Source organism: Triturus cristatus, chromosome 3_2 (assembly GCF_964204655.1).
Source record: "Triturus cristatus chromosome 3_2, aTriCri1.1, whole genome shotgun sequence".
NCBI classification, from domain to species: domain Eukaryota; kingdom Metazoa; phylum Chordata; class Amphibia; order Caudata; family Salamandridae; genus Triturus; species Triturus cristatus.
This window is the reverse complement of record NC_140584.1, coordinates 296,581,089-296,653,177: the sequence shown is the minus strand read 5'-3', so window position 1 is coordinate 296,653,177 and position 72,089 is coordinate 296,581,089. Positions and strand designations below refer to the sequence as shown.

Below are 72,089 nucleotides of genomic sequence, written 5' to 3'. Positions count from 1 at the left end.
TCGGTAAGTATGGTGGGGTTTGCGGGGCTTCGTTAATGTATATTGTATGTGAGGAAGTAACTGTGTTTTTTTTATGTTTCCTTACAGGTCTTCAGCAGTGTGGGGCGTACCGGTGCAGCGGCTGCAGGGAGCGCTTTAGTCGGTAAGTATGGTGGGGTTTGCGGGGCTTCGTTAATGTATATTGTATGTGAGGAAGTAACTGTGTTTTTTTTATGTTTCCTTACAGGTCTTCAGCAGTGTGGGGCGTACCGGTGCAGCGGCTGCAGGGAGCGCTTTCCTCGGTAAGTATGGTGGGGTTTGCGGGGCTTCGTTAATGTATATTGTATGTGAGGAAGTAACTGTGTTTTTTTTATGTTTCCTTACAGGTCTTCAGTAGTGTGGGTCGTTCCGGTGCAGCGGCTGCAGGGAGCGCTTTAGTCGGTAAGTATGGTGGGGTTTGCGGGGCTTCGGTAATGTATATTGTATATGATGAAGTAACTGTGTTTTTTTTATGTTTCCTTACAGGTTTTCAGCAGTGTGGGGCGTACCGGTGCAGCGGCTGCAGGGAGCGCTTTCCTCGGTAAGTATGGTGGGGTTTGCGGGGCTTCGATAATGTATATTGTAGCTTTTGGTAGTAACTGTGTTTTTTTCATGTTTCCTTACAGGTCTTCAGCAGTGTGGGGCATACCGGTGCAGCGGCTGCAGGGAGCGCTTTAGTCGGTAAGTATGGTGGGGTTTGCGGGGCTTCGGTAATGTATATTGTATGTGATGAAGTAACTGTGTTTTTGTCATGTTTCTTTACAGGTCTTCAGCAGTGTGGGCCGTACCGGTGCAGCGGCTGCAGGGAGCGCTTTCCTCGGTAAGTATGGTGGGGTTTGCGGGGCTTCGTTAATGTATATTGTATGTGAGGAAGTAACTGTGTTTTTTTTATGTTTCCTTACAGGTCTTCAGTAGTGTGGGTCGTTCCGGTGCAGCGGCTGCAGGGAGCGCTTTAGTCGGTAAGTATGGTGGGGTTTGCGGGGCTTCGGTAATGTATATTGTATATGATGAAGTAACTGTGTTTTTTTTATGTTTCCTTACAGGTTTTCAGCAGTGTGGGGCGTACCGGTGCAGCGGCTGCAGGGAGCGCTTTCCTCGGTAAGTATGGTGGGGTTTGCGGGGCTTCGATAATGTATATTGTGGCTTTTGGTAGTAACTGTGTTTTTTTCATGTTTCCTTACAGGTCTTCAGCAGTGTGGGGCGTACCGGTGCAGCGGCTGCAGGGAGCGCTTTAGTCGGTAAGTATGGTGGGGTTTGCGGGGCTTCGGTAATGTATATTGTATGTGTTAGAAATGGCGATTTCTGGTTGGCTAGTGCTTGCGCCAAAGCCAGGCAGAAACCACCACTCTAGTCAGGGCTGGGGAGTTACACGCCAAAGATAACCCCTGCTCACCCCCTTGGTAGCTTGGCACGAGCAGTCAGGCTTATCTCTGAGGCGATGTGTAAAGCGTTTGCGCGCGCACCCAGCAACAACACCCAAGGCCCACCACAAAGGAAACTCCACACAAGGTATTCTATAAAAATAGCCTTTGTATTATACACAACACATTAGATAAAAACACACACTCTACAATGTGCCAACAGGCACGGGCAGAATTTACAAGGGATTATATATACAGGGGACAGGGCCACATGGACCATTGTCAGGAATTAGCACTCTTAGGACATAACACAAATTACCAAGTGTACATGTAGAACATAACCAGTATCTACTGGCGCAATAATGACCTCAGCGTCATCACACTAGCATCAGGTATAAAACCTATCCTGCATCCATCACAGGGGCATAAACCACATTATGCAATTTCTCGCAAGTCTAACGTATTAGACCTAGCCACCTAAGTATACCTACACTAGGGGTCTAAGCACATAAACACATGATGCATAACATTCAGAGGTGTAAAGCAAAGCACATGACGCATAACCATACATTCAGAGGTGCAGGGAAACACAATTGCGCAAGAACTCACATAAGCCACCCCCTGTGGCAGTCCCTAGGCCAACTGGCGTTGAAGGGGCAAGGACGCCCTGCGTCCAGAAAAGTCAGGGCACGGCTGCGCAAGCTGCGCAAGCTAAAACACAGAGGCCACAACCTAAACGTTGCAGCTGCCCACTAAGTGCTGGGCAGCTGTAGGACAATGATGGGGCCAACACTGGAGCCTCACCAGGCTCTGGGCATGTCTAATGCCCCCAAAGCGACGTAGGAACCACATGGGCTCTAGACCAATACTCTGAAGGAATGCCCTTGTTAGAGCCTCACAGGCTTAACAAACAAATGTGCCCCTAAAACGTTGGAGCGGTCCGCTGCCTTCCGGGGCCGCTCTGGGTGCAAAAGAACTGCCCCCGACGTTGGAGCGCTCTGAGCGCTCAAGAAATAAGGCCCCGCCTCGTTGGAGTCCCACTCGGGGGACTCAGCAGTAATAATGCCCCTTTTGTCAGGGGGAGGCGGGCCTCGTAGGAGCGGCCCGCTGCCAAGTGGGGCCGCTCCGGAAGGAATGTGGCCGGGACCACAAGGAGAAAACTTGGGCCTTGGTTTGGGGGCGACCCGCACCAGCGGGGTTGCTCCGGTGCGTCGCGGGCGTTGGAGCAGGCCCTGTCAGGCGGGGCTGCTCGGGAGGGAGGCCCCGGAGTGGTGCTTCGATTTGGTTGTCCCCCCCAGCCGGCTTCACTTACCGCGAACTGGCGAGGCCCCAGGCCGGGTCGCGGGGAGGGCTCTGCCACGCTTTTCAGCCTCTTCCCGGATCGCGCTGAGGCGGCCGCTGCTGGACTTCCACTTCCGCAGTGGCCTCGGGGAAGAGCACGAGGGGGCGTGAGCTCCCTCCAATCACCTTGCAGCTTCCTCGGTCGAGCCTCCCGATACGGGGAAGCGCTCTCTCCCGCTGGGCCAATCCCAGCGCGGCAGGGAGATGACGCCGAGGGGACTCCGGGCCTGCGGCGGTGATTTTTCTTCGTCTCCAAAGCGGCGATGAGGGGTGGGCTCCCTCGACTGATCAATCTGCCAACCAAAACGGCACAGATGCAGGGTGGGCACCTGCTAACGAGTGGCAATGTCCCTGGCAGGGTGGGCACCTGCCAGGAGGCTTTAAGATCCACGAAGCTGGGGCAAATGCCGGGTGGGCACCGGCTTTCCAGAATAAAGCGCTCCTAGCGCTATGAAGCCAGTGAAAGCGCTCCCAGGCGCTTAGGGACCCACATAGAGCGCCCCCAGCGCTATGAGGGAATGAAAAGCACTTCCTGGTGCTCTAGGGAGCAGGAGAGTACAAAAGTCCAGCAAAGTCCTTCCCTGCATGCAGCAGGGCAGGGGTGGGGGGCAAGGCTGGACCCAGAGCCAGCTCACTGGGCCTCCAGGCAGGGAGGTAGTCCAAGTGGCGGTCCTCTGGTCCAGCGGCAGCAGCAGCAGCCCCCCTCAGGTAAGATCCTGGCAGAGAACAAGGACCAGCAAAAAGGTCCAAAAGGTCCTGAAGCCATCCAGGGGGCAAGGTTGGGCCCAGGGGCCAGCACACAGGGCCCTCCAGCAGGGAGGTAGCCCCCATGGCGGTCCCTCCTGGGCCCCCACCAGCAGCAAGCCCCCCTCTGTCAGGATCCAACAAGAGAACAGTTTCTGTGGGGACACAGCCCCATTTTTATACAGCAAACCCCTTTGTTCTGGGTTCAGGGTGAGGGGGAAAACCAGTCGCAGCTGGTTGGGGAGCACCCTTGATGTGCTCAGCCCCTCACTCTATTCATTGGCAGGGCTAGGGTCGTCAGTCGCACCGCAGGGGGCGGGGCCAGCATTGTGTGTGGAAAACCCTGTCCTATTCAGGACCCAGGTGTACTCCTCCCACCCATCTAGCTGCTGATCTCCCCCTTCACCACTGGGTGACTCATCCTGACTCTGGGGAATCCCTAGCCCGTCACATGACAAGACCAGCCAATCACGCGACAGACACACTGCACACAGAAGTGCCCACTTCTAGAAGTGGCACTTCCACACTAGGTACATGCACGCCACACACATCATCGCGCAGCATTCACTCCCACGAGTCCGCACATACCAAACTCGGGCCTGCACACCCCACGCGTCAGGAACTACTAGGGACACATACATTCCCCATGCATTCCTATGGGAGGGCAGGCCCATCTCACCACATGCACTCAGAGCACGCACGCACTTTACCCTGGGACACAGGGAAAGTGCGCAGAACCCAAAAAAAATCACCACACCAAGTCACCAATAAAAAGCAAAAAGTTCAGGGGTGAACCTGCCAGAAGGGCCAAGTCCAACACAACCCCCTTCCAGCCAAAACGCAGGGCAGACCAATCACCACCGTGATGGACTTCCCTGCTTGGGGCGATAGAACACGGACGCAGGCCCGCACTGCAGGGACACTCTCCGGTTCTACGCCATTCTCAATCAACATGGTTCCATCTGAAAAAAAAACAACCGAAAAGAACTCAGGCCCAACTAGGCTACCCCACTGGTACTACCTAGTTGTCCACGGCCAGGACCAGGCCCTAGGCCACCCAGATACCACTGGTCCTTGCCAAACCCAGAGTGGGGGGTAGTAACCCCTGGCATACAAGCCATTCTCCACTCTCCCTCTCAGTGTAGTTCCCAACTACCACTGATCCTTCAACCTAGGGTCCGCACCCTCAGGCTGACCAGAGGTCACGGGCAAGAATGCCCCACCCTACCTCTACTTCTGGGGTTCCTCACCCTCCCAGGGAAGCACCCACCAGAACACAACTCTCCCACCAGTTCAGGACCTCTCTCCACCAACTGGTCTACCACCTGGGATCCAAGGGGTCAGAGGCGAGGACTCCCTCCCTCTGCACCCCCTTCCACTGTAGAGCAGGGTCTCTTCACCTAAGATGAGCCCCACCTGCCCTCAGGACTACAGCTGCCCTTACGTCCAGATCCGGAAACACCGACTACTGGCTCCCCAACCGAGGGACGTACCCTTTGGTCAGATGCCTGGCGAACCAGGACTTAACGAGGGTGACACATACCTAATGGGTCGTGTGACAGTCTGCCTGGCGCTGATCTCACGACCTCCTGTCCATCTGACAGTGCGTGCAGACCCCCCAGGACAGAAGTGGCGACACCACGGTCACTCAGTGGCGACTCAGCCCTCCCGGCCGGTCCCTGACCTACTGGTTCCCACTGGGGAATCCATCCCCCTCTCACCCCTCCCTCTGGACTTCCACACCCTCCCAACTGGAGCGGTACCGCCAGACACCAGGACTACTGGAGCTCTGATTACAGACACTCCACGTCCTCTAGACACTGGGAGATCCTCCTCAAATGACCTATTGGTACAGCCTAGGCCCCCGACCTGATGTTCCCTAAAGAAACCATCCAGGCCCTGAGACTGGGTTTCGGGCACCTGGAGACACGCAGTCCCACCCACTCCTTCTCCGCAGAGACAGGACGTGAGCCCCTACACCGAGACCTAGCTGGGCTACTCTGAACCTCTTCCACCACGCTGGGCTGGAAGACACCTCAGCCACTACTTTTGGAATCACTCCCCAATGCAAGTTCCCTATCCCAGAGAACTCACACCCAATCAACCAGCAAGCTCCTTATTTCAGAGAACTCACACCATTCATCCACATACACACACCCCCCAGACTAGTAAGACAGTTTCTACCGCCCCTGATTTCTCAACCTGACCACCACGTGACACAGGTACTATTACTCTGGGAACTGGGAATGGGACATTCATATTCATCCAGCGCATTACACATTCATCCCCAAACCCCTCCCAAGACTGGTAAGACAGTTTCTACCGCCCCTGATTTCTCAACCTGACCACCACGTGACACAGGTACCACTACCCCTGGAACTGGGAATGGGAATACATGCACTGGACACACATCTGCTGCCACCACTGGATCCCACCCTCTGGTGAATCCAGAAAACACAATGCACTAAGGGGGATGATCTACCCTCCCGAGCTAGGGACACCTAACTCACAGTGCACAAGAACACATTTCCAAAGAAATGACATTTAAAAGCAAACTTTAAAACAATAATCCCTATACCATGTGATTTATCTAAATGCAGAGTTTTGTAGTGCGGCCAGTTGCTGCTGCGGTACAGCGCAAACGCAAGTCCAAATCCCACCGCTGATCACCAATGTTAGAAATGGCGATTTCTGGTTGGCTAGTGCTTGCGCCAAAGCCAGGCAGAAACCACCACTCTAGTCAGGGCTGGGGAGTTACACGCCAAAGATAACCCCTGCTCACCCCCTTGGTAGCTTGGCACGAGCAGTCAGGCTTATCTCTGAGGCGATGTGTAAAGCGTTTGCGCGCGCACCCAGCAACAACACCCAAGGCCCACCACAAAGGAAACTCCACACAAGGTATTCTATAAAAATAGCCTTTGTATTATACACAACACATTAGATAAAAACACACACTCTACAATGTGCCAACAGGCACGGGCAGAATTTACAAGGGATTATATATACAGGGGACAGGGCCACATGGACCATTGTCAGGAATTAGCACTCTTAGGACATAACACAAATTACCAAGTGTACATGTAGAACATAACCAGTATCTACTGGCGCAATAATGACCTCAGCGTCATCACACTAGCATCAGGTATAAAACCTATCCTGCATCCATCACAGGGGCATAAACCACATTATGCAATTTCTCGCAAGTCTAACGTATTAGACCTAGCCACCTAAGTATACCTACACTAGGGGTCTAAGCACATAAACACATGATGCATAACATTCAGAGGTGTAAAGCAAAGCACATGACGCATAACCATACATTCAGAGGTGCAGGGAAACACAATTGCGCAAGAACTCACATAAGCCACCACCTGTGGCAGTCCCTAGGCCAACTGGCCTTGAAGGGGCAAGGACGCCCTGCGTCCAGAAAAGTCAGGGCACGGCTGCGCAAGCTGCGCAAGCTAAAACACAGAGGCCACAACCTAAACGTTGCAGCTGCCCACTAAGTGCTGGGCAGCTGTAGGACAATGATGGGGCCAACACTGGAGCCTCACCAGGCTCTGGGCATGTCTAATGCCCCCAAAGCGACGTAGGAACCACATGGGCTCTAGACCAATACTCTGAAGGAATGCCCTTGTTAGAGCCTCACAGGCTTAACAAACAAATGTGCCCCTAAAACGTTGCAGCGGTCCGCTGCCTTCCGGGGCCGCTCTGGGTGCAAAAGAACTGCCCCCGACGTTGGAGCGCTCTGAGCGCTCAAGAAATAAGGCCCCGCCTCGTTGGAGTCCCACTCGGGGGACTCAGCAGTAATAATGCCCCTTTTGTCAGGGGGAGGCGGGCCTCGTAGGAGCGGCCCGCTGCCAAGTGGGGCCGCTCCGGAAGGAATGTGGCCGGGACCACAAGGAGAAAACTTGGGCCTTGGTTTGGGGGCGACCCGCACCAGCGGGGTTGCTCCGGTGCGTCGCGGGCGTTGGAGCAGGCCCTGTCAGGCGGGGCTGCTCGGGAGGGAGGCCCCGGAGTGGTGCTTCGATTTGGTTGTCCCCCCCAGCCGGCTTCACTTACCGCGAACTGGCGAGGCCCCAGGCCGGGTCGCGGGGAGGGCTCTGCCACGCTTTTCAGCCTCTTCCCGGATCGCGCTGAGGCGGCCGCTGCTGGACTTCCACTTCCGCAGTGGCCTCGGGGAAGAGCACGAGGGGGCGTGAGCTCCCTCCAATCACCTTGCAGCTTCCTCGGTCGAGCCTCCCGATACGGGGAAGCGCTCTCTCCCGCTGGGCCAATCCCAGCGCGGCAGGGAGATGACGCCGAGGGGACTCCGGGCCTGCGGCGGTGATTTTTCTTCGTCTCCAAAGCGGCGATGAGGGGTGGGCTCCCTCGACTGATCAATCTGCCAACCAAAACGGCACAGATGCAGGGTGGGCACCTGCTAACGAGTGGCAATGTCCCTGGCAGGGTGGGCACCTGCCAGGAGGCTTTAAGATCCACGAAGCTGGGGCAAATGCCGGGTGGGCACCGGCTTTCCAGAATAAAGCGCTCCTAGCGCTATGAAGCCAGTGAAAGCGCTCCCAGGCGCTTAGGGACCCACATAGAGCGCCCCCAGCGCTATGAGGGAATGAAAAGCACTTCCTGGTGCTCTAGGGAGCAGGAGAGTACAAAAGTCCAGCAAAGTCCTTCCCTGCATGCAGCAGGGCAGGGGTGGGGGGCAAGGCTGGACCCAGAGCCAGCTCACTGGGCCTCCAGGCAGGGAGGTAGTCCAAGTGGCGGTCCTCTGGTCCAGCGGCAGCAGCAGCAGCCCCCCTCAGGTAAGATCCTGGCAGAGAACAAGGACCAGCAAAAAGGTCCAAAAGGTCCTGAAGCCATCCAGGGGGCAAGGTTGGGCCCAGGGGCCAGCACACAGGGCCCTCCAGCAGGGAGGTAGCCCCCATGGCGGTCCCTCCTGGGCCCCCACCAGCAGCAAGCCCCCCTCTGTCAGGATCCAACAAGAGAACAGTTTCTGTGGGGACACAGCCCCATTTTTATACAGCAAACCCCTTTGTTCTGGGTTCAGGGTGAGGGGGAAAACCAGTCGCAGCTGGTTGGGGAGCACCCTTGATGTGCTCAGCCCCTCACTCTATTCATTGGCAGGGCTAGGGTCGTCAGTCGCACCGCAGGGGGCGGGGCCAGCATTGTGTGTGGAAAACCCTGTCCTATTCAGGACCCAGGTGTACTCCTCCCACCCATCTAGCTGCTGATCTCCCCCTTCACCACTGGGTGACTCATCCTGACTCTGGGGAATCCCTAGCCCGTCACATGACAAGACCAGCCAATCACGCGACAGACACACTGCACACAGAAGTGCCCACTTCTAGAAGTGGCACTTCCACACTAGGTACATGCACGCCGCACACATCATCGCGCAGCATTCACTCCCACGAGTCCGCACATACCAAACTCGGGCCTGCACACCCCACGCGTCAGGAACTACTAGGGACACATACATTCCCCATGCATTCCTATGGGAGGGCAGGCATATCTCACCACATGCACTCAGAGCACGCACGCACTTTACCCTGGGACACAGGGAAAGTGCGCAGAACCCAAAAAAAATCGCCACACCAAGTCACCAATAAAAAGCAAAAAGTTCAGGGGTGAACCTGCCAGAAGGGCCAAGTCCAACAGTATGTGATGAAGTAACTGTGTTTTTGTCATGTTTCTTTACAGGTCTTCAGCAGTGTGGGCCGTACCGGTGCAGCGGCTGCAGGGAGCGCTTTCCTCGGTAAGTATGGTGGGGTTTGCGGGGCTTCGTTAATGTATATTGTATGTGAGGAAGTAACTGTGTTTTTTTTATGTTTCCTTACAGGTCTTCAGTAGTGTGGGTCGTTCCGGTGCAGCGGCTGCAGGGAGCGCTTTAGTCGGTAAGTATGGTGGGGTTTGCGGGGCTTCGGTAATGTATATTGTATATGATGAAGTAACTGTGTTTTTTTTATGTTTCCTTACAGGTCTTCAGCAGTGTGGGTCGTTCCGGTGCAGCGTCTGCAGGGAGCGCTTTCCTCGGTAAGTATGGTGGGGTTTGCGGGGCTTCGTTAATGTATATTGTATGTGAGGAAGTAACTGTGTTTTTTTTATGTTTCCTTACAGGTCTTCAGCAGTGTGGGGCGTACCGGTGCAGCGGCTGCAGGGAGCGCTTTCCTCGGTAAGTATGGTGGGGTTTGCGGGGCTTCGATAATGTATATTGTAGCTTTTGGTAGTAACTGTGTTTTTTTCATGTTTCCTTACAGGTCTTCAGCAGTGTGGGGCGTACCGGTGCAGCGGCTGCAGGGAGCGCTTTGGTCGGTAAGTATGGTGGGGTTTGCGGGGCTTCGGTAATGTATATTGTATGTGATGAAGTAACTGTGTTTTTGTCATGTTTCTTTACAGGTCTTCAGCAGTGTGGGCCGTACCGGTGCAGCGGCTGCAGGGAGCGCTTTCCTCGGTAAGTATGGTGGGGTTTGCGGGGCTTCGTTAATGTATATTGTATGTGAGGAAGTAACTGTGTTTTTTTTATGTTTCCTTACAGGTCTTCAGTAGTGTGGGTCGTTCCGGTGCAGCGGCTGCAGGGAGCGCTTTAGTCGGTAAGTATGGTGGGGTTTGCGGGGCTTGGGTAATGTATATTTTAGCTTTTGTTAGTAACTGTGTTTTTTTTATGTTTCCTTACAGGTCTTCAGCAGTGTGGGGCGTACCGGTGCAGCGGCTGCAGGGAGCGCTTTAGTCGGTAAGTATGGTGGGGTTTGCGGGGCTTCGGTAATGTATATTGTATATGATGAAGTAACTGTGTTTTTTTATGTTTCCTTACTGGTCTTCAGCAGTGTGGGTCGTTCCGGTGCAGCGGCTGCAGGGAGCGCTTTCCTCGGTAAGTATGGTGGGGTTTGCGGGGCTTCGTTAATGTATATTGTATGTGAGGAAGTAACTGTGTTTTTTTTATGTTTCCTTACAGGTCTTCAGCAGTGTGGGTCGTTCCGGTGCAGCGGCTGCAGGGAGCGCGTTCCTCGGTAAGTATGGTGGGGTTTGCGGGGCTTCGTTAATGTATATTGTATGTGAGGAAGTAACTGTGTTTTTTTTATGTTTCCTTACAGGTCTTCAGCAGTGTGGGGCGTACCGGTGCAGCGGCTGCAGGGAGCGCTTTCATCGGTAAGTATGGTGGGGTTTGCGGGGCTTCGTTAATGTATATTGTATGTGAGGAAGTAACTGTGTTTTTTTTATGTTTCCTTACAGGTCTTCAGCAGTGTGGGGCGTACCGGTGCAGCGGCTGCAGGGAGCGCTTTAGTCGGTAAGTATGGTGGGGTTTGCGGGGCTTCGGTAATGTATATTGTAGCTTTTGTTAGTAACTGTGTTTTTTTTATGTTTCCTTACAGGTCTTCAGCAGTGTGGGTCGTTCCGGTGCAGCGGCTGCAGGGAGCGCTTTAGTCGGTAAGTATGGTGGGGTTTGCGGGGCTTCGGTAATGTATATTGTATATGATGAAGTAACTGTGTTTTTTTTATGTTTCCTTACAGGTCTTCAGCAGTGTGGGTCGTTCCGGTGCAGCGGCTGCAGGGAGCGCTTTCCTCGGTAAGTATGGTGGAGTTTGCGGGGCTTCGTTAATGTATATTGTATGTGAGGAAGTAACTGTGTTTTTTTTATGTTTCCTTACAGGTCTTCAGCAGTGTGGGGCGTACCGGTGCAGCGGCTGCAGGGAGCGCTTTAGTCGGTAAGTATGGTGGGGTTTGCGGGGCTTCGGTAATGTATATTGTATATGATGAAGTAACTGTGTTTTTTTTATGTTTCCTTACAGGTCTTCAGCAGTGTGGGTCGTTCCGGTGCAGCGGCTGCAGGGAGCGCTTTCCTCGGTCAGTATGGTGGGGTTTGCGGGGCTTCGTTAATGTATATTGTATGTGAGGAAGTAACTGTGTTTTTTTTATGTTTCCTTACAGGTCTTCAGCAGTGTGGGATGTACCGGTGCAGCGGCTGCAGGGAGCGCTTTCCTCGGTAAGTATGGTGTGGTTTGCGGGGCTTCGATAATGTATATTGTAGCTTTTGGTAGTAACTGTGTTTTTTTCATGTTTCCTTACAGGTCTTCAGCAGTGTGGGGCGTACCGGTGCAGCGGCTGCAGGGAGCGCTTTAGTCGGTAAGTATGGTGGGGTTTGCGGGGCTTCGGTAATGTATATTGTATGTGATGAAGTAACTGTGTTTTTGTCAAGTTTCTTTACAGGTCTTCAGCAGTGTGGGCCGTACCGGTGCAGCGGCTGCAGGGAGCGCTTTCCTCGGTAAGTATGGTGGGGTTTGCGGGGCTTCGTTAATGTATATTGTATGTGAGGAAGTAACTGTGTTTTTTTTATGTTTCCTTACAGGTCTTCAGTAGTGTGGGTCGTTCCAGTGCAGCGGCTGCAGGGAGCGCTTTAGTCGGTAAGTATGGTGGGGTTTGCGGGGCTTCGGTAATGTATATTGTATATGATGAAGTAACTGTGTTTTTTTTATGTTTCCTTACAGGTCTTCAGCAGTGTGGGTCGTTCCGGTGCAGCGGCTGCAGGGAGCGCTTTCCTCGGTAAGTATGGTGGAGTTTGCGGGGCTTCGTTAATGTATATTGTATGTGAGGAAGTAACTGTGTTTTTTTTATGTTTCCTTACAGGTCTTCAGCAGTGTGGGGCGTACCGGTGCAGCGGCTGCAGGGAGCGCTTTAGTCGGTAAGTATGGTGGGGTTTGCGGGGCTTCGTTAATGTATATTGTATGTGAGGAAGTAACTGTGTTTTTTTTATGTTTCCTTACAGGTCTTCAGCAGTGTGGGGCGTACCGGTGCAGCGGCTGCAGGGAGCGCTTTCCTCGGTAAGTATGGTGGGGTTTGCGGGGCTTCGTTAATGTATATTGTATGTGAGGAAGTAACTGTGTTTTTTTTATGTTTCCTTACAGGTCTTCAGTAGTGTGGGTCGTTCCGGTGCAGCGGCTGCAGGGAGCGCTTTAGTCGGTAAGTATGGTGGGGTTTGCGGGGCTTCGGTAATGTATATTGTATGTGAGGAAGTAACTGTGTTTTTTTTATGTTTCCTTACAGGTTTTCAGCAGTGTGGGGCGTACCGGTGCAGCGGCTGCAGGGAGCGCTTTCCTCGGTAAGTATGGTGGGGTTTGCGGGGCTTCGATAATGTATATTGTAGCTTTTGGTAGTAACTGTGTTTTTTTCATGTTTCCTTACAGGTCTTCAGCAGTGTGGGGCATACCGGTGCAGCGGCTGCAGGGAGCGCTTTAGTCGGTAAGTATGGTGGGGTTTGCGGGGCTTCGGTAATGTATATTGTATGTGATGAAGTAACTGTGTTTTTGTCATGTTTCTTTACAGGTCTTCAGCAGTGTGGGCCGTACCGGTGCAGCGGCTGCAGGGAGCGCTTTCCTCGGTAAGTATGGTGGGGTTTGCGGGGCTTCGTTAATGTATATTGTATGTGAGGAAGTAACTGTGTTTTTTTATGTTTCCTTACAGGTCTTCAGTAGTGTGGGTCGTTCCGGTGCAGCGGCTGCAGGGAGCGCTTTAGTCGGTAAGTATGGTGGGGTTTGCGGGGCTTCGGTAATGTATATTGTATATGATGAAGTAACTGTGTTTTTTTTATGTTTCCTTACAGGTTTTCAGCAGTGTGGGGCGTACCGGTGCAGCGGCTGCAGGGAGCGCTTTCCTCGGTAAGTATGGTGGGGTTTGCGGGGCTTCGATAATGTATATTGTGGCTTTTGGTAGTAACTGTGTTTTTTTCATGTTTCCTTACAGGTCTTCAGCAGTGTGGGGCGTACCGGTGCAGCGGCTGCAGGGAGCGCTTTAGTCGGTAAGTATGGTGGGGTTTGCGGGGCTTCGGTAATGTATATTGTATGTGATGAAGTAACTGTGTTTTTGTCATGTTTCTTTACAGGTCTTCAGCAGTGTGGGCCGTACCGGTGCAGCGGCTGCAGGGAGCGCTTTCCTCGGTAAGTATGGTGGGGTTTGCGGGGCTTCGTTAATGTATATTGTATGTGAGGAAGTAACTGTGTTTTTTTTTATGTTTCCTTACAGGTCTTCAGTAGTGTGGGTCGTTCCGGTGCAGCGGCTGCAGGGAGCGCTTTAGTCGGTAAGTATGGTGGGGTTTGCGGGGCTTCGGTAATGTATATTGTATGTGAGGAAGTAACTGTGTTTTTTTTATGTTTCCTTACAGGTCTTCAGCAGTGTGGGGCGTACCGGTGCAGCGGCTGCAGGGAGCGCTTTCCTCGGTAAGTATGGTGGGGTTTGCGGGGCTTCGTTAATGTATATTGTATGTGAGGAAGTAACTGTGTTTTTTTTATGTTTCCTTACAGGTCTTCAGCAGTGTGGGTCGTTCCGGTGCAGCGGCTGCAGGGAGCGCTTTAGTCGGTAAGTATGGTGGGGTTTGCGGGGCTTCGGTAATGTATATTGTATATGATGAAGTAACTGTGTTTTTTTTATGTTTCCTTACAGGTCTTCAGCAGTGTGGGTCGTTCCGGTGCAGCGGCTGCAGGGAGCGCTTTCCTCGGTAAGTATGGTGGAGTTTGCGGGGCTTCGTTAATGTATATTGTATGTGAGGAAGTAACTGTGTTTTTTTTATGTTTCCTTACAGGTCTTCAGCAGTGTGGGGCGTACCGGTGCAGCGGCTGCAGGGAGCGCTTTAGTCGGTAAGTATGGTGGGGTTTGCGGGGCTTCGTTAATGTATATTGTATGTGAGGAAGTAACTGTGTTTTTTTTATGTTTCCTTACAGGTCTTCAGCAGTGTGGGGCGTACCGGTGCAGCGGCTGCAGGGAGCGCTTTCCTCGGTAAGTATGGTGGGGTTTGCGGGGCTTCGTTAATGTATATTGTATGTGAGGAAGTAACTGTGTTTTTTTTATGTTTCCTTACAGGTCTTCAGTAGTGTGGGTCGTTCCGGTGCAGCGGCTGCAGGGAGCGCTTTAGTCGGTAAGTATGGTGGGGTTTGCGGGGCTTCGGTAATGTATATTGTATGTGAGGAAGTAACTGTGTTTTTTTTATGTTTCCTTACAGGTTTTCAGCAGTGTGGGGTGTACCGGTGCAGCGGCTGCAGGGAGCGCTTTCCTCGGTAAGTATGGTGGGGTTTGCGGGGCTTCGATAATGTATATTGTAGCTTTTGGTAGTAACTGTGTTTTTTTCATGTTTCCTTACAGGTCTTCAGCAGTGTGGGGCATACCGGTGCAGCGGCTGCAGGGAGCGCTTTAGTCGGTAAGTATGGTGGGGTTTGCGGGGCTTCGGTAATGTATATTGTATGTGATGAAGTAACTGTGTTTTTGTCATGTTTCTTTACAGGTCTTCAGCAGTGTGGGCCGTACCGGTGCAGCGGCTGCAGGGAGCGCTTTCCTCGGTAAGTATGGTGGGGTTTGCGGGGCTTCGTTAATGTATATTGTATGTGAGGAAGTAACTGTGTTTTTTTATGTTTCCTTACAGGTCTTCAGTAGTGTGGGTCGTTCCGGTGCAGCGGCTGCAGGGAGCGCTTTAGTCGGTAAGTATGGTGGGGTTTGCGGGGCTTCGGTAATGTATATTGTATATGATGAAGTAACTGTGTTTTTTTTATGTTTCCTTACAGGTTTTCAGCAGTGTGGGGCGTACCGGTGCAGCGGCTGCAGGGAGCGCTTTCCTCGGTAAGTATGGTGGGGTTTGCGGGGCTTCGATAATGTATATTGTGGCTTTTGGTAGTAACTGTGTTTTTTTCATGTTTCCTTACAGGTCTTCAGCAGTGTGGGGCGTACCGGTGCAGCGGCTGCAGGGAGCGCTTTAGTCGGTAAGTATGGTGGGGTTTGCGGGGCTTCGGTAATGTATATTGTATGTGATGAAGTAACTGTGTTTTTGTCATGTTTCTTTACAGGTCTTCAGCAGTGTGGGCCGTACCGGTGCAGCGGCTGCAGGGAGCGCTTTCCTCGGTAAGTATGGTGGGGTTTGCGGGGCTTCGTTAATGTATATTGTATGTGAGGAAGTAACTGTGTTTTTTTTTATGTTTCCTTACAGGTCTTCAGTAGTGTGGGTCGTTCCGGTGCAGCGGCTGCAGGGAGCGCTTTAGTCGGTAAGTATGGTGGGGTTTGCGGGGCTTCAGTAATGTATATTGTATGTGAGGAAGTAACTGTGTTTTTTTTATGTTTCCTTACAGGTCTTCAGCAGTGTGGGGCGTACCGGTGCAGCGGCTGCAGGGAGCGCTTTCCTCGGTAAGTATGGTGGGGTTTGCGGGGCTTCGTTAATGTATATTGTATGTGAGGAAGTAACTGTGTTTTTTTTATGTTTCCTTACAGGTCTTCAGCAGTGTGGGTCGTTCCGGTGCAGCGGCTGCAGGGAGCGCTTTAGTCGGTAAGTATGGTGGGGTTTGCGGGGCTTCGGTAATGTATATTGTATATGATGAAGTAACTGTGTTTTTTTTATGTTTCCTTACAGGTCTTCAGCAGTGTGGGTCGTTCCGGTGCAGCGGCTGCAGGGAGCGCTTTAGTCGGTAAGTATGGTGGGGTTTGCGGGGCTTCGGTAATGTATATTGTATGTGAGGAAGTAACTGTGTTTTTTTTATGTTTCCTTACAGGTTTTCAGCAGTGTGGGGCATACCGGTGCAGCGGCTGCAGGGAGCGCTTTAGTCGGTAAGTATGGTGGGGTTTGCGGGGCTTCGGTAATGTATATTGTATGTGATGAAGTAACTGTGTTTTTGTCATGTTTCTTTACAGGTCTTCAGCAGTGTGGGCCATACCGGTGCAGCGGCTGCAGGGAGCGCTTTCCTCGGTAAGTATGGTGGGGTTTGCGGGGCTTCGTTAATGTATATTGTATGTGAGGAAGTAACTGTGTTTTTTTATGTTTCCTTACAGGTCTTCAGTAGTGTGGGTCGTTCCGGTGCAGCGGCTGCAGGGAGCGCTTTAGTCGGTAAGTATGGTGGGGTTTGCGGGGCTTCGGTAATGTATATTGTATATGATGAAGTAACTGTGTTTTTTTTATGTTTCCTTACAGGTTTTCAGCAGTGTGGGGCGTACCGGTGCAGCGGCTGCAGGGAGCGCTTTCCTCGGTAAGTATGGTGGGGTTTGCGGGGCTTCGATAATGTATATTGTGGCTTTTGGTAGTAACTGTGTTTTTTTCATGTTTCCTTACAGGTCTTCAGCAGTGTGGGGCGTACCGGTGCAGCGGCTGCAGGGAGCGCTTTAGTCGGTAAGTATGGTGGGGTTTGCGGGGCTTCGGTAATGTATATTGTATGTGATGAAGTAACTGTGTTTTTGTCATGTTTCTTTACAGGTCTTCAGCAGTGTGGGCCGTACCGGTGCAGCGGCTGCAGGGAGCGCTTTCCTCGGTAAGTATGGTGGGGTTTGCGGGGCTTCGTTAATGTATATTGTATGTGAGGAAGTAACTGTGTTTTTTTTTATGTTTCCTTACAGGTCTTCAGTAGTGTGGGTCGTTCCGGTGCAGCGGCTGCAGGGAGCGCTTTAGTCGGTAAGTATGGTGGGGTTTGCGGGGCTTCGGTAATGTATATTGTATGTGAGGAAGTAACTGTGTTTTTTTTATGTTTCCTTACAGGTCTTCAGCAGTGTGGGGCGTACCGGTGCAGCGGCTGCAGGGAGCGCTTTCCTCGGTAAGTATGGTGGGGTTTGCGGGGCTTCGTTAATGTATATTGTATGTGAGGAAGTAACTGTGTTTTTTTTATGTTTCCTTACAGGTCTTCAGCAGTGTGGGTCGTTCCGGTGCAGCGGCTGCAGGGAGCGCTTTAGTCGGTAAGTATGGTGGGGTTTGCGGGGCTTCGGTAATGTATATTGTATATGATGAAGTAACTGTGTTTTTTTTATGTTTCCTTACAGGTCTTCAGCAGTGTGGGTCGTTCCGGTGCAGCGGCTGCAGGGAGCGCTTTAGTCGGTAAGTATGGTGGGGTTTGCGGGGCTTCGGTAATGTATATTGTATGTGATGAAGTAACTGTGTTTTTGTCATGTTTCTTTACAGGTCTTCAGCAGTGTGGGGCGTACCGGTGCAGCGGCTGCAGGGAGCGCTTTCCTCGGTAAGTATGGTGGGGTTTGCGGGGCTTCGTTAATGTATATTGTATGTGAGGAAGTAACTGTGTTTTTTTTATGTTTCCTTACAGGACTTCAGCAGTGTGGGGCGTACCGGTGCAGCGGCTGCAGGGAGCACTTTAGTCGGTAAGTATGGTGGGGTTTGCGGGGCTTCGGTAATGTATATTGTATATGATGAAGTAACTGTGTTTTTTTTATGTTTCCTTACAGGTCTTCAGCAGTGTGGGTCGTTCCGGTGCAGCGGCTGCAGGGAGCGCTTTCCTCGGTAAGTATTTTGGGGTTTGCGGGGCTTCGTTAATGTATATTGTATGTGAGGAAGTAACTGTGTTTTTTTTATGCTTCCTTACAGGTCTTCAGCAGTGTGGGGCGTACCGGTGCAGCGGCTGCAGGGAGCGCTTTCCTCGGTAAGTATGGTGGGGTTTGCGGGGCTTCGATAATGTATATTGTAGCTTTTGGTAGTAACTGTGTTTTTTTCATGTTTCCTTACAGGTCTTCAGCAGTGTGGGGCGTACCGGTGCAGCGGCAGCAGGGAGCGCTTTAGTCGGTAAGTATGGTGGGGTTTGCGGGGCTTCGGTAATGTATATTGTATGTGATGAAGTAACTGTGTTTTTGTCATGTTTCTTTACAGGTCTTCAGCAGTGTGGGCCGTACCGGTGCAGCGGCTGCAGGGAGCACTTTCCTCGGTAAGTATGGTGGGGTTTGCGGGGCTTCGTTAATGTATATTGTATGTGAGGAAGTAACTGTGTTTTTTTTATGTTTCCTTACAGGTCTTCAGTAGTGTGGGTCGTTCCGGTGCAGCGGCTGCAGGGAGCGCTTTAGTCGGTAAGTATGGTGGGGTTTGCGGGGCTTCGGTAATGTATATTGTATATGATGAAGTAACTGTGTTTTTTTTATGTTTCCTTACAGGTCTTCAGCAGTGTGGGTCGTTCCGGTGCAGCGGCTGCAGGGAGCGCTTTCCTCGGTAAGTATGGTGGAGTTTGCGGGGCTTCGTTAATGTATATTGTATGTGAGGAAGTAACTGTGTTTTTTTTATGTTTCCTTACAGGTCTTCAGCAGTGTGGGGCGTACCGGTGCAGCGGCTGCAGGGAGTGCTTTAGTCGGTAAGTATGGTGGGGTTTGCGGGGCTTCGTTAATGTATATTGTATGTGAGGAAGTAACTGTGTTTTTTTTATGTTTCCTTACAGGTCTTCAGCAGTGTGGGGCGTACCGGTGCAGCGGCTGCAGGGAGCGCTTTCCTCGGTAAGTATGGTGGTGTTTGCGGGGCTTCGTTAATGTATATTGTATGTGAGGAAGTAACTGTGTTTTTTGTATGTTTCCTTACAGGTCTTCAGCAGTGTGGGTCGTTCCGGTGCAGCGGCTGCAGGGAGCGCTTTCCTCGGTAAGTATGGTGGGGTTTGCAGGGCTTCGTTAATGTATATTGTATGTGAGGAAGTAACTGTGTTTTTTTTCTGTTTCCTTACAGGTCTTCAGCAGTGTGGGTCGTTCCGGTGCAGCGGCTGCAGGGAGCGCTTTCCTCGGTAAGTATGGTGGGGTTTGCGGGGCTTCGGAAATGTATATTGTAGCTTTTGTTAGTAACTGTGTTTTTTTCATGTTTCCTTACAGGTCTTCCGCAGTGTGGGGCGTACCGGTGCAGCGGCTGCAGGGAGCGCTTTAGTTGGTAAGTATAGTGGGGGTTGCGGGAGTTAGCTAAGGCATATTGTATGTATTTTAAGTAATACGTTTTTTTATCTGTGTATTTACAGGGCTTCAGCGGTGTGGGTCGTGGCGTTGCAGTGGTGTATCTTGGGCGATTAGGTAAGAGTACGCCATTTTTTATTTATTTTATTTCTACATTTTTGGGGGGTACTGTTAGACGTTTTAAGTTTAGTTAGCTTTGTTTGTTATGGATTTGTTGTATAGCAATAGGCTTTTTTGTCGTCGGGAGTGTTGTGTATTTTTACTGGGGTTGGGCCAGGGTTTGTTGTGAATCTGCGGATGTTGAATTTTTCTTGTTTTCACGATGCAACGCTCGGCGGAAGACAGCTAGAAACAGGTAAGTGAATTTGTATTTTACGTTTAAAGTTGGACTTTGAGAATTAGTGGGAGGTAAATGTGTGGGTCGTTCCGGTGCAGCGGCTGCAGGGAGCGCTTTCCTCGGTAAGTATGGTGGTGTTTGCGGGGCTTTGGTAAGGTATATTGTATGTTTTGTAAGTAACTGTGTTTTTTTTATGTTTCCTTGCAGGTCTTCATCAGTGTGGGTCGTTCCGGTGCAGCGGCTGCAGGGAGCGCTTTATGCGGTAAGTATGGTGGGGGTTGCGGGACTTAGGGAAGGCATATTGTATGTATTTTAAGTAATTAGATTTTTTTTTTTGTTTATTTACAGGGCTTCAGCGGTCTGGGTCGTGGCGTTGCAGTGGTGTATCTTGGGCGATTAGGTAAGAGTACGACCTTTTTTTATTTCATTTCTATAATTTTTGGGGGGTACTGTTAGACGTTTTAACTTTAGTTTTGTTTGTTATGGATTTGGTTCTATAGCAATAGGGTTTTTTCTTGCCGGCAGTGTTGTGTATTTTTACTGGGGTTGGGCCAGGGTTTGTTGTGAATCTGCGGATGTTGACTGTTCATTGTTTTCCCGATGCTACGGTAGGCGGAAGACAGCTAGAAACAGGTAAGTGCATTTTTCTTATACGTTTAAAGTTAGACTTGGTGAGTTGTTGGTAGGTAAATTTTATATGTCTATGCGTAATATTTCATTCTTTGTTATGTGTCCAGTTTTGAAAGGTCGGTCCGGTGCAGCGGCGTCACTTCGGCTATTAGGTAAGAGTACACCATTTTACAGCATTTAATGCAATTATTTTTGATTGTACTGTTAGACTTTTTATTTTTAGGTTGCTTTGGTTGTTATGGGGTTTGTAGTAGAACAAAAGGCTTTTGGGTGCTCGAAAGTGTGTGTTTTTAGTGGGGTTGGGGCAGGCTTTGTTGCGAATCTGCAGATGTTGACTGTTCATTGTTTTCACAGCGCGACGGCCGGTGGAAGGAAGCGACAAACAGGTAAGTGTATATATTTTATACGTTAAAAGTTGCACTTGGAGAGTAATTCGGAGGGGAATAAAATATGTTTGTGATTTTTTTAAAGTGTTTGTTATGTCTCTGTTTTAGGAGGTTCGTACCGGTGCAGCGGCTGCAGGGAGCGCTTTAGTCGGTAAGTATGGTGGGGTTTGCGGGGCTTCGGTAATGTATATTGTATGTGATGAAGTAACTGTGTTTTTGTCATGTTTCTTTACAGGTCTTCAGCAGTGTGGGCCGTACCGGTGCAGCGGCTGCAGGGAGCGCTTTCCTCGGTAAGTATGGTGGGGTTTGCGGGGCTTCGTTAATGTATATTGTATGTGAGGAAGTAACTGTGTTTTTTTTATGTTTCCTTACAGGTCTTCAGTAGTGTGGGTCGTTCCGGTGCAGCGGCTGCAGGGAGCGCTTTAGTCGGTAAGTATGGTGGGGTTTGCGGGGCTTCGGTAATGTATATTGTATATGATGAAGTAACTGTGTTTTTTTTATGTTTCCTTACAGGTCTTCAGCAGTGTGGGTCGTTCGGGTGCAGCGGCTGCAGGGAGCGCTTTCCTCGGTAAGTATGGTGGAGTTTGCGGGGCTTCGTTAATGTATATTGTATGTGAGGAAGTAACTGTGTTTTTTTTATGTTTCCTTACAGGTCTTCAGCAGTGTGGGGCGTACCGGTGCAGCGGCTGCAGGGAGCGCTTTAGTCGGTAAGTATGGTGGGGTTTGCGGGGCTTCGTTAATGTATATTGTATGTGAGGAAGTAACTGTGTTTTTTTTATGTTTCCTTACAGGTCTTCAGCAGTGTGGGCCGTTCCGGTGCAGCGGCTGCAGGGAGCGCTTTCCTCGGTAAGTATGGTGGGGTTTGCGGGGCTTCGGTAATGTATATTGTAGCTGAGGAAGTAACTGTGTTTTTTTTATGTTTCCTTACAGGTCTTCAGCAGTGTGGGGCGTACTGGTGCAGCGGCTGCAGGGAGCGCTTTCCTCGGTGAGTATGGTGGGGTTTGCGGGGCTTCGATAATGTATATTGTAGCTTTTGGTAGTAACTGTGTTTTTTTCATGTTTCCTTACAGGTCTTCAGCAGTGTGGGGCGTACCGGTGCAGCGGCTGCAGGGAGCGCTTTAGTCGGTAAGTATGGTGGGGTTTGCGGGGCTTCGGTAATGTATATTGTATGTGATGAAGTAACTGTGTTTTTGTCATGTTTCTTTACAGGTCTTCAGCAGTGTGGGCCGTACCGGTGCAGCGGCTGCAGGGAGCGCTTTCCTCGGTAAGTATGGTGGGGTTTGCGGGGCTTCGTTAATGTATATTGTATGTGAGGAAGTAACTGTGTTTTTTTTATGTTTCCTTACAGGTCTTCAGTAGTGTGGGTCGTTCCGGTGCAGCGGCTGCAGGGAGCGCTTTAGTCGGTAAGTATGGTGGGGTTTGCGGGGCTTCGGTAATGTATATTGTATATGATGAAGTAACTGTGTTTTTTTTATGTTTCCTTACAGGTTTTCAGCAGTGTGGGGCGTACCGGTGCAGCGGCTGCAGGGAGCGCTTTCCTCGGTAAGTATGGTGGGGTTTGCGGGGCTTCGATAATGTATATTGTGGCTTTTGGTAGTAACTGTGTTTTTTTCATGTTTCCTTACAGGTCTTCAGCAGTGTGGGGCGTACCGGTGCAGCGGCTGCAGGGAGCGCTTTAGTCGGTAAGTATGGTGGGGTTTGCGGGGCTTCGGTAATGTATATTGTATGTGATGAAGTAACTGTGTTTTTGTCATGTTTCTTTACAGGTCTTCAGCAGTGTGGGCCGTACCGGTGCAGCGGCTGCAGGGAGCGCTTTCCTCGGTAAGTATGGTGGGGTTTGCGGGGCTTCGTTAATGTATATTGTATGTGAGGAAGTAACTGTGTTTTTTTTATGTTTCCTTACAGGTCTTCAGTAGTGTGGGTCGTTCCGGTGCAGCGGCTGCAGGGAGCGCTTTAGTCGGTAAGTATGGTGGGGTTTGCGGGGCTTCGGTAATGTATATTGTATATGATGAAGTAACTGTGTTTTTTTTATGTTTCCTTACAGGTCTTCAGCAGTGTGGGTCGTTCCGGTGCAGCGGCTGCAGGGAGCGCTTTCCTCGGTAAGTATGGTGGAGTTTGCGGGGCTTCGTTAATGTATATTGTATGTGAGGAAGTAACTGTGTTTTTTTTATGTTTCCTTACAGGTCTTCAGCAGTGTGGGGCGTACCGGTGCAGCGGCTGCAGGGAGCGCTTTAGTCGGTAAGTATGGTGGGGTTTGCGGGGCTTCGTTAATGTATATTGTATGTGAGGAAGTAACTGTGTTTATTTTATGTTTCCTTACAGGTCTTCAGCAGTGTGGGGCGTACCGGTGCAGCGGCTGCAGGGAGCGCTTTCCTCGGTAAGTATGGTGGGGTTTGCGGGGCTTCGTTAATGTATATTGTATGTGAGGAAGTAACTGTGTTTTTTTTATGTTTCCTTACAGGTCTTCAGCAGTGTGGGTCGTTCCGGTGCAGCGGCTGCAGGGAGCGCTTTCCTCGGTAAGTATGGTGGGGTTTGCGGGGCTTCGGTAATGTATATTGTAGCTTTTGTTAGTAACTGTGTTTTTTTCATGTTTCCTTACAGGTCTTCCGCAGTGTGGGGCGTACCGGTGCAGCGGCTGCAGGGAGCGCTTTAGTTGGTAAGTATAGTGGGGGTTGCGGGAGTTAGCTAAGGCATATTTGTTAGAGTCGGGGATCTCTGGTTGGCGCAAGGTTGCCCTTGTGTCAAGCAGGAACCCTCTCCTCCACGTCAGGGCGCAGGATAACCCCTCGCGAATGACCCTTGCTCACCCTCTAGGTGCGTGGCGTGAGCAGCCAAGGCGATTCCTCAGGCGTTGTTGGTTAAGCACTTACAATGGTACACACAGTAAATACATTAATCCCCCCAGAAACGGACACCAGACTTGGATATATATAAAAATACGATTCTTTATGTAAAAATAAGGTATATATATCTCAACAGACTTATCACAAGACCAATAACGTTTTCGCTAGGCCACCAGGTTATACAGCAGGCAAATGTTCTTGGTTCGTAGTTTCAAATGGATAGTTCGTAGTCTCTTTACTTGTAGTTCCAGTACTCACAGAGATCGGTTCCTGCGAACGGGGAAATAAGGCGTTGCGGGCCCCGAGCCCGATACTGGACTTCTTTCGTGATTAGGAGAGTCGGCACAGGTCGGTGCGACTCTCAGCTTGGGAAGTGTTCTTGGGTCCTCAATCAGCAGGTGTGGGCACGTAGGCAGGCGCGGCCAGCGACCCTTTAGCACGGCGGTGCAGGAGGGTCTCCACAGCGGGGGCGGCGCGGCCTGAGATGTCCGGGGATAGCGAAGCGGGGTCGCAGGGCACGGTCAGTGCAGCTGGATGACCCGGCGTAGATCACAGTCGTCGGACGGCTTCCGGCAGGAGGGGTGATAGCGCATTCAGCGCACTCCAATGGCAGGCGGTGACAGGGATGCAGGCGGCCTGGCCCGGGAACAGAGAGCGGCTCGGGACGGAGCGGGGCTCTCACGGGTTGGAGGCAGGCGAGCTTCTGGGTGTCACGGCCCTAGGAGGGGCGATGAGGGGCGCAGTCTCTTTTCCAGCGGGATGCACACACGGCTCGAATTGGAGGACGAGCAAGAAGCACAAAGAACCCACTGTTCCTGGGGTTCAGTTCAGGGGGCAAGCTCAGATCAAGCCCTTGGAGAATGTTCAAGCACAAAGTAGCAAAGTCTTTTCAGTAAGTCTCTTCCTCTCCTTCCTCAGCAAGGCAAGCAGCAGGCCAGCTCCTCCAGCGTCTTCTTCTCCTTCTAGTCGGGCAGAGGTTCTTTGTGGTAAACCGGATTCTGATTTCTTAGGAGCCAGGCTCCTACTTTTATACACCAATTCTTTTGTTCTTTAGCGCCAGGGGGCCTAGGCCTGGCTCAGTCCAGTTCTGGAGCACTTTGTTATGGTGACTCTGCTCTTTCCTTTCAGCAGCAGGGCAGAGACATCAGCCGCCCCACAGGGGGTGGCGCCGGCTTTGTGGTGGCAGAGCACAGGTCTATTCAAGAGTCAAGGTGTACTCCTCCCACCCATCCAGGTGTAATCTCTCTACCCACCACCTGGCAGCCAACCTGTCTCTGGGGATTCCCCAACCCTGCTCCTTACTGTTGCCAGGCAGAACACATACACACAGCAGAGGCGGACTGAGATGGTCAGGTCAGTAAATACTAACTTTCTAAAAGTAGTATTTACAAACCCAGGATATTAAAATAGACTTGACTACAAGACGTATTTTATCATCCTGAGTTCAGGCATACTAAACTTGACACTTCTACCATGCTCTCTGAGTCCACTGGGGTCACAGCGTTGGCGTGATCCCAGCAGCCCATTCTGGCCTATGGAGAGCAGGTAGCCTTCAATAGTGAAAAACGACAAGGGCTGTAATTCACTACTAAGACATGCCACACACATCAGGGCATGTCCTACCTTATGCCTACAATGCACCCTGCCCTCGGGCCTACCAGAGGGGTGGCTAATATGTAGGTAAGGGAAGGTTTAGGGACTGGCAAGTGGGGGCACTTGCGCAGTCAGCGCGACGGTCCCGGACCGCGCACAGGGTCGGCGGTGGCAGACCCTAGACACACTTTACAAGGCCGCTTCCGTGGGTGGCGCAACCAGCGCTGCAAGCCCACCAGCAGCATTGGCATTCCCAAGCCCTGGCACCCCTGGTGCACTTTACTGGGGACTGACAGTGAATCCAATAAACCAATCGGGAACATCAATTACAGGTACACTTTACTTAGGGAGCACTTGCACTGCGGCACGGATTAGCCGTGGCGCAGTGCCCTGAGCGGACAACACCAGCAAAACAGTCGAGGCACACCATCAAAAAGTGGAAGGGAAACTCACGCCAAGGTGCCAGGTCTAACACGTGTCCCCTCCAGCTGAAATGTGGGGAGAACTACCCTTGCCCAGGGGGTTCCTCGTCACTAAGGCGGAAATACCTGGACAGACCGTCAGCGTTGGCGTGATCTGTACCAGGACGGTGTTCCACCGTAAAGTCCATACCCTGTAGGGAGATGGACCACCTCAACAGCTTCGGGTTTTCACCCCTCATTTGCATCAACCATCTGAGGGGCCTGTGGTCCGTCTGAACCCGGAAGTGAGACCCAAACAAGTAGGGTCTTAGCTTCTTCAGCGCCCAGACCACAGCAAATGCTTCTCGCTCAATTGCACTCCACCTACTTTCCCGTGGAAGTAACCTCCTACTGATGAAGGCTACGGGTTGGTCCCAGCCCTCCTCAGTCATCTGTGAAAGAACAGCCCCCACACCATGCTCTGAAGCGTCTGTCTGGACTAGGAATTCCTTGGAGAAGTCAGGGGCCAAGAGCACGGGCGCCGTGCACATGGCAGTCTTCAGGGTGTCGAAAGCTTTCTGACAGGTGTCAGTCCAAATCACGTTCCTGGGCTGCTTCTTCGAAGTCAGCTCTGTCAAGGGGGCAACGATCGTTCCATAGCCCTTGACAAACCTCCTGTAGTACCCAGTGAGCCCCAGGAAGGCCCTCACTGCGGTCTGCGTCTTGGGGGGTTCCCAAGCCAGGATGGTTTCAATTTTGGGTTGCAAGGGTGCCACCTTGCCACTCCCCACTTGGTGTCCCAAGTACACCACGGAACCCTGCCCGATCTGGCACTTGCTTGCCTTGATCGTGAGGCCTGCTCGGCGCAGCGCCATCAACACTTCCCAGAGGTGGCGCAGGTGTTCAGGCCAGGTGGCACTGAACACCGCGATGTCATCCAGGTAGGCGGCACTGAACGCATCCAGCCCAACCAGTACCTGGTTGACCAACCTCTGAAAGGTGGCAGGGGCATTCTTCATCCCAAATGGCATGACTCGGAACTGGAAGTGCCCATCTGGTGTAGAGAATGCGGACCTCTCTTTGGCCCCATCGGTCAAGGCGATCTGCCAGTACCCAGACGTTAGATCAAACGTACTGAGGAACCGGGCAGCCCCCAGCCGATCAATGAGCTCATCAGCTCTGGGGATGGGGTGCGCGTCAGTCTTCGTGACTGAATTGAGTCCTCTGTAGTCCACACAGAACCGGAGTTCAGGTGTGGCTCCCGGCGCAGCAGCCTTTGGGACCAAGACCACGGGGCTGGACCAAGGACTGCTGGAGGACTCAACCACCCCTAGCGCAAGCATTTTGGAGACCTCCTCCTTAATGCAAGCTCTGACCCTGTCAGTTACCCGGTAAGCCTTGTGCTTTACAGGTAAGCTGTCTCCTGTGTCCACCTCATGGACGCACCAATCTGTGACACCAGGAACCAGGGAGAATCGGTCGGAAAATTGTCCCAGCAAGTGGCGGCAATCTTCCTGTTGTTCGGGCGTCAGGGTGGGTGAGAGGTTAACTCCATCCACTGACCCATCTTTCTCAGAGGCCACTAAGAGGTCAGGAAGAGGCTCGGTCTCCTCTTCCATTCCATCATCAGTGGCCAGCAGCATGCCCACTTCGGTCCTCTCTAAGTGGGGCTTAAGGCGGTTAACATGTAGGACCCTCAAAGGGTTCCTGGGAGTCTGCATGTCCACCAAGTAGGTGATAGGACTTTTGCGCTCCACAACCTCAAATGGACCTGTCCACTTATCCTGAAGTGCACAAGGCTCCACTGGGGCCAAGACCCACACCTTTTGTCCAGGTTGAAGCTCTACCAGAGTGGCATTCCGGTCGTACCACCGCTTCATCTCCTCCTGGCTGGCTTCCAGATTTGCCTCAGCAAGTTGCCTGAAACGCCGAGTCTGGTTTCGGAAGGCCAGCATGTAACTATATACATTCTGGGGAGGTTTCCTGGGAGATTGCTCCCAGCCTTCCTTTACCAAACTCAGAGGTCCTCTTACCGGGTGACCATACAGAAGCTCAAAGGGGCTGAACCCTAGAGACTTCTGTGGCACCTCTCGGTAAGCGAAGAGCAGGCATGGCAAGAGGACGTCCCACTTACGCCTCATTGGACCGTCCAGGCCCATGATCATGCCTTTGAGGGTTCGGTTGAATCTCTCAACCAACCCATTTCCTTGGGGATGGTAAGGAGTGGTGAACTTGTACGTTACCCCACACTCCTTCCACAGGGATTTCATATACGTGGATATGAAATTGGTCCCCCTGTCGCTCACCACCTCTAGAGGGAATCCCACTCGGGAGAAAATTCCCATCAGTGCCCGTCCCACCACGGGGGCCGTCACTGTCCTCAGAGGGATGGCTTCAGGGTACCGGGTGGCATGGTCCACCAAGACCAGGATGAACCTGTTGCCCAGGGCTGTCTTGGGATCCAGAGGCCCCACAATATCAATACCCACTCGTTGGAATGGCGTACCGACCACAGGGAAAGGTTGCAGAGGAGCCTTGTGCTTCCCTCCGCTCTTACCACTTGCTTGGCAAGTCTGACAGGTTCTGCAGTAGGAATCGGAATTCTTATGCATTTGGGGCCAGTAAAAGTGGGTGACAAGCCTGTCATAGGTCTTGTCCATCCCCAAATGTCCTGCTAACGGCACATCATGAGCCAGCCCCAGTAGGAAGGTTCTGAACTTCTGGGGTACCACCAGCACACGGGCTGACCCAGGTTCAGCAGCCTTAGGCTCGGAATACAGGAGGTCACTCTCCCAGTATACGTAGTGTGTTTTGGCCTGAACACCATTGGCCTGGTCTGCAGCCTGTTGCCGCATACCCACGAGAGAAGGGCATTCTTTCTGCTCCCTGCAGAATTCCTCCCTGGAGGGACCTCCTTCTTGCTGCCAATGGGTCAGCTCAGGCAGATCTCCCAGTTCGGCAATCTGTTCCCCGGTAGGCTCCAGAGTATCCCCCTCAGGGTCTACTTCCTCCTGGGCCGTGGGAACCTCGGGGGCCGGTTTCCCGCGCCTCCTGCGCCTTCTCCCTAAGGCCGGTTCCTGGACCTCTCCCTCAGGCTCCAGGGCCCTCTCAACACCCCTACTGGCTGCCATGGACCGGGTGGTCACGCACGCCCAGTCGGGTAGACCCACCATCCTCAGATGCGTGGTCTTCTCCACCTTTTCCCAAGGGGAACTCTCCAGGTCGTTCCCTAGCAGACAGTCTACAGGCATGTCAGTTCTCACAGCGACTTGTAGAGTACCAGAGACCTCCCCCCACTCAAAGGGAACTTGAGCCATTGGACAACGACTCTCTACGTTGTCAGCATTGACAACCCTACAGTAGGCATTGGGTACAATTTGCTCTTGAGACACCAGGTGTTGCCTCACCGAGGTCACGCTGGCTCCTGTATCTCTAAGAGCCTCAACCTTCTTTCCATTGATGGTCACCACCTGCCCATATTTCTTAGTGTTAGAGGGCAGGTAGGTTACAGGGACCATCTCACTGTCTCCTAGCGAGACTAGGGTCATCTGCCCGGGACCCCCACCCTCCTGGACTGCTACTTCCTCCCCAAAGTTAACACTAGCTACTTGCCGGGGTGGAGCACCAGTGGGTGCGGTCTTACCAAACAGGCGACACTTAGGATCAGAGGCAATGTGACCCGGGTCACCACACCTATAACAATTGAAGGGCCCCTTTGGAACAGGTCTACCTGTCGGGGCCCCGTTCTGCTGCGGGGTTGGGGGAGGCTGAGAACCCTTCTGCTGGTTCCCTTGGGAATTACTTTGGGGGCCTTTTTGGAACCCCTTCTGTTTACGCTTGTCCCCCCCACTCTTCTGCTGGGGACCCTGCCCACCTTTGGCGGAGTCTCCCACTTGACCCTTGTGGACCCTGGTGCTGAGCCAGCGGTCCGCCTCCTCAGCAAGCTTCCTCGGGTTGGACAGCTTGCTATCAATCAGGTGCTGGCGTAGCTCAGGAAAACATTGACTGGACAAGTGCTCCCATGCAATTAAATCAAGCAGCCCTTGATAATCATTCACGTTGCTACCCTTCACCCAACCATCCAGCGCTCTGCAGAAAAAGGTCACATATTCCACATACGTACTCTCAGGGATCTTCTTGGTCTCCCTGAACCTCTGTCGATATAGCTCCGGAGTTAACCCATACCTGGTCATTAAAGCTTCCTTCATATGGGGGTATGAGGTTTGGACTTCCAAGGGCAAATCTAACAGTGTGTCCCGCCCTTCCGCAAGGAACCTTCCCCACAACCCCGCTCCCCAGTCTTTCTCAGGGACCCGGTGTGAGGACATGGCCACCTCGTAGGCTCTGAACCACTGCCCTATGTCATCCTTTCTAAAATACTCCTTTACTACATCTTTGGGGATGTACACCTTGGACTCTACCTGCGCTGGTGGAGTGCTGCCACCAGAAGGAGCGGTGTCCAAACTTTTCGCCTTCAGCTCCAACTCCTTCAATCTGATATCATGATCCATTTGGCGTTGTTGTGCCTCCAGGGCCAACTTCTGCTTTTCCATTTCCATTTGTCCTGCCAACTTTGCCATCTCCATTGCATGCGCCCTGTCTGCTGCCCTGTCTGCCAGCTCCTCTGGCGACCGGACTCTGCTGGGCTCCTCAAGGTTGTCGGGTGGAACGATGTCCCCCGCATTCCGTAGGTCTCGTGACTCCTTCCAGGCTCTCAACGCCTTGGTGTACTGGGTCTTCCTCTTGCATCCAGCATGGGGGACTCTGAATTGTACACTGTAGCCTTTCAATTGCTCCATCGTGTAGCCTTCCAGTCTCTCCCAATCCACCTCATCGATTCCAGAAATCACAGAGAGTGCTCTCCCAGCGGAGTGTGAGCCAGGCATGGTTGCAGTAATGGCAGATGTCTCAACAAGGTTCAACAAATGAAAACCTGTGGCTGCGTTATTTGGTCTGCTCTCACTATCTGGTGATTAATAATTCACTGTATGCAAATTATAAGTGCAAATCCGAAATCCCAACCGCTGCCAACAATGTTAGAGTCGGGGATCTCTGGTTGGCGCAAGGTTGCCCTTGTGTCAAGCAGGAACCCTCTCCTCCACGTCAGGGCGCAGGATAACCCCTCGCGAATGACCCTTGCTCACCCTCTAGGTGCGTGGCGTGAGCAGCCAAGGCGATTCCTCAGGCGTTGTTGGTTAAGCACTTACAATGGTACACACAGTAAATACATTAATCCCCCCAGAAACGGACACCAGACTTGGATATATATAAAAATACGATTCTTTATGTAAAAATAAGGTATATATATCTCAACAGACTTATCACAAGACCAATAACGTTTTCGCTAGGCCACCAGGTTATACAGCAGGCAAATGTTCTTGGTTCGTAGTTTCAAATGGATAGTTCGTAGTCTCTTTACTTGTAGTTCCAGTACTCACAGAGATCGGTTCCTGCGAACGGGGAAATAAGGCGTTGCGGGCCCCGAGCCCGATACTGGACTTCTTTCGTGATTAGGAGAGTCGGCACAGGTCGGTGCGACTCTCAGCTTGGGAAGTGTTCTTGGGTCCTCAATCAGCAGGTGTGGGCACGTAGGCAGGCGCGGCCAGCGACCCTTTAGCACGGCGGTGCAGGAGGGTCTCCACAGCGGGGGCGGCGCGGCCTGAGATGTCCGGGGATAGCGAAGCGGGGTCGCAGGGCACGGTCAGTGCAGCTGGATGACCCGGCGTAGATCACAGTCGTCGGACGGCTTCCGGCAGGAGGGGTGATAGCGCGTTCAGCGCACTCCAATGGCAGGCGGTGACAGGGATGCAGGCGGCCTGGCCCGGGAACAGAGAGCGGCTCGGGACGGAGCGGGGCTCTCACGGGTTGGAGGCAGGCGAGCTTCTGGGTGTCACGGCCCTAGGAGGGGCGATGAGGGGCGCAGTCTCTTTTCCAGCGGGATGCACACACGGCTCGAATTGGAGGACGAGCAAGAAGCACAAAGAACCCACTGTTCCTGGGGTTCAGTTCAGGGGGCAAGCTCAGATCAAGCCCTTGGAGAATGTTCAAGCACAAAGTAGCAAAGTCTTTTCAGTAAGTCTCTTCCTCTCCTTCCTCAGCAAGGCAAGCAGCAGGCCAGCTCCTCCAGCGTCTTCTTCTCCTTCTAGTCGGGCAGAGGTTCTTTGTGGTAAACCGGATTCTGATTTCTTAGGAGCCAGGCTCCTACTTTTATACACCAATTCTTTTGTTCTTTAGCGCCAGGGGGCCTAGGCCTGGCTCAGTCCAGTTCTGGAGCACTTTGTTATGGTGACTCTGCTCTTTCCTTTCAGCAGCAGGGCAGAGACATCAGCCGCCCCACAGGGGGTGGCGCCGGCTTTGTGGTGGCAGAGCACAGGTCTATTCAAGAGTCAAGGTGTACTCCTCCCACCCATCCAGGTGTAATCTCTCTACCCACCACCTGGCAGCCAACCTGTCTCTGGGGATTCCCCAACCCTGCTCCTTACTGTTGCCAGGCAGAACACATACACACAGCAGAGGCGGACTGAGATGGTCAGGTCAGTAAATACTAACTTTCTAAAAGTAGTATTTACAAACCCAGGATATTAAAATAGACTTGACTACAAGACGTATTTTATCATCCTGAGTTCAGGCATACTAAACTTGACACTTCTACCATGCTCTCTGAGTCCACTGGGGTCACAGCGTTGGCGTGATCCCAGCAGCCCATTCTGGCCTATGGAGAGCAGGTAGCCTTCAATAGTGAAAAACGACAAGGGCTGTAATTCACTACTAAGACATGCCACACACATCAGGGCATGTCCTACCTTATGCCTACAATGCACCCTGCCCTCGGGCCTACCAGAGGGGTGGCTAATATGTAGGTAAGGGAAGGTTTAGGGACTGGCAAGTGGGGGCACTTGCGCAGTCAGCGCGACGGTCCCGGACCGCGCACAGGGTCGGCGGTGGCAGACCCTAGACACACTTTACAAGGCCGCTTCCGTGGGTGGCGCAACCAGCGCTGCAAGCCCACCAGCAGCATTGGCATTCCCAAGCCCTGGCACCCCTGGTGCACTTTACTGGGGACTGACAGTGAATCCAATAAACCAATCGGGAACATCAATTACAGGTACACTTTACTTAGGGAGCACTTGCACTGCGGCACGGATTAGCCGTGGCGCAGTGCCCTGAGCGGACAACACCAGCAAAACAGTCGAGGCACACCATCAAAAAGTGGAAGGGAAACTCACGCCAAGGTGCCAGGTCTAACAATATTGTATGTATTTTAAGTAATACGTTTTTTTATCTGTGTATTTACAGGGCTTCAGCGGTGTGGGTCGTGGCGTTGCAGTGGTGTATCTTGGGCGATTAGGTAAGAGTACGCCATTTTTTATTTATTTTATTTCTACATTTTTGGGGGGTACTGTTAGACGTTTTAAGTTTAGTTAGCTTTGTTTGTTATGGATTTGTTGTATAGCAATAGGCTTTTTTGTCGTCGGGAGTGTTGTGTATTTTTACTGGGGTTGGGCCAGGGTTTGTTGTGAATCTGCGGATGTTGAATTTTTCTTGTTTTCACGATGCAACGCTCGGCGGAAGACAGCTAGAAACAGGTAAGTGAATTTGTATTTTACGTTTAAAGTTGGACTTTGAGAATTAGTGGGAGGTAAATGTGTGGGTCGTTCCGGTGCAGCGGCTGCAGGGAGCGCTTTCCTCGGTAAGTATGGTGGTGTTTGCGGGGCTTTGGTAAGGTATATTGTATGTTTTGTAAGTAACTGTGTTTTTTTTATGTTTCCTTGCAGGTCTTCATCAGTGTGGGTCGTTCCGGTGCAGCGGCTGCAGGGAGCGCTTTATGCGGTAAGTATGGTGGGGGTTGCGGGACTTAGGGAAGGCATATTGTATGTATTTTAAGTAATTAGATTTTTTTTTTTGTTTATTTACAGGGCTTCAGCGGTCTGGGTCGTGGCGTTGCAGTGGTGTATCTTGGGCGATTAGGTAAGAGTACGACCTTTTTTTATTTCATTTCTATAATTTTTGGGGGGTACTGTTAGACGTTTTAACTTTAGTTTTGTTTGTTATGGATTTGGTTCTATAGCAATAGGGTTTTTTCTTGCCGGAAGTGTTGTGTATTTTTACTGGGGTTGGGCCAGGCTTTGTTGTGAATCTGCGGATGTTGACTGTTCATTGTTTTCCCGATGCTACGGTAGGCGGAAGACAGCTAGAAACAGGTAAGTGCATTTTTCTTATACGTTTAAAGTTAGACTTGGTGAGTTGTTGGTAGGTAAATTTTATATGTCTATGCGTAATATTTCATTCTTTGTTATGTGTCCAGTTTTGAAAGGTCGGTCCGGTGCAGCGGCGTCACTTCGGCTATTAGGTAAGAGTACACCATTTTACAGCATTTAATGCAATTATTTTTGATTGTACTGTTAGACTTTTTATTTTTAGGTTGCTTTGGTTGTTATGGGGTTTGTAGTAGAACAAAAGGCTTTTGGGTGCTCGAAAGTGTGTGTTTTTAGTGGGGTTGGGGCAGGCTTTGTTGCGAATCTGCAGATGTTGACTGTTCATTGTTTTCACAGCGCGACGGCCGGTGGAAGGAAGCGACAAACAGGTAAGTGTATATATTTTATACGTTAAAAGTTGCACTTGGAGAGTAATTCGGAGGGGAATAAAATATGTTTGTGATTTTTTTAAAGTGTTTGTTATGTCTCTGTTTTAGGAGGTTCGTACCGGTGCAGCGGCTGCAGGGAGCGCTTTAGTCGGTAAGTATGGTGGGGGTTGCGGGAGTTAGGTAAGGCATATTGTATGTTTTTGAAGTAATTAGGTTTTGTTTTCTGTTTATTTACAGGGCTTCAGTGGTCTGGCTCGTGGCGTCGCAGCGGTGTATCTTCGGCGATTAGGTAAGAGTACGCCATTTTTTTTCATTGCATTTCTCGGTTTTTGGGGGGTACTGTTAGACGTTTTAACTTTAGGTAGTTTTGTTTGTTATGGATTTGTTGTATAGCAATAGGCTTTTTTGTCGTCAGGAGTGTTGTGTATTTTGACTGGGGTTGGCCCAGGGTTTGTTGTGAATCTGCGGATGTTGAATGTTCATTGTTTTCACGATGCAACGGTGGGCGGCAGAGAGGTAGAAACAGGTAAGTGCATTTGTATTTTACGTTTAAAGTTGGACTTTGAGAGTTAGTGGGAGGTACATAGATTATGTTATGTTTGATATCTAATTCTTGGTTATGTGTCTGTTTTGCTAGGGTCTTCCCGGTGCAGCGGCGTAACTTCGGCTATTAGGTAAGAGTTGGCAATTTTACATCGTTTTATTAAATTAGTTTTTGGGGTACTGTTAGATGATTTATCTTCATGTCGTTTTCTTTGTTATGGATTTAGTAGTATAGCAATAGGGGTTTTTGGCGTTGCAAGTGTGGGGTCGTTTTCGTTGGGTTGGGCCAGGGTTTGTTGTAAATCTGCGGATTTTGACTGTTCATTGTTTTCCCGATGCTACGGTAGGCGAACAGAGCTACAAACAGGTAAGAGAAAGTTTTAATATACGTATACGTTTAGAGATAGCCTTTGAGAGTTAGTGGGAGGTAAATAGAAAATGTTATGATTTATATCTCATTCTTTGTTATGTGTCTGTTTTTGTAGGGTCGTGCCGGTGCTGCGGCGTAACTTCAACGAATAGGTAAAAGTATGCCATTTTACATGACTTCATTAACTTATTGGTGTAGTGTTAGACACTTTATCTTTTTGTTGTTTTCTTTGTTATGGATTTCGTAGTATAGCAATAGGGTTTTTGGCGTCGCAAGTGTGGGGTCGTTTTCGTGGGGTTGGCCCAGGGTTTGTTGTGAATCTGCGGATGTTGAATGTTCATTGTTTTCACGATGCAACGGTCGGCGGAAGAGAGCTAGAAACAGGTAAGTGCATTTGTATTTTACGTTTAAAGTTGCACTTTGAGAGTTAGTGGGAGGTACATAGATTATGTTATGTTTGATATCTAATTCTTTGTTATGTGTCTGTTTTTGTAGGGTCGGGCCGGTGCTGCGGCGTAACTTAAACGAATAGGTAAAAGTATGCCATTTTACATCACTTCATTAACTTATTGGTGTAGTGTTAGACACTTTATCTTTTTGTTGTTTTCTTTGTTATGGATTTCGTAGTATAGCAATAGGGTTTTTGGCGTCGCAAGTGTGGGGTCGTTTTTGTGGGGTTGGTCCAGGGTTTGTTGTGATTCTGCGGATGTTGACTGTTCATTGTTTTCCCAATGCTACGGTAGGCGGAAGACAGCTAGAAACAGGTAAGTGCATTTTTCTTATACGTTTAAAGTTAGACTTGGTGAGTTGTTGGTAGGTAAATTTTATATGTCTATGCGTAATATTTCATTCTTTGTTATGTGTCCAGTTTTGAAAGGTCGGTCCGGTGCAGCGACGTCACTTCGGCTATTAGGTAAGAGTACACCATTTTACAGCATTTAATGCAATTATTTTTGATTGTACTGTTAGACTTTTTATTTTTAGGTTGCTTTGGTTGTTATGGGGTTTGTAGTAGAACAAAAGGCTTTTGGGTGCTCGAAAGTGTGTGTTTTTAGTGGGGTTGGGGCAGGCTTTGTTGCGAATCTGCAGATGTTGACTGTTCATTGTTTTCACTGCGCGACGGCCGGTGGAAGGAAGCGACAAACAGGTAAGTGTATATATTTTATACGTTACAAGTTGCAGTTGGAGAGTAATTATGAGGCAAATAAAATATGTTTGTGATTTTTTTAAAGTGTTTGTTATGTCTCTGTTTTAGGAGGTTCGTACCGGTGCAGCGGCTGCAGGGAGCGCTTTAGTCGGTAAGTATGGTGGGGGTTGCGGGAGTTAGGTAAGGCATATTGTATGTTTTTGAAGTAATTAGGTTTTGTTTTCTGTTTATTTACAGGGCTTCAGTGGTCTGGCTCGTGGCGTCGCAGCGGTGTACCTTCGGCGATTAGGTAAGAGTACGTCATTTTTTTTCATTGCATTTCTCGATTTTTTGGGGGTACTGTTAGACGTTTTAACTTTAGGTAGTTTTGTTTGTTATGGATTTGTTGTATAGCAAGAGGGTTTTTGGGCGTAGGAAGTGTTGTGTATTTTGACTGGGGTTGGCCCAGGGTTTGTTGTGAATCTGCGGATTTTGAATGTTCATTGTTTTCACGATGCAACGGTCGGCGGAAGAGAGCTAGAAACAGGTAAGTGCATTTGTATTTTACGTTTAAAGTTGCACTTTGAGAGTTAGTGGGAGGTACATAGATTATGTTATGTCTGATATCTAATTGTTGGTTATGTGTCTGTTTTGGTAGGGTCTTCCCGGTGCAGCGGCGTAACTTCGGCTATTAGGTAAGGGAACGCAATTTTACCTCGTTTTATTTAAATAGTTTTTGGGGTACTGTTAGATTATTTGTCTTTATGTCGTTTTCTTTGTTATGGATTTAGTAGTATAGCAATAGGGGCTTTTGGCGTCGCAAGTGTGGGCTCGTTTTCGTGGGGTTGGGCCAGGGTTTGTTGTGAATCTGCGGATGTTGACTGTTCATTGTTTTCCCGATGCTACGGTAGGCGAACAGAGCTACAAACAGGTAAGAGAAAGTTTAATATACGTTTAGAGATAGACTTTGAGAGTTAGTGGGAGGTAAATCGAATATGGTATGATTTATATCTCATTCTTTGTTATGTGTCTGTTTTTGTAGGGTCGTGCCGGTGCTGCGGCGTAACTTCAACGAATAGGTAAAAGTATGCCATTTTACATCACTTCATTAACTTATTGGTGTAGTGTTAGACGTTTTATCTTTATGTCGTTTTCTTTTTTATGGATTTAGTAGGATAGCAATAGGGGTTTTTGGCGTCGGAAGTGTGGGGAACTTTTTGGTGGGGTTGGACCGCTGTTTGTTGTGAATCTGCGGATGTTTACTGTTCATTGTTTTCCCGATGCTACGGAAGGCGGAAGGCAGCTAGAAACAGGTAAGTGCATTTTGTATCTACGTTTAAAGTTGGACTTTCAGAGTTGTTTGTAGGTAAATATAATATGTCTATGCGTAATATCTAATTCTTTGTTAGGTGTCCATTTTTGTACGGTCGGTCCGGTGCAGCGGCGTCACTTCGGCTATTAGGTAACAGTACGCAAATTTACATCTTTTCATTTAATTGCTTTTGGGTGTAGTGTTAGACGATTTGTTTTTAAGTAGTTTTGTTTGTTATGGATTGTTGTAGTATAGCAATAGGGTTTTTGGGTGTCGAAAGGGTTGTGTATTTTTAGGGACGTTGGGCCCGGGTTTGTTGCGAATCTGCAGATGTTGACTGTTCATTGTTTTCACGGCACGGCGGCAGGTGGAAGGAAGCGACAAACAGGTAAGTGTATATATTTTATACGTTTAAAGTAGAACTTGGCGAGTAATTAGGAGGTAAAAATAATATGTTGAGGATTGTTTTCGACTTGTCTGTTATGTCTCTTTTCGTCACACGGTTTCTTGTGAATCTGCGATTGTTGGCTGTAATTTGAGTTTTAGATGCTACATTGGGCGGAAGAGAGCTACAAACAGGTAAGTGAATGGTTTGTATACGTTTTTTTTAGTCTCGTATCAAGGTAAGTTACAGGTCTTATTAGCAAGGATTAATTTTTAGTCTGTTTATTTTATAGTAATACTGGTGTTTTGTGACAACAGTACTGTCATGTGTATTGTGTGTTATAAAATATGTGAGTACGTCAGGGTGGGGCACGTTTTTGTGATGAATCTGCTGTTTTGGAAGTGTGTCATCCTTTTCTAGATCGGACGGTAGGAGTGACGCAGCTACAGACAGGTAAGTGCGAATCTTTTATACCTGTTATGTTTTATTTGAAAGTATTTTAAATGTAATTATAATCTTTGCGTTATTGGTGATGTATTTGTAATGCAAGGTTATCTTATTTATTGCTGGGTGTTAGACTGCAAAGTTGATTGTGAGACAGGTTTAGTGACGAAAGTACTGTCACGTGTATTGTGTTTGATTCAATATGTGAGTACGTCAGGGTGGGGCACGTTTTTGTGATGAATCTGCTGTTTTGGGAGTGTCTCATCCTTTTTTAGATCGGACGGTAGGCGTGACGCAGCTACAGACAGGTAAGTGCGAATCTTTTATACCTGTTATGTTTTATTTGAAAGTATTTTAAATGTAATTATAATGTTTGCGTTATTGGTGATGTATTTGTAATACAAGGTTATCTTATTTATTGCTGGGTGTTAGACTGCAAAGTTGATTGTGAGACAGGTTTAGTGACGAAAGTACTGTCACGTGTATTGTGTTTGATTCAATATGTGAGTACGTCAGGGTGGGGCACGTTTTTGTGATGAATCTGCTGTTTTGGGAGTGTGTCATCCTTTTCTAGATCGGACGGTAGGAGTGACGCAGCTACAGACAGGTAAGTGCGAATCTTTTATACCTGTTATGTTTGATTTGAAAGTATTTTTAATGTGATTATAATGTTTGCGTTATTGGTGATGTATTTGTAATACAAGGTTATCTTATTTATTGCTGGGTGTTAGACTGTTTAGTTGCTTGTGATACAGGTTTTGTAACGAAAGTACTGTCACGTGTATTGTGTTTGATTCAATATGTGAGTACGTCAGGGTGGGGCACGTTTTTGTGATGAATCTGCTGTTTTGGAAGTGTGTCATCCTTTTCTAGATCGGACGGTAGGAGTGACGCAGCTACAGACAGGTAAGTGCGAATCTTTTATACCTGTTATGTTTGATTTGAAAGTATTTTTAATGTGATTATAATGTTTGCGTTATTGGTGATGTATTTGTAATACAAGGTTATCTTATTTATTGCTGGGTGTTAGACTGCAAAGTTGATTGTGAAACAGGTTTTGTGACGGAAGTACTGTCACGTGTATTGTGTTTGATTCAATATGTGAGTACGTCAGGGTGGGGCACGTTTTTGTGATGAATCTGCTGTTTTGGGAGTGTCTCATCCTTTTTCCGATCGGACGGTAGGCGTGACGCAGCTACAGACAGGTAAGTGCGAATCTTTTATACCTGTTATGTTCTTTTGGAAATTACTTTTACTGTGATTAGAATGTTTGTGAGTTATTGCTGATGTATTTTTATTCTAAGTTTATTCGTATTTCTTGCTGAATGTTAGAACGTTTATTTGATTGTGATACAGGTTTTGTAACGAAAGTACTGTCACGTGTATTGTGTGTTATTCAATATGTGAGTACGTCAGGGTGGGGCACGTTTTTGTGATGAATCTACTGTTTTGGGAGTGTCTCATCCTTTTTTAGATCGGACGGTAGGCGTGATGCAGCTACAGACAGGTAAGTGCGAATCTTTTATACCTATTATGTTTGATTTGAAAGTATTTTTAATGTGATTATAATGTTTGCGTTATTGGTGATGTATTTGTAATACAAGGTTATCTTATTTATTGCTGGGTGTTAGACTGCAAAGTTGATTGTGAAACAGGTTTTGTGACGAAAGTACTGTCACGTGTATTGTGTTTGATTCAATATGTGAGTACGTCAGGGTGGGGCACGTTTTTGTGATGAATCTGCTGTTTTGGGAGTGTGTCATCCTTTTTCCGATCGGACGGTAGGCGTGACGCAGCTACAGACAGGTAAGTGCGAATCTTTTATACCTGTTATGTTCTATTTTGAATTATTTATAATGTGATTATAGTGTTTGCGTGATTGATTATGTATTTTGGTTCAAAGCTTTTTCGTATTTATTGCTGGGTGTTAGACTGTTTATTTAATTGTCATACAGGTTTAGTGACGAAAGTACTGTCACGTGTATTGTGTTTGATTCAATATGTGAGTACGTCAGGGTGGGGCACGTTTTTGTGAGGAATCTGCTGTTTTGGGAGTGTCTCATCCTTTTTTAGATCGGACGGTAGGAGTGACGCAGCTACAGACAGGTAAGTGCGAATCTTTTATATTTGTTATGTTTTATTTGAAAGAATTTTAATGTGATTATAATGTTTGAGTTATTGATGATGTATTTGTAATACAAGGTTATCTTATTTATTGCTCGGTGTTACTGTTTAGTTGCTTGTCATACAGGTTTTGTAACGGAAGTACTGTCACGTGTATTGTGTGTTCTTCAATATGTGATTATGTCAGGGTGGGGCACGTTTTTGTGATGAATCTGCTGTTTTGGGAGTGTGTCATCCTTTTCTAGATCGGACGGTAGGAGTGACGCAGCTACAGACAGGTAAGTGCGAATCTTTTATACCTGTTATGTTCTCTTGGGAATTAATTATTGCTGGATGTTAGAACGTTTATTTGATTGTGATACAGGTTTTGTCACGAAAGTACTGTCACGTGTATTGTGTGTTATTCAATATGTGATTACGTCAGGGTGGGGCACGTTTTTGTGATGAATCTGCTGTATTGGGAGTGTCATCCTTTTTCTGATCGGACGGTAGGAGTGACGCAGCTACAGACAGGTAAGTGCGAATCTTTTATTCCTTTTTAGGTTAGGTTAGGACGATAATTAGAATGTTGGAGAGTTATCGATGCTGTAATTTGTGGGGATGTGTTCACTTTTTTAAGGTTGTATGTTAGACGGTTTATTTCTTTGGAATACAGAATTTGTAACGGAAGTACAGTCACGTGTATTGTGTGCAATTCAATATTTGCGTTCGGTGAGGGTGGGGCACGTTTTTGGGTTGAATCTGATATGGTGGGAGTGGCACTCTTTTCTAGATCTCACGGTAGGCGGACGCAGCTACAGACAGCTAAGTTGAATTATTTGAAACGTAATCTGTTCAATGTAAAATTGCGTTTACTTTGATTGTAATGCTTGGGAGTTATCATAAGGGCACGTTTTTTAACAGAATCTGCTATTGGGGGAGAGTGACAGTCTTTTGCAGATCGCATGGTCGGTGCTACGCAGTTATAAACGGGTCACTTGAAGTTTGTTCACCAATTGTAGGCATTACCTCAGGTTGTTATTGGAATAAATTACTTTCGGTTTGTTTTCCAGGTATGCCTCTCTCTGGCCCGTTCCCGGGAACCAACGTGCTTGCACTGCTTTCCATGGGTATGTATAATGCGTTTGCCGCCTCTGTAGTAAAGCATCTTGTCTGTCCCTTATCTAACGCTTGTATTTTTACTTTTTTTTTCACAGGGATTCCCCGGTCCGATCCGTCCTTGGGAAGCGTCATGCAAAGATTACTTCAGCCGGTATGTATGCTGGTGTTTGCGGATCTTTAATAAGACATCTTGTCTGATTCGTATTTCACTTAGACATTTTTTGGGGGGGTTTTACAGGGACTTCCGCGGGCCTGACTATCCCGGGCAGCATCGTGCTTTAGGAGCTTTACTCTGTAGGTATTAATCTTTTGGCGGGTCTAAGGTAAGGCATCTAAAGGTAAGTCTGTTTACTTATTTTCGTAATTTGCCAGTATTTAGAATGTTTTGTATTCGTAAAGGAGGTTTTAGCTTTACAGCGCATTTGCGGTGAATTCTCTTTGATAAAAACTTTGAACGCGGTCAGACAGGTTGGAGCCGCGTTTCCTTTTGCTGCATCGCTATCTGTCTCATGCATGCTTTCACATTCAATTCGCCAGGAATTCACACCTCCTCGCTAACGATAGCACACACTCTCAGGCAGACATTCCTTTCATCCAAGGAAGACCACCACCCAAACATTAGCATACGGCTAGACAACAACAAGATTTCACACGTGTGCTGTTCGTAAACAAGTGTTACTTCTCTATTGTTATTCATTTAAAGTAACTCCCCTTTCCTCCGGTTTGACTGTACTTAAACTCGAAGAGCAGCCATTCAAAAACATTGCTTGGTTCCAGGTCATCCAGTACGAGCCAAACTATCTCTATTCCGAAAAGGTAAGCCACTTTATTTGTATTGCCGTTTTGTAAATAAACGCATTGAACGTTTTGTATCGTGTTTTGCTAATGTAAAGTGCTGGTGTTTTACTATGTTAACCTTAGCCAACATGTTGGGCGCTTTTATTGTTAGCAAAGTCCGCTCAGTATCTTGATGCCTTTAAATTTTCAAAACCGCGCTTTTATTTACTATCTGCAACGGGGAAATTGACTAACTTATATTGGGCAGGATTTAGAAGGGGCACGCACCCCATATAACCTTAATTTTTATGCTTTTTCCGGGATTATTATATACATTACGGGACCGCTTCGCCATCGTTTGGTATCTTGCTCCCTTTAATTGTCAATGCCGCGATTACTTGCATTTTAAAAAGAAAAACACTTGCTAATAAATATTTGACGAAATTTGTGAGGACCACGCACACACACCACATTACCTTGCATGCTTTTTGTGTTCGCCGCTATTAATAAATACATTACGGTACCGATTTGCTAGCGTTTCCCGTGTATTGCATACTTAGTGAAGCGCTCTCTGCATAATACACTTTCCCATGCTATACATTTCAGACTTGCTATTGTTGTCAGGGATCGTACATTTATTAGTTAAAATACAACTTAGAATGCCTTTTGCTTTCGAATCGATGGTTACATTTTTGAGATCATTTATATTAAATACGCTTCATTTCTCTTTTCCTCGACCTGAACTGGAACAGCAGCCATTCTAGACATTACGTGGGTCATCCGGTACGAAGTATACTATCTCTATTGCAAAAAGGTAAGCAACTTCAATTGTATTGCCCTTTTTAAAATAAACTCAACGAACGTTTTCTATCGTGGATTGCTAATGACAAGTACAGTAAATTTCCAATGTTAACCTTTGCAAACATGTTATGCGCTTTATTTATTAGCAAAGTTCGCTGAGTGTCTTTATGGCTTTAAATTTTCAAAGCCGCACTTTTATTTAAAAGCTGCAACGAAAAGATTTACTAGCATATGTTAGGCAGAATTTAGAAGGGACACGCACACACACCACATTACATTAATGTTTTACCTTTCGCCGCGATTTATATATACATTACGGTACCGGCTCGCCATCGTTTGGTATCTTGCTGACTTTAAGTTTCGAAGCCGCGATTACAATCTTTTGAAAAGAAATCACTTGCTAGGAAAGATTTAACACGATTTATAAGGAGCACGCACGCACACCACGTTATTTTGCAGTTTTTGGGTGTTTGCCACTCTTACTATACACATTACGGTACGCGTGTATTGCATACTTAGTGAGGCGCACACTGCATTACAAACGTTTCCCTGGATTGCATTGCACACTTGCTCTGTTGTCCGAAATCGTACAATTATTACTTAAAATACAACTTACAATGCATTTGCCTTTCGAATAGATGGCTAGATTTCAGAAGACATTTGAATTAACTCCCTTTTATTTCTCTTTTCCTTGACCTAAACTGGGAGAGCAGACATTGAAGACATTTCGTGGGTCATCCGGTACGACCAAAACGATCTCTATTGCTATAAGGTAAGCAGCTTCTATTGTATTTCCGTTTACACAATGAACTCACTGAACGTTTTCTGTCGTGTTTGGCTAATGACAAGTGCAGTGGTTTTGCGATCTCAACCTTTGGAAACATGTTAGGCGCTTTGTAGTTACCACAGTGCGCTTCGTATCTGAATGCATTTAAACTTCCGAGCCGCGCTTTTTTGTCAAGTTTGCAATAAAATATTTGGTGAGCGTAGATTGGGCAGAATTTAGAAGGGACACACATAGACAGCACATAACCTGGATGCTTTTGGCTTTCGCCAGTATTTCGGTATACATTACGGTACCGCTTCGCCATCGTTGGGTATCCTGCTTATTTTGATTTGCAAGCGTTACGTTTAGATGCCATCATTTTTTTTTTAGTTTAAAACCGAACAGCTTTCAAAACATATTAGTCCTACTTTAACGAATGCACACGCAGTACATTGACTTGCTCTTTTTGCTTGCACCACTAATGCTAGCCTTATTACGGTAACGTTTTGCTTTAGTTTGCCACTTATTTCATCCTCACTGAAACACTCTATGCATAAGATACTCTAACATCGATTGCATTGCAAATTTGCGACTGTTGCCAGTCATCTACAATTATATGCTAGTATACAAATTTCGCACCCGCGGAATATTAATGCGCTTGATACTGTTTACATGTCTTACGACTGTTTTACTTTTGTTGGCAAAATGTGTTTTGTGATGCGAAACATTTATGTGAAATGTTTTCATATGCATGCCTTCTTTTGGATCTGACTTTTGGCCTATGATTGCAGTTATGGTGCGCGCATTCTATAGATTTGGCTTTATTTCTATTCGTTTTGCTTGACATTTGAATACATTTACCATCTTCCGGTTGGGATTCTTTGCATATGCTTTCAAGGTGCATTGTTTACGTATAGGTACCGTCTAAAACGCGTCTTTACCTTACTTAAATCTCTAACGCTTCTATGCTAATGTAACCAACTGAAACAAGTGTGTGATGAGGGGGGCGAAAAGGGGGGGAGGGGGTTAACCTTATACTAGCAGTGACATTTTGTCATGTGCACTAATGCTAGCCTTATTACGGTAACGTTTGGCTTTAGTTTGCCACTTATTTCATCCTCACTGAAACACTCTATGCATAAGATACTTTAACATCGATTGCATTGCAAATTTGCGACTGTTGCCAGTCATCTGCAATTATATGCTAGTATACAAATTTCGCACCCGTGGAATATAAATGCGCTTGATACTGTTCGTTACATGTCTTACGACTCTTTTACTTTTGTTGGCGAAATGTGTTTTGTGATGCGAAACATTTATGTGAAATGTTTTCATGTGCATGCCTCCTTTTGGATCTGACTTCTGGCCTATGATTGCAGTTATGGTGCGCGCATTCTATAGATTTGGCTTTATTTCTATTCGTTTTGCTTGACATTTGAATACATTTACCATCTTCCGGTTGGGATTCTTTTCATATGCTTTCAAGGTGCATTGTTTACGTATAGGTACCGTCTAAAACGCGTCTTTACCTTACTTAAATCTCTAAGGCTTCTATGCTAATGGAACCAACTGAAACAAGTGTGTGATGAGGGGGGCGAAAAGGGGGGGAGGGGGGTTAAGCTTATACTAGCAGTGACATTTTGTCATGTGATGTTTGTTAGACTTTTGGAGGGGGTGGGAGGGGTTTCACAAAGTACGCTAGCGGGACGAGGTATCCTTTTCTAAATTATTTCATCGCTCCTCGAAGGTTACTTAATTTTAGTGTTTGCTGTACAAACATTGGCCTTCATGTATGTATTACCCGCAGTAATGCAGATACTACTGTGCAATTGTTTTTGGGGAATCACGCGTTGGAAAAAAATGCATTTTTTCATTCAGAACATATGGTTCATAGCTTGAAAATGTCATGCACTGTTTGGCAATTAAGTCCTGCATTGGCAGTTTTTGGTATACTACATATATATGCTCCTACTGCGCAACACTTTTTATTAACGGCTTAACTATAGACTTTCACACGCACTCCTCATCCAGTTTACACCATGCGTTCTCTGTTACACATTTTATAACATGCACTCTTATGCCTACTTTCTCCTTAATGCCCCTTTCCATTCACTCTCTACATACACACTGCTTGTGTGACTTCGCGCGTGTGCCTTGGCGCGTATAACTTAGCACGTGTCGAGATTATGTTGCATGCCCTCTGTTGCACGTGCTCTGTCACACGTTCTCTCATGCACTGATTTTACATACTCTTTACCATACTACCTGTTGCACACATTTTTATGTACATCTCCTCAACATGAACTACAGCTAATGCTTACATCTCTACTGCCTTTATCTTCAATACTAACCTTTAATATTTGTATACTACATAAATTACTCCTCTCGCTACTCCTTTATGTTTATTACACACTTTATCTTCTTTAAGCTTCTCTTTGTTTTCCATGATTTTTCATAATTTACAACTAAAAGTTGACAATAGCTAATGATGAGAAAGTGAGCATGCAGGTGAGAACCAATCTGCTAACTCAAATGGTGTGACTGATGTGAGGCTCTGCAAACTTTTTGGACAAGTTTTACCTTTTGCTATTCCTATTTTCAGCAGTAATAGCGCACACTCGCCACCATGCATTTCACATCATGCATTCTCCAAAACACACGCAACACCACACACTCTTTAGCGCACATTGAAATTCACTCTCCTCTATCCACTCTCTACAGCACACTCATTGTGTGACTTAGTGCGTGTAACTTAGCGCGTGTAACTTGGTGCGTGTAACTTAGCGCGTGTAACTTAGCGCGGGTAACTTAGCGCGTGTAACTTAGCGCGTGTAACTTAGCGCGTGTAACTTAGCGCGTGTAACTTAGCGCGTGTGATGCTCTGTTGCACGCGCTCTGTTGCACGCGCTCTGTTGCACGCGCTCTGTTGCACGCACTCTGTTGCACGCGCTTTGTTGCGCGCGCTCTGTTGCACGCGCTCTGTTGCACGCGGTCTGTTGCGTGCGCTTTGTTGCACGCACTGTGTCACACGCTCTCATGCACTATCATTTCACATACTCTTTAGCATACTACTTTTTGTACACATTTTTATATACATCCCCTCAACATGCACCACAGCAAATTTACATCTCTAATGCCTTTATCTTCACTACTATCCTTTATTATTTGTACACTGCATACATTACTCTTGCTCCTGTCGCTACTCCTTTATGTATACTACACTATGCCTCTTCTTTATACTCCTCTTTGTTTCCCTTGCTTTTCTCATACTTTCAAACTATAAGTTGACAATAGCTGATGATGAGAAAGTGAGCATGCAGGTGAGAACCAATCTGCAAACTCCAATGGTGTTACTTACGTGAGGCTCTGTCAACTTTTTCTGAATTTTTTTCATTTTCCTATCCCTGTTTTCAACAGTAATTGCTCACACTCCACACCATGCATTTTGCACCATGCATTCTCAAAAACACACTTCACACCACACACTCTTTAGCACACATTCTCATTTACACTCCTTTATCCACTCTCTACAGTACTCTCATTGTGTAACTTACCACATGTGGCTTAGCGCAGGTAACTTAGCGCATGTAACTTAGCGCATATGACAGCATAGTGCATATACTCTGTAGCACGCAGTTTAGTTACAGCCTCTATGGCACTCTCTGTACTACCAGCTCTTTACCACAGGCTCTCTGCCACACACTGTATGCCACACACTTTTCTACATGCTATCTTTTGGCAGGCGCTTTCACATACTACCTACTGTACACATTGTAATACACATCTCCTCTACATGCAGCATAGCTAATGCTTCCAACTACTACCTTTATTATCCTCCTATCCTTTACTATCAGTCAAACACTACACACACTACTTTTACTGCTCAAAACTACTTCTTCATGTATAGTACATACTGTCTCTTCTTTATTCACACTTTTTTTTCCCTTCTTTTTGGACACTTTCAGCCTATTTGTCAAAAAAAACTAATAAACAGAAAGTGAGCATGCACGTGACAACCAATCTGCACAATGCAATGGTGTTACTTATGTAACGCACTGTCAACTTTGTGGGCAACTATTTTCTTTAGCTAGCTCAGTGTTTTCACCATTAATAGACTATTTTTTTATGCGCACTCTTTCCCGCGCCCTCTTTTCCGCGCCCTCTTTCTCGCGCCCTCTTTCTCGCGCCCTCTTTCCCGCGCCCTCTTTCCCGCGCCCTCCTCCCCGCGCTGTCTTCCCCGCGCCTTCTTCCCCGCGCCCTCTTCCACACGTAGTCTCAATACACATACTTTACTGCACACCATTTTTAGCACACCTCTTAAACATCGTAGCTAATGCTAGCTTTTTTTACTACATGCATAGCCCAAACAGCACCATACATCTCTAATGCCTTTATCTTCACTACTATCCTTTATTATTTGTGCACTGCATACATTACTCTTGCTCCTGTCGCTACTCCTTTATGTATACTACACTCTGCCTCTTCTTTATACTCCTCTTTGTTTCCCTTGCTTTTCTCATACTTTCAAACTATAAGTTGACAATAGCTGATGATGAAAAAATGAGCATGCAGGTGAGAACCAATCTGCAAACTCCAATGGTGTTACTTACGTGAGGCTCTGTCAACTTTTTCTGAAATTTTTTCTTTTTCCTATCCCTGTTTTCAACAGTAATTGCTCACACTCCACACCATGCATTTTGCACCATGCATTCTCAAAATCACACTTCACACCACACACTCTTTAGCACACACTCTCATTTACACTCTTTTATCCACTCTCTACAGTACTCTCATTGTGTAACTTACCACATGTGGCTTAGCGCAGGTAACTTAGCGCAGGTAAATTAGCGCATGTAACTTAGTGCATATTACAGCATGGTGCATATACTCTGTAGCACGCAGTTTAGTTACAGCCTCTATGGCACTCTCTGTACTACCAGCTCTTTACCACAGGCTCTCTGCCACACACTGTATGCCACACACTTTTCTACATGCTATCTTTTGGCAGGCGCTTTCACATACTACCTACTGTACACATTGTAATACACATCTCCTCTACATGCTGCATAGCTAATGCTTCCAACTACTACCTTTATTATCCTCCTATCCTTTACTATCAGTCAAACACTACACACACTACTTTTACTGCTCAAAACTACTTTTTCATGTATACTACATACTGTCTCTTCTTTATTCTCACCTTTTTTTCCACTTCTTTTTGGACAGTTTCAGCCTATTTGTCAAAAAAAAACAATAAACAGAAAGTGAGCATGCACGTGACAACCAATCTGCACAATGCAATGGTGTTGCTTATGTAACGCACTGTCAACTTTGTGGGCAACTATTTTCTTTAGCTAGCTCAGTGTTTTCACCATTAATAGACTATTTATTTATGCGCACTCTTTCCCGCGCCCTCTTTCCCGCGCCCTCTTTCTCGCGCACTTTTTCCCGCGCCCTCTTTCCCGCGCACTTTTTCCCGCGCCCTCTTTCCCGCGCCCTCTTTCCCGCGCCCTCTTTCCCGCGCCCTCTTTCCCGCGCCCTCCTTCCCGCGCCCTCTTTCCCGCGCCCTCTTTCCCGCGCCCTCCTCCCCGCGCCGTCTTCCCCGCGCCTTCTTCCCCGCGCCCTCTTCCACACGTAGTCTCAATACACATACTTTACTGCACACCATTTTTAGCACACCTCTTAAACATCGTAGCTAATGCTAGCTTTTTTTACTACATGCATAGCCCAAACAGCACCATACATCTCTAATGCCTTTATCTTCACTACTATCCTTTATTATTTGTGCACTGCATACATTACTCTTGCTCCTGTCGCTACTCCTTTATGTATACTACACTCTGCCTCTTCTTTATACTCCTCTTTGTTTCCCTTGCTTTTCTCATACTTTCAAACTATAAGTTGACAATAGCTGATGATGAAAAAGTGAGCATGCAGGTGAGAACCAATCTGCAAACTCCAATGGTGTTACTTACGTGAGGCTCTGTCAACTTTTTCTGAAATTTTTTCTTTTTCCTATCCCTGTTTTCAACAGTAATTGCTCACACTCCACACCATGCATTTTGCACCATGCATTCTCAAAATCACACTTCACACCACACACTCTTTAGCACACACTCTCATTTACACTCTTTTATCCACTCTCTACAGTACTCTCATTGTGTAACTTACCACATGTGGCTTAGCGCAGGTAACTTAGCGCAGGTAAATTAGCGCATGTAACTTAGTGCATATTACAGCATGGTGCATATACTCTGTAGCACGCAGTTTAGTTACAGCCTCTATGGCACTCTCTGTACTACCAGCTCTTTACCACAGGCTCTCTGCCACACACTGTATGCCACACACTTTTCTACATGCTATCTTTTGGCAGGCGCTTTCACATACTACCTACTGTACACATTGTAATACACATCTCCTCTACATGCTGCATAGCTAATGCTTCCAACTACTACCTTTATTATCCTCCTATCCTTTACTATCAGTCAAACACTACACACACTACTTTTACTGCTCAAAACTACTTTTTCATGTATACTACATACTGTCTCTTCTTTATTCTCACCTTTTTTTCCACTTCTTTTTGGACAGTTTCAGCCTATTTGTCAAAAAAAAACAATAAACAGAAAGTGAGCATGCACGTGACAACCAATCTGCACAATGCAATGGTGTTGCTTATGTAACGCACTGTCAACTTTGTGGGCAACTATTTTCTTTAGCTAGCTCAGTGTTTTCACCATTAATAGACTATTTATTTATGCGCACTCTTTCCCGCGCCCTCTTTCCCGCGCCCTCTTTTTCACGCACTTTTTCCCGCGCCCTCTTTCCCGCGCACTTTTTCCCGCACCCTCTTTCCCGCGCCCTCTTTCCCGCGCCCTCTTTCCCGCGCCCTCTTTCCCGCGCCCTCTTTCCCGCGCCCTCTTTCCTGCGCCCTCTTTCCCGCGCCCTCTTTCCCACGCCCTCCTCCCCGCGCCCTCTTCCCCGCGCCCTCTTCCACACGTACTCTCAATACACATACTTTACTGCACACCATTTGTAGCACACCTCTTAAACATCGTAGCTAATGCTAGCTTTTTTTAATAGATGCATAGCCCAAACAGCACCATACATTTGGGGAAAGTGCTCCATGTAGGCATCTCCACCGTAGCACCCCAGAACGATGAAGCCCTGTAAACAAACAAAGATACACAGTTAGTTACAAAACATACAATATGCCTTACCTAAGTCCCGCAAACAACACCATACTTACAAAGGAAAAGCCTCCCTGCATGCCACCGCACTGGAACGACCCTCACTGCTGAAGACCTGTAACGAAACAGAAAAAAAAAATGAGTTACTTACAATATGCCTTACCTAAGTCCCACAAACAGCACCATACTTACCGAGGAAAGCACTCCCTGCATGCCGCTGCACCGGAATGACCCACACCGCTTAAGCTCGAGAAACAAAAAGTTAGATAAAAAGCAAGCAAACAACACAACAGCCAAAAAACATAGCACATTGCTTGCCATACTGCTTCAGGAAGAATTTGCCTCACAGCCATAAACATAAGCCGGAAAAGGGCAAAGATAAAATAGAAGAAACATGCCCACCAGCAAATATGGGTCCGGCTGGGCAAAAGAGAAAAGTTGCAAAAAAAGACACCCATGATGCTGAAGAGCGTGGGGCAGGTTGAGGGAAACTTCCTCAACAAAAGCTTGCTATGGGAAAGGGGAGAGAAAAGAGTTGGGCCAAAAAAAGCAATACATAGATGGCTGTGCACAATCAAATAATGTATTATTGCTTTTAAAGAAATGAGCAAAATGGGAAGTTTGCATGGAGTACTTAAATTCACGATTGAATGAAGCAGTGTGTATGTGTAGGTTTGTGTAAATGCCTGTGTGACATCTTGAAAATGTGAATATAAACCACATTTGCCATTAGCTGTTGATGGGGAAGTAAGCATGCACATGCAAAACAATCGGAAAACTCGAATGGTGTTAATAACATGAGGCGCTGGCAACTTTTACGTTAGAGCAGTTGAATTTATTAGATAGCAATATAGTTTAGATTTCTACAAACAGTCTTGCGTTTGCACTGTTTACCAGACAATCTTTAACATGCACTCTTTAACATGCTATATTTTACAGAATACAATTTAAAGCGCACTTTTTTAGAGATACCTCCTCTACATATATCATACTTAATGCCTACATTTAGACTACTGTTGGTCGTTAGACGCGCCTCTTTTTAATCCTTTTTTTGGGGAACTTTCAAGCTATATGCTGCCGAATTTTAACAATGAAGAAGTGAACATACAAGTAAAGTATTTGGCAAACCTCAATAGTGTTACTGACATTAAACACTCAACACTACCAGGGGATTTGGACTTTGCCTATGTCAATTTTTCCAGCAATAATATACTTTAATCCTCTACAAACACTCTTTTGCACGCACACTGTTGCATGCGCTCTATTGCACGCGCTCTTTTGCACGCACTCTGTTGCATGCACTCTGTTGCATGCACTTCTTAAATGCTCTCTGCCATACGCTCTATCATGCACTATGCTTTTACATACTCTTTACCATACTACCTGTTGCACACATTTTTAAGAACATCTCCTCAACATACACCACATCTAATGCTTACATCACTACTGACCTTTATCCTCAACACTATCCTTTACAATTGTACACTACATACATTACTCTTACTCCTCTCGCTACTCCTTAACGTAAAAGACACACTGCCTCTTCTTTATTCTCCTCTTTGTTTTCGTTTCTTTTTCATATTTAAAACCTAAACGTTGACAATACCTGATGATGAGAAAGTGAGCATGCAGGTGAGAACCAATGTGCAAACTACAATCGTGTTACTTACGCGGTGCTCTGTCAACTTTTTATACAATTATTTCCTTTTCCTACCCCTTTTTTCAACAGAAATTGCGCACACACCACAGCATGCATTTTACACCATGCATTCTCCAAAACACACTCCACAACACACACTCTTTAGCACACATTCTCATTCACACTCTTTTAGCAACTCTCTACAGTACTCTCATTGTGTAACTTGACACGTGTGGCTTAGCAACTGTGACTTAGCGCAGGTAACTTAGCGCGTGTAACTTAGCGCATATGACAACATGGTGCATATACTCTGTAGCACGCACTATATTTACAGCCTCTATGGCACTATCTGTACTACCAGCTCTTCACAACAGCCTCTCTGCCACACGCTCTATGCAACCCACTTTCCTACACGCTGTCTTTTGGCATACACTTTAACATACTACCTATTGTGCAAATTGTAATACACATCTCCTCTACATGCACCCTAGCTAATGCTTATAACTCTACTACCTTTATTATCCTCCTATCCTTTACTATCAGGCAAACACTACACACACTACTCTTACTGCTCTTTCTACTCCATGTATACTACATACTGTCTCTTCTTTATTCTCACTTTATTTTCCCCTACATTTTTGACACTTTCAGCCTATTTGTTGGCAATACCTAATGATGAGAAAGTGAGCATGCACATGACAACCAATCTGCACAATGCAATGATGTTACTTATGTAAGGCACTGTCAACTTTTTGGGAAAGTTTTTCCTTTACGTAGCTCAGTGTTTTCACCATTAATAGACTATTTCTTTATGCACCCTCTTCCCCGCCCCATCTTCTCCGCCCCCTCTTCCGCCCCCTCTTCCCCGCCCCCTCTTCCCCACCCCCTCTTTCCCCGCGCCCTCTTCTTGCGCCCTTTTTCCCGCGCCCTCTTTCCCGCGCCCTCTTTCCCGCCCCCTCTTCCCCACCCCCTCTTCCCCGCCCCCTCTTTCCCCGCGCCCTCTTTCCCCGCCCCCTCTTTCCCTTTCCCTCTTTCCCCGCCCCCTCTTTCACCGCGCCCTCTTTCCCCGCGCCCTCTTTCCACACGCCCTCTTTCCACGCGCCCTCTTTCCACGCGCCCTCTTTCCACGCGCCCTCTTTCCACGCGCCCTCTTTCCACGCGCCCTCTTTCCACGCGCCCTCTTTCCACGCGCCCTCTTTCCATGCGCCCTCTTTCCTTTGCCATGCACTCTGTTGCATGCATGCTGTTGCATGCGCTCTATTGCACGCACTCTGTTGCACGCGCTCTGTTGCACGCGCTCTGTTGCACGCGCTCTGTTGCGCACACTCTGTTGCACACACTCTGTTGCACACACTCTGTTGCACACACTCTGTTGCATGCACTTCTTAAATGCTCTCTGCCACACACACTCTCATGCACTATGATTTTACATAATCTTTAGCATACTACCTGTTGCACACATTTTTAGGTACATCTTCTCAACATGCACCACAGCTAATGCTTACATCTCTACTGTCTTTATCCTCACTACTATCCTTTAAAATTGTACTGTACATACATTACTCTTACTCCTCTCGCTACTCCTTGACGTATGACACACTGCCTCTTCTTTACTCTCCTCTTTGTTTTCCTGGCTTTTTCAAACTTTGAACCTTTAAGTTGACAATAGCTGATGATGAGAAAGTGAGCATGCAGGTGAGAACCAATCTGCAAACTCCAATGGGGTTACTTACGTGAGGCTCTGTCAACTTTTTCTCAAAGTTTTTCAGTTTCCTATCCCTGTTTTTAATTGTAATAGCACACACTGCTTTTTACACCATGCATTCTCTATTATACATTCTGTACCACACACTCTTTAGCACACATTCTCATTCACACTCTTTTAGCCACTCTCTACAGTACTCTCATTGTGTAACTTGACACATGTGGCTTAGCAACTGTGACTTAGCGCAGGTAACTTAGCGCCTGTAACTTAGCGCATATGACAACATGGTGCATATACTCTATAGCACGCACTATATTTACAGCCTCTATGGCACTCTCTGTACTACCAGCTCTTTACCACAGCCTCTCTGCCACACACTCTATGCAATACACTTTCCTACACGCTGTCTTTTGGTATGCACTTTAACATACTAGCTACTGTGCAAATTGTAATACACATCTCCTCTACATGCACCCTAGCTAATGCTTACAACTCTACTACCTTTATTATCCTCCTAGCCTTTACTATCAAGCAAACACTACACACACTACTCTTACTGCTCTTTCTACTCCATGTATACTACATACTGGCTCTTCTTTATTCTCACTTTATTTTCCCCTACATTATTCACACTTCCAGCCGGTTTGTTGGCAATAACTAATGATGAGAAAGTGACCATGCACATGACAACCAATCTGCACGATGCAATGATGTTACTTATGTAAGGCACTGTCAAATTTTTGGGACAGTTTTTCCTTTAGATAGCTCAGTGTTTTCACCATTAATAGACTATTTCTTTATGCACCCTCTTTCCCCGCGCCCTCTTTCCCCGCGCCCTCTTTCCCCGCGCCCTCTTTCCCCGCGCCCTCTTTCCCCGCGCCCTCTTTCCCCGCGCCCTCTTTCCCCGCGCCCTCTTTCCACGCGCCCTCTTTCCACGCGCCCTCTTTCCACACGCCCTCTTTCCTTTGCCATGCGCTCTGTTGCATGCATGCTGTTGCATGCGCTCTATTGCACGCGCTCTGTTGCACACTCTCATGCACTATAATTATACATAATCTTTACCATACTACCTGTTGCACGCATTTTTGTGTACATCTTCACAACATGCACCAGAGCTAATGCTTACATCTCTACTGTCTTTATCCTCACTACTATCCTTTAAAATTGTACTGTACATACATTACTCTTACTCCTCTCACTACTTCTTGACGTATGACACACTGCCTCTTCTTTACTCTCCTCTTTGTTTACCTAGCTTTTTCAAACTTTAAACCTTTAAGTTGACAATAGCTGATGATGAGAAAGTGAGCATGCAGGTGAGAACCAATCTGCAAACTCCAATGGGGTTACTTACGTGAGGCTCTGTCAACTTTTTCTCAAAGTTTTTCAGTTTGCTGTCCCTGTTTTCAACTGTAATAGCACACACTGGCCACAATGCTTTTTACACCATGCATTCTCTATTACACATTCTGTACCACACACTCTTTAGCATACATTCTCATTCACAATCTCTTCCATCTACTCTTTACAGCACACACATTCTGTGACTTCACACATGTGGCATGACACGTGTTACTTTGCGCCTCTGCCTTAGCCCCTGTACCTTAGCGCATGCACCAATATGTTGCATAATTCCGTGCTGCAGACTACCATGGGATGAATTATGTGAAGCACTGACAAGTTTTATTGCCTTTGTTTTTGTACCGTACTGTTTGTCTTTTTTAATGAAACTATTTAAATATTTTACTCTAAGAAAAACACTCTACTACTCTTTTCTTCACATTCGGCTACACATTCTCGATGTACACTTTTTTGGCTACACATTGTCTACACTATGCTACATTTCACAACACTTTTTCTACCATACTCGACAGAAACCTTACACTACAAACCATCTCCATATTATTACATCTGTATTGCTCTTTAGGATACAATTTCTACTTGTGTTTTCCCTCTATTACATCTACCAACTTTATGAGCCATGCAAAAATTACTTAATTTCGTTACTATTGACAACTTACTGTATATTACTATGCTAAATCAACATTAATACTTGTTTTTATTCTTCCATAGATAACTGTGAGAAGTTGCGCATTCTTTTTCAAGGCATCAAGGTGAAAGTATCTTAATTTATTGTTGATACGCCAGCCTATGGTGAAAACAAATCAGTTGGGATCATTAGAATATATATATATTTTTTTTGAAACATACTCATTGTTTTCAGCATGCATAACCTCTGTTAGCGATAGCTATAGGCTGTTGAGAAAGTCTAGTGCTTACAAATCCGTAAACATCATTCACAGGCTATTTAAGAAACACTGAGCTTTGCTTAAAGCACAACATTCATGGAAACACTACAAGCGTATAGAAACACACAACAAATGCATGCTTAGAAAACACTTCTATTCATTTTAGAATCCTATGCATATAGCATAAATTTAATGCAGTATACATCTAACCTATCTCACACAAATTAGTTTGCTGAACAGCATCTATTTATTACTTACTGTTATTAGCAGCACAAGGGAAGTTGCATGAACCTTGTATAGCTATACAAATAAATAGTAACTACTCAGAAAAGTTAGAAAGTGTATATAAATTTTAATATATGCTAGTTAGCATTATACTTGTATAGAAGCATACAGATATATAGTCCATACAAGAAACTTACAACACTAAAATACAGCATCCAAAGAACGCTACAATACAAACCTATAATAGGTAGTTTAATACCGGCAGTTTATTTGAACAATATTTTTGTGTCGCTATTAATATCATGGAAATACTGCAGGCAGCTTATCATCAAGGGCATAACAAATTTTCTCCTACTTCGCGGGGCAAACAATGTTTGCCAAACAGCACATTCGCGATCATACACAATAGCTACAAACCTGCTAATACATGGACTGTAGAAGATTTACATGCCATTATGGACTTAGGGGATGCTTTATATATAGATATGCATTCCATAAATCAAGAACAGCTTATGCATCCTGATGATTTACCAAATTATATCCAACACAATGACACTATCTATTCGCTTAAGCTTAAACAACCTTCTTATGGGGATATACTGAAACAGTTTGACCCATCGTCGCCAAATATGCAAACAGTATTGAGAGCTGCACTCAATTTGCATTGCGGTGTTTTACTTTGCATGGATATGTATGTTATAGCTATTATGCACAGTGAACATTCATACTTTGTATTTGACTCGCATAGCCGCGACACCACAGGAATGCCTCACCCAAATGGGACATGTATTACCATACAAATATCATTTGAAGGGCTTATACAGTACATAACAAATCTGGCATATAGTCTAAAGCGACCCAATAGTAATTACTTACCATATGAATTAACTCCAATAGATATAATTCCAATTAAAAAAGATTCACTACATAAGGCAATGCTCATAGCAGAAAAAAATGCAAGTGCCATATTACACAAGCATATTTATGTGCATTCTACTAAAGCATGTACAGATTTATTCACACACACATTAAGAACTCGCATAGAAAATGAAAGAGATTGCCTCCAAAGATCAAAGGCAGGTACTCTTCGGCCATCAACATCATTAGCTACTGATCAGCATATTCCCCCCTCAAAAAATTGCATTGTGCCTATAACAACTGCACAACTGACGCTACCTACCTGCACTAGCATAGATACAACAGAATATGCAAGTAACTCACATAATACTCCGACATACGCAAATATACTTAGAAATACACTTAGACACAACACAAGAGTCACGAGTTGTGATACAAAAAACATACAGACACAAAACATCACAGGCTCAACAAGTGATTTGCATAATAACGCATATATACAAAGCTCCCATCCTACAAACAAACCTAACACTCAGGGTAATAAAATACTTAGCCCAAAAAGTAACCCCAAGACTATATTGTCCAAAATGCATATTAACATCAAGAACAACATAGAACAAACTTTTTGGCCACAAACACAACAACATATAAATGTCGTAAATAGTACAGACAAACAGCAAACACAAACAAATCTTACACTACCATCAAGGTGTACACAATCTATACAAAATAGTCTATTTGCTATTCTACATAACTACTGTAAACCCGCACATAGTTGGGATAGTCAAGACTTGCAATCTATTATGGGACTTGGAAATGCACTATATATTGAAATGCAGTCAATTAATAAAGAAAATTGTATGCAACCACAATATTTACCCAATTACATAGAGCACAATAGCGTTATATATACAATTAAGCAAAAAAAGAGCATAACGATGCAGGAAAAGCAAACAGAAATGCAAAATGCAAGGCTTTTGAGAACCCTTACTTCAATGCATTTTAACAATGGTATATTGATTTGTTTTAATGCATACACTATTTCAATATTCAAAACGATTCATGCATACTTTGTATTTAATTCAAATAGCCAAAATGAGGAATTAATACCTCCTGCTAAGGGGACCTCTATTGCTTTACAAATCAAATCACCTGAGCAGGTTATTGATTACATCAGAACGTTGGCTCTCCAGAACAAAGTACCACATTCATTAAGTTTTACTTTATACTTCACTCCAGTTACAGTACGCAAAATTAGCAAATTGTCACTTGAGACAACACAAAGAAAACATAGAGAGAAAAAAGTTACACCTATAAGAGACATGTATATCCATACTACTAAGTTAACTCTACATGCCTCTATACATATCACACCTATAGAGTTACAACTAGAAAATACAATTACAGAAACACTCAACAGCGATAGGCAAATGCATACAGAGAATTCCACAACCACAAGTCATATTGAATCTATCATCGCTATTAACAATCCCAATCCAATAACAAACACATTTACACATAATGCTGGGATTCACAATGAACCAAATGCAATAGAAGTACAACCAAATAACTGTAACAGAAAAAGATTGCATGCACAAGAAACAGAAAATACACTTAATGCCACAAATATAACATCTTTGACAAATGCCACAATTAGTACTTTCCATGCACAAATTAAATATGGCCCAGAGTATGCTTGCACTATTTGCAATCAGTTATGGCATAAACAAAGTTTGCAAACAACGCACAAGTTAAAAAAAAGGGCTAAATTCATAGAATGTAACATTAGTCAATATCAAACAGAGCATATATGCCGGACATGTTACCAATATATTGCCAAGGACAAAATACCACCATGTTCTTTCTATAATGGGATGACATTTCCTGATATCCCACCTGAATTACACTTGCATAATTTAGAAGAGAGATTAGTATCGCCAAGAATACCTTTTTTACAAATCAGAACGCTGCCGCGAGGCTTCCAAAAATCTCTCTCAGGTGCAGTAGTTAACGTTACTGCCGATGTTATGACAACTGTAACTCTTTTACCAAGACAAATTAATGATAACATGACGATTCCAATAAAATTAAAACGCAAATTAAGCTATAAATCCTATACCCATTTCGAAAATGTAAGGCCAAACAAAGTAAAGCGTGCAGCTCTATATTTAGCAACTACTAGCAGTATGTTCCAAGAATATGGAGTCACTGTTAATAAAGATTGGGAATATACACCAGAGAATATGCCACCTTGTAATGACACTTCTGATGCAAACAATACATCAGATTCATCAGACAACATTGCAGCTGGGAATTTAGATACTATGCTAACTAATGAAACTATAACTACAGAAAGCATTAACATTATTAACTTAGCACCTGCAGAATATAACACACCAAGGGGTCTATATGAAGACAAAGATTCGGAATATTTAGCTTTCCCCACTATTTTTTGTGGGAAGCGAAGGCCAACAAACAAAGAAAGGCATGTACCAATACATTACAGTACAATATGTCAATGGGAATTAAGAAGTTATGATTTAAGAGTAGCAAAGTCCATGACAAATGTTTTCTTCAAATTGAAAAAGTTGCATATTAAGCAAATACAGAGCAAAATATACATCTCACTTAGAAAATATTTTACCAATGGTAACATTATTACAGCAAAAGACATCAAACAAAAATTAGATAGCATTTTCCAATTTAATGAGGGATATAAAATACTAAAAACAATACGTGGCTCACCACCATATTGGGAGCAATGCAAAAAAGACTTATTTGCTATGATAAGACAATTAGGGATACCAACATTTTTTTTAACATTATCAGCAGCAGAAACTAAATGGTATCATTTAATCAACATACTATTACGCACTGAGAAAAAAAAAGAATGTACAGAAGAAGAATTCAAAAAAATGTCATGGGAGGAAAAATGCAAATTAATACAGAGAAATCCCATTACTTGTGCCCGACATTTTGACTTTCAAGTTAGAAAATTCTTTAATTGTATATTACTGCATAAAAGTAACCCAATTGGCAAGGTGATAGATTACTTTTATAGAGTAGAATTTCAACAAAGAGGATCACCACATATACATGCTATAATATGGATTGAAAGAGCTCCACAGTATGAAACTTCAGAAGTTACTACTGTTACAGCTTTTATAGATAAATATATAACCTGTGCAAAACAACAAGATACAAATATCGAGCCTTTATTGCCACTACAAAAGCATGGACATACCAAAAATTGTCGTATTAAACATAAAAGAACATGCAAATACCAGTACCCAAAATATCCAATGCCAGAAACTTTTATACTGGAACCATTACCACTAGACAAAACTGATCAAGAGCTCTTACAGAGAATCGAACTAATCCACCTAACTATGAACACGCAAGAGTTCTCACATTATTCCTTTGAACAGTTTTTAGATACAATGAAACTAGATCTAAGTCAATATGTTAGATGTATACGCTGCATTATAGTAAAAAAATACAATTTTCCTAAAAAGAACACCAGCTGAATGCTTTATTAATAACTACAATACGACAATTTTACAAGCATGGCAAGCAAACATTGATATACAATACATCTTAGACGCATATGCATGTGCCGTATATATAGTATCATATATTAGTAAATCACAGCGTGGAATGAGCAAGTTGATTGCACAAGCAGCAAAAGAAGTTTATCACAATCCAAGCATAAAAGAGCAGCTTAAGCATATAGGTAACAAATTCCTAAACTGTACAGAAATAAGCGCGCAAGAAGCAGCCTATCTTATACTTCAAATTCCTTTACGCAAAAGTTCTAGATCGTATGTTTTCATTAATACAAGCCCTCCAGAAAAGCGTACCTACTTATTAAAAGACATTGAGACTATAAATTTGTTACCTGATACATCCAATCAAATACAATATGATAATGTAATAGTAAAGTACAGCAAACGTCCTACAGATTTGGAAACGTGTACATTAGCTGACTATGCATCTATGTATCATGGAAATCATAAAAATAGAAAGCAGAAAAATGCAACAGACCATGATAATTTCCTCACCGAAAACAACTTTTATAGCTCGGATGAGGAAGAACTTGAAATTAATATACCAAATAAAACTGCAGAAACAGATTATACAAAGCGGCAAAAACAAAAAATAATTCGATATTGCAGGTTTAATAAAAAAAATGACCCTGAAAATTATTACAGAGAATTGCTAATGCTTTATTATCCCTGGAGAGTAGAAAATCAAATTATTGGTAATAAGGAAACATATTATGAAAAATACCTAGAACTTCAAAATATAGTTGACGCTAATCATACTAAGTATAATAGGCATAATACCCCTTTAACACCTAATGCCAATGGAGACTGTACATTGGACGCATTACTTATACCTCCAATGGATATAGAAACTGACGAAAACATTTGTCCTGAAGTTCAAACAAATGAACCACTATTATATGACTTATCATTTGATTTAGGCATTAGAAGTACAAGTAATGATGAACTTTTAACCAATAATATAATGCCAGATGACCAATATCACAGTTTGATGCAAAATCTTACAAATGAGCAACTTAACTTTATATACCATCACTTGCATTGGATAAAAACCAAAGAAACACCTTGCTATACGTTTTGCACAGGTGGTGCAGGAGTAGGGAAAAGCTTCCTTATAACAGCCCTTTACCAAACATTACTACGCTATTACAATACCAAAGCAGGGGAAAATCCTGATAACATTTATGTATTGCTTACAGCTCCAACAGGCAAAGCAGCACATAACATCCATGGTAAAACGCTACATAGTACATTCAAAATACCAGTTTCGCAATCGCTATCTCATAAACCACTCACTCATGAGAACAGGAGTGCACTTCAAAATGAATTATTGCATCTTAAATTGCTAATAATTGATGAAATATCAATGGTAGGGGCAAATCTTTTCAATTTTATACATAACAGGTTACAAGAAATTAAAATGTCCAAACTCCCTTTTCGTGGGATATCCATATTAGCTATTGGAGATTTTTATCAGTTAAAACCAGTATTTGACACATACATATTTGAAAATTCTAGGCATTCATACAGACCAGTAAGTACAAATTTATGGCAAACACACTTTAAGTTGTTTGAATTAACAAAAATTATGAGACAGCTAAACGACTTACCATTTGCTCAATTACTAAATAGATTAAGAGAAGGAAAACAAACTAATGATGATGTTATACAAATACAAACACGCGAGCAAGACCCACCCCAAAACATTACCAAAACCATCCCTTATATAATGGCAACAAACAAAGAGGTTAATAATATTAATAATGAAGTTTTGTTACAACATATAACAAAATACCCTGTATACACATCAACCGCAATAGATACAGTTGCATCTGACCTAAGCGAAATTGTAAAAAAAAAAATACTAATGCAATTACCTGCAGATGCAACTAAGACCATGGGCCTGCCATTTATATTGCATATTGCATTAAAATTACGATACGATCTAACATGCAATATCAATGTTAACGATGGCTTAACAAATGGTGCAACAGGTATAGTTGAATTAGTAGAAACTATCAATAGCATTCCAAATGTGATATGGATTCTTTTTGATATAGAAAATGTTGGCAAATTAACAAGACAGGAAAATAGGCACATATATCACAGTAACATTTCACCTCATTGGACACCAATTCATGTTATCTCTAGACATTTTCAATTTACACAAAAATTTATAACAATAATACGCAAGCAATTCCCACTACGCCAATCATCTGCACGTACTATACATAGAACACAAGGAGAAACTATTGAACCACTTTACATCCATTTTAACAATAGTAAAATACATCATTTGCATTATGTTGCTTTAAGCAGAGCAAAATCATTAGAAAACATATATATTAAAAACTTTCAGCAGGACAAAATAGTTGTCCACCCAAAGGTTCATGAAGAAATGGCCCGCTTAAGGACAGATATGCTATTAGAAATATCAGTACCACAATTATGTAATTATCTGCTAAACTTTAATGTTATTGTACACAACATACGTTCACTACAAAAAAATCACAAAGCTATACAAGCCGACACAAATATCATGAAGGCAGATATTATATGTCTCAATGAAATAAACACAACTAGGGAAGGGAACAGTCATTCATTATATATTGACCACTATCATCTGATGCTATTTGATAAATTCCATAATCAAAATACCAAGCATGGGATTGCTATTTATTACAAGAAAAATATTTGCCTTTTGCCAATTTATGAAACACAGCACGAAATTGACATTTTACATTTTACTTTAATTATAAAGAATTGTGATTACTTATTTGTGATAATATACAAACCACCACATGTACAACTACAAAACCTTTTTCAAGTGTTAACTAGCGTATTGAGCTTCTACCCAAACTACAAATATATAATAATGGGCGACTTCAACATAGATTTAGCACAAGTATCACATAATGCAACACTACTTTTAGAATACATGCAAAACCAATTTCAATGTCACCAAAAAATACAAAACTACACAACAGACTACAATTCAACCTTAGACCATATATATGTTAATGAAGAGATAACTCACTTTGGTATACTAGAGTCCTACTATAGCGATCACAAAGCATTATGGGTAGCTATTTAATAAGCTGAAATTATCAATTGGTATGTTATTTTGCTTTAGGAATTTGCTTTCTTTACATGCTAGATTCAGAAAGTCTACTTACATTATTTGTCTCGTTGCAGATGATTTCTATACAAGAAATTAAGGAAACCAAACACGAGGAAAGCAAACCGTATCAAAAAGCAATACGAGCAAACATAGTCAAATGCTCTGCAAAAACACATTACAAAAACGCTAAGCAAGAAAATAAGATTTTATTCCACATTGCTCTTGCTGATGAAAGTGGGTCAATTAAAGGAACTTGCTACAATGATGATTTTTTCAAGCTAACAAAAGAAGGGAATGGAATTATAATTCGGAATTTTATAAACAAGAACAATGTCATCATCTTAACGAAACAAACAAAGATTTCAAGAATGCCACCATTAACGCTCCCGGAAACAATAACCCAAGAAGCAGTATATTTGCTACAGCCGCCTGCACCCCCAGTTTCTCCAATAAAAACTATAAGGAAAGCTAATTTACGGACATTGATGAGCATATTAGGGACAATATCTGAGGTACGTATCATAAAAAAATTAAGGTGCTTATTAACTATTGCATGTAGTAGTCTGTAAACTTACATACTATCAGCAACACTATCTGCCACACACACTTTGTAATAACATTCTTCAAACCACTATACCATACATTCTATAACACATTTAGTAACTGCAACTCTTTAAAACACACACTATTAGCAGCACACTTTACTATAAACTATATACAACACTCACTACAACACACATACTATCTACAAACATTTCAAGTAATAGCTGTTACTTACTCCGTTTACACACACCACAAGGTTACATATAGTTAAAAACGGACACTCTCTATCTCATTCATTGCTACTTAAACTTTGCCAATACTCTGTAGTACAATCTACTACAAGCATACAACAATTTTTTATAGAGAAATAACATCTAAAGGCTATATTTAGGACTAATCAATGTAGAAACTCAAATAGAATACACAACATTGCTGCTAATAGCACTATACTTACTGCACAACACATACAATATCCTAGCACCTCTATTCGCTCATTTTACAATCTAAATTATATTTAACTAATATAATTTACGAAAAAAACATTAAAATCTGTAAAAATACACATCGGACAATAAATGCACTGTAAAGTGTTGATTACATGGAACAGTCCCACAAGTTTCAAACATCTGTAAAGTATTTTTACTATTTATTTGAAACACTTGTAAAAATGATAGCTATACAAAATATCATCATCTACTCTTTTATGTGCACTCTCCTACAAATTATATCATATATATACTTCCATACAAAAGTCTCTAACGCACACTCTCTAACATACACACTGTAGCACACACTATTACACAACTAATACACCACACCAATCAACAAACTTTTCACTCGCATCTTCTCTCCAATAAACAAAGATACAGCACAAGTGTATACTATCTATGCAAGAACCAATAACAATGATTGTTTATCAAATTTAACAGGAGGAAGAAACCAAAACTGTATTCATTGGAGGGCAAGAAACAAAACTAAAATCAATAACAGTAAACGATGCAACAGACTCAGTGAAAATAACACTGTGGAGAGACGCAGCGGACTTTCCCATCGAACTTGGGAGCTACATAAAAATAACCCATCTGACAGTGCATGAATTTAACAACGAAAAAATATTGAATTCTACTCGGAATACACAATTGCAAGTAAGTACAAAGTAAAAAGACAATGCTAAACACAAAAAATGTATTCTTTGCAAAGAACTTACTTACACATCTAGAACAGAAGACTCATTAAATTCACCATTTTTATATCACGCGTAGTAACATCAGTTGCTCTTTTTTCAACATACAATTTGTGATTCTACACATAACTCTCGTACACATAGATAAAACACCAAAATACTATATCGCCTTTAAATACATGCATATACATTCATACAAAACACTCTCGAAATATCACAAACAACTTTTCAGTTTACCTTTCCTACAGCTCAACACCTAACGACAAACTGCAAAACATGTAGGTGAATACATTGCAAATCATACTACACCTTTCGGTATAATAATTTTGCACACATTTTAAAATGCTAGTCCATAACCATGCCATATTAACTATTTTAGTCCATATCTACACCTTACCTACGAACACATGGAAACATAAAATATCTTACTTTCTATATAGCACTAACTTTCTATCAGAATAGCACCAGAATCATACATTACTACATCTCAAGCAAAGCAACATCCAACTCTCTATCTATGTCTATATTCACCTTTTGGGAATACATACTAATCAAAAACTGCCTTAAATGCACTTTTCGATTTTACATTACCTATTACTTAACTTGGAGTTTATTTGCACTCTCTCAATACTTTCCTGTGCATATTCGAATTCTATTGCAAATTTTTCACATAATGTGCTATATAAACATACATTTCTATAAATATCTGTCACCTTTAGATCATCTTGCATTACATTTAGAAACACTCTGCATCAAACAAAATCCAACACCGCCTGCATAAATTCCATAGGTACGAACACATAAGTACGCACTTTGGGTCTTTGCCTTCAACTACATTTTTCACATTCTCTGAACCGCGCAGAACAAATGCAATTCACAGAAAAATCTTGAATAAATTCCTTCAGCATCTATAGAAATTTTTTATTTCTCTGAAAAGCACGTTAAAATATAGAAAAAAAAAGATATACAGTAAAAAATGGGTTTCATAACAGATGTTTTTTTCTTTTTGCAGAAAATTGAGCCACCCCAAGAACAACTGCAGATAACTATATATGGACTCGAAAATACCACTCAGGAAAAAAGCACCATTACCATACAAATTCAAGATAATGAACATTTAAAATCTGTACAAATAAGCAATACGCTTTTAATGGACCACCTACAAATTCCAGCAGATATTGAGGACTTTGCAGAGGCTCTTATGCCACACCTACCGAAAACACTAAATATAATATTTCAAAATGAACACATTGTCGAAATTCTCGACGAAGATTAAATTATGCAATATGCAAAAAGAAAACTACTTTTGTAACTTTGAATAAAATGGATACATACAAAATAAATATTTTAGTTAATAAAAATCTTAAATCACATTTGACTTACTGTTTATTTTTTCTACGAAATAATAATGTTTGATATGTACTTGCATGTATTTATGTGCGCCATTCGGATAAATAATTACACAATGACTTATGTATACATTTGGCGAGAATTGGGTACTAGTATTACTAAAAAAAAAAAAATCTATAATTTCTCAATATTACTTACTGCACTCTGATAAGGATACTTACTCCTCCATTTAGAATATAGAACGTCCTATTCAAACCTTTCTCTTTCTCTTCACAACTATTACTCATGTAATAGTACACTATCTAAACAGTAGGTCACCCAACAATACTACTATTATTAAAGTTACAGCTATTCGAATTGCTAATGACATTATGGTTTGCTTATCTTTATAAAACAGTACAAAAAAAACATTAGTATTTACTGTATCAATAGCTTACTCAATATATGTATAGGTAACTCTGTAAGTACAAAGGCAATAAATGTTGCATTTAAGACTTATTAAGGTATTAACATTGGAAATAACAATACCTTTTGTTTAAATGTTTTAACAACAAAAACTTAACCAAAAAAAATGTCATAAACAATGCCAATAGCTCTAACTTTACTAATGCCGAGACCATTGCATTGTAAATGCTTGTTATTTGTTTCTGAACACTCGGTTTATTCATCAATTCATCCTTAAAGCTTGCTGCTGCTACTGTGTTGTGGTTTCTATGCGCTGTAAAGAACAGCTGCCATTAGTACCAAGTTAACAGCACTTAATCCATCGACTGCAGTATGATGAAAGGCTCAGTTAGTTGCTACGGGATTCGCATCTGTTTACACTGTTTGCGTTTTCACACAGATCTCTGGAACATGTGCACAAACCCTGCGAGCTCGCTCAGCATGCGTGATTATATCCAAGAAACAGGAACACCCGTGGGCTCGTGCATATTCTCCTGTTGCTCCCGACGCCTCTTGTCTTCTCAGAGTGGATATTCTGATATATTTTTGTCGGTAAATGCGTATGGGGAAGAACTGTACGATATACACTGGCCTGGTTTAATGTATTATAGGAATTACATAAAGGCCGGGCCTCTCCCCAGCCATCCATTCCTGGCGGTTCTTTCTCCTCGGTAACCTTGTTATCTACCGGCAGACACTGCCTCGCGGGCTGGAAGAAAAGAAGAATGCTGCCCAGGTGAGCGCCGCCCCCTCCCGCGAGCTCGCAGGAGGCGAGGCACGTGACAGTCTTCACAGCTAGTGGGAGAGCCTGCGGGCAGGAAGTGGGGGCTATAATGGACTCTGGACAGCAATAACCAGAGCCCGCTGCCGGGTGCTTCAAAAAGCAAGCCCAGCTCTGTAATGACAAGGGGGCAATCACATATCTGCTGGACGTGCATGATGCAACTCTAAATACGCAGCCCTCCTGCCCTCCCTTTCAAGGGATGGTCGGGGGCGTAAAAAAATACAGCCACGGCCCATGCAGGTAAAAGCAGTGCACTGGCGTAACTAAACTTGAGGGGGCCCCGTAAGGTACTTGGAGGGGCCACTCTGGACTCAATCGGCATCTCGCTGGCCAGAGTACTGTGCTAAGGGGGGCCTCCTGTAGCTTGTGGGCCCCCGCACCACAGGGGTTGCGGGGGGCCTATGTTATGCCACTGGAGCTCTGGGGTGGTGGGGCCGGGTGGGGTTGATTTTGACAGACGACGAGGGAAGAATTATTATTTATTTAATTTTCCATCGAGGTCATCTGTCAAATCCCCCCCCCCCCAACCTAGCCCCACCACTCTTACCTGCACGGGCCGCAGCTGAAAAGTGGTAATAGCTGCTAGTGGGTTTCCTTTGGTTACTCTGATATTGTCATTTGTTATTTCTTGGTGCAGGGGGCACGTAGGTAGCAGCAGGGCCAAAGCACTGGCAGGACCAGTAGGTCTTGCCTTTTCAGGCTCTTGGCTTTGCTAGTGGTTTATGCCAATGCTGTGCAGCATCAGCAAAAGAAACAAACATTTGCAATGCAATAGGTCTCGCATTTGCGAGAGTTTAAGCTATTGGCATTGTAAATGACAATGCCTTTTACTTCTGTTTAAAAAAACAACACAAAAATAAAATGATTGCTGTTCTGTGGCCCTCAATCGCTCCTGGACATGCTTTACCGGTTGGCTTGTTTTATTTAAAATGGCAAGTGCCTCAATAATCATTGCTCGAACGGAAGGCATTGTGCAAGTACTAGTGCTGCTGGGTGGGTCAGTAATGAGTACACAGTTTAATGCCAAACAACTTAGTTACTACATAACGTACTGCCTATGTAAGGCTTGATATGATAAGATTTATGCATATGACTGGTCAAGGGTTTCTGTTTTCAATATCTGCGTGTCCCGTTATTACCTATCTGCACATGCCTATATCCATACAGATTTTTGTACTTCTGTCCTTTTCATTGCGTGAGAAACGTGTTTCTGAAATTGCTATGCTGGTTTTCATGAAGCTAGATCAGGCATAATTGTGAGTACTTACCCATAACACCGAGGGAGATTTGTGATGCAGCCACATTCTTCCTGCACAATCTAGATCTAATAAGGCCTCGGAGCAGGAGTCAAGATTTAAATAATGTTTGCGCGCAATAATAGGACGTTAAAAAGCAGCATGACTCCACGGCCATTGTGTTGCAGAACTTTTCTAACAGTATGATGTATACATCACGCATATTGCACAGGACGACATAGGGAAAGAATGAAAAGTGCCTCATTTACCTTGGAGTACGTTGGGATGATGCAAGGAACACGTTTCTCATTCGAGAAATGGGAAACAAAACCACTAACAACGCACACACAATACACTATGCCACACACGTGCACACACACAACCACATGCACACAATGGAAAAGCACACAAACTCAAAAGCAAATAAACACACAGATATAGATGTGCAAACATCGTATGACTCTCACAAACCAAACCCACCATGCCAGGCACACACGTCTACACACGTGCTTATGCATAAAAGCAACAAGTCACGTTTACAAGTATTTCATGCACATTGGAAGGAAATGCCCAAGGAAATAAACTTAATAGACCAACAGGCTTATTAGAGATGTGGTCTGTAGGCTTCAAGTGTCCCGTATTGGATGAAGTAGCCAGGTATACAACCAGAACCAGCATTAGCGGCGGGAGAAGCAGGAGTTGTGTGCGCGCACGGCCAATGCTTTCTTAAAAAACACGAAAGTCATCGCGATCACGATCGCTGTGAAAGCAAAAGTGATCGCGATGATGCTCTTAAGACGGTCATTGCGATCACGATCGCTGTGAAAGCGAAAGTGATCGCGATGACGCTCTAAATGTGTTCCTGAGTGCTGCTGGCTGGCCTAGCGCATGGCGGCAGCGCGCGTGCATGCTCACGTGCTCGCAAGCGCTAGGCCACCTAGCAGCACTTAAAAAAGCCACATACAAAATGTCTCTCTGAGCCAGCGCATGCGCTGGGCTCAGCGAGACCTAAAAAGCATGATGATGCTCCAAGTGAATGCGCATATATGCGTTATGATGTGATGGTGGCCCACCGTGAACATGTATGCATGCATCACCACAAATGAATGTGTATATGACAGATGCAGGCATTCTTAGGTCTCACCTACGCAGCGCATACTCTGTGCTCCAAGAAACATTGTTTAAAATACAATGGGCTTACAACCCACACACACAGCATATCATTAGTTGTTTTTGTTGTCAAGACTGCAGTTGAATATCAAAATAGACAACCGCATACAGTTTACCTTTGATATTCAACCGCAGTCTATCACATTTCTGGATGTAAAAATAACTAGAACACCTACAGGATTTGAAACAGATTTACATAGGAAGGCAACAGACAGGAGCAATACACTTCATTACCAAAGTTTTCATCCACAACCTCTCAAACAACATCTGCCATATTCTCAAATGCTCAGAGTCAAGAAAAATGTTATCAAATCCAGATAAAGCAATAGAACAGCTTGACATGATGACACAGAGATTCAAAACCCGCGGATACCCAATCCATGTACTACAACAAGCAAAAGAACTTTGCTCAGCCAAAAGCAGAGATGAATTACTCAGAATCCAAACCTAACCCACCAATGACCAATTCACCGTTGTTTCCAAGTATTCTACAATGACCGCATCCTACAAACGCATAATTAAAAAACATTGACAATTACTCAGGTTGGAACAGGATTTCAATCATATTTTTGATCAAGAACCTACATTTGCTTACATGAGAAATAAAAACATTGGCGAAATTCTACAACACAAAGGACAAACATCTACAGCCACCACATATAAAGGTACCATTCTATGTTGGAATTGCAACAACTGCAACAGCATCATTAAAGGAGCATATATTACACATCCCATGAAAGGACATAAAATTAAAGGCAAAGTGACAGCAACATGCGACACGTCTAACGTTGTTTACATGTTAAAATGCCCTTGTGGGAAAATTGACATAGGGCAAACCGAAAGAAAAACAAAAATCAGGTTAAATGAACACAAATCCAACATCAGACCTAAACAAATGAATTCCACAGTGGCTCAACATTTTTTGGAAGCTGGACATAACATCAGCCAACTGAAATTCTGCATCTTAGAAATAATTCACAGACAAGAAGGAAGAGACAATCACAATTTCTTATTACAACGAGAAAACCATTGGATTTATCTTTTGAACTCCATGAAGCCTTTTGGCATGAACGAGCGTATAGAGTTTTTGTGTTACCTCTAACAATCACATTTCTAGATTGTTTAGCCAATATTTCCTGATATATATTTTTCTGCTAATATATTTATTGGTCTGTGTTCACCTAATACA

General features: G+C 44.9%; 1 protein-coding gene and 1 long non-coding RNA gene across 4 annotated transcripts; both read left to right on the top strand.

Moving 5' to 3' along the window:
- The first annotated feature begins 41,133 nt into the window (after positions 1-41,133).
- On the top strand, positions 41,134-41,657 carry LOC146857188 (uncharacterized). Its single transcript, XR_014979549.1, has 3 exons — positions 41,134-41,302; positions 41,390-41,445; positions 41,533-41,657. It is a non-coding gene; the product is annotated as an uncharacterized LOC146857188 (long non-coding RNA).
- Positions 41,658-43,596: 1,939 nt separating this feature from the next.
- Positions 43,597-67,289, top strand: LOC146857187 (uncharacterized). Of its 3 annotated transcripts, XM_085646804.1 has the most exons (5): positions 43,597-43,644; positions 56,246-56,286; positions 64,266-64,703; positions 65,664-65,879; positions 66,930-67,278. In XM_085646804.1, exons 3-5 carry the CDS (start codon positions 64,266-64,268, stop codon positions 67,191-67,193), a joined length of 918 nt encoding a protein of 305 aa, XP_085502930.1. In that variant the 5' UTR covers positions 43,597-43,644; positions 56,246-56,286; the 3' UTR covers positions 67,194-67,278. The 3 variants fall into 3 exon arrangements, with proteins under 3 accessions (XP_085502930.1, XP_085502931.1, XP_085502932.1); XM_085646805.1 differs by lacking the exon at positions 43,597-43,644 and having other exon boundaries at positions 56,092-56,286; positions 66,930-67,289; XM_085646806.1 differs by lacking the exons at positions 43,597-43,644; positions 56,246-56,286 and having other exon boundaries at positions 62,569-64,703; positions 66,930-67,289.
- The last annotated feature ends 4,800 nt before the right edge of the window (positions 67,290-72,089 follow it).

Bases quoted from the DNA above. Each gene is read 5' to 3' on its own strand.
- LOC146857187 (XM_085646806.1), top strand. From the start codon at position 64,221: ATGCTAGATTCAGAAAGTCTACTTACATTATTTGTCTCGTTGCAGATG. The intron at 64,704-65,663 runs GTACGTATCATA...CAAATTTAACAG, and splicing joins TATTAGGGACAATATCTGAG to GAGGAAGAAACCAAAACTGT. The intron at 65,880-66,929 runs GTAAGTACAAAG...TTCTTTTTGCAG, and splicing joins CTCGGAATACACAATTGCAA to AAAATTGAGCCACCCCAAGA.